The sequence below is a fragment of the Streptopelia decaocto genome (genome assembly GCF_964273445.1).
Source record: "Streptopelia decaocto genome assembly, chromosome: 2".
Lineage (NCBI taxonomy): Eukaryota > Metazoa > Chordata > Aves > Columbiformes > Columbidae > Streptopelia > Streptopelia decaocto.
Window position 1 is genome coordinate 154,777,441 of NC_138655.1, and position 72,089 is coordinate 154,849,529.

The window sequence follows — 72,089 nt, forward strand, 5'->3', positions numbered from 1 at the left end:
CTTCTATTTTGAATCTTCCTGTGTTTTGCAGCATTCACCTAATGTTCTGCAGGTCATGAAGAAGACAAAGGTTTGTGATGTCTCTATGCCACGCAGCTGGGGACATGTTGGGAGCAAGCTGCAGATTTAAACTCTCTATGTGTGTATGTATGTGCACGTATACATGTCACACAGCACAATCTTCCAGAGTTTGCCAAGTTCAGCTTTATTACAGAAAAAGAATTTCAGTCGACAGTAGTGTAAAAATGATAACAGATTGCAGACTTTGATTCATAAACTGGGAAGTTACTGGAAACATTAACCGGGAACACAGCGGGGGAACACCTAGAAAGCTATTGTTTAATTAAAGATAGTTGACATAACTACAGAGAAATCACGTGTAAGCAAATCAGAATTCTTGACTTTTGGACACAGCAAAATCTGTTTATCTGTTGATAAATAACTGGCCTATAGATTAAGTCTAGGCAAAATCGGGTCAGGATAGGAGGGCAAAACTCAAAAGGGTTAGCATGTGGATGAGGGCTGCTCTAGCATGTGGATGAGGGCTGCCCTAGCATGTGGATGAGGATTGGACCTTAAAGAATCAATGACCCAGGTGATTTAATTAGCCAGACTATACCTGCTTGAAAATATATTAGAGTGCTGCAGACCTGGGATTAATTTATTGAATTAAGAACATGAAATAAATGAGATCGAATGCTACAGAGGATGTATGCTATATAGTAGAAGTTAATACTAAGGACAAGAAAGTATTAGACAGAAGAAAAATTTTGGAATTTTTATGTGTTGCCCTAAGTCTTCCTTTTCAAACCAGGGTGAATTTTAGCACTGCCCTCAGTGGCAGCAGTTGTTGGTGCAATGCCATGTTAGACAAATAAGGTCTGTCAACCTGAGACATAGACACATTAGTGACCACTAAAGCAGATGGTAAAGTCCCAAATCAAAGGGAACATTATCACTTCTACCACTGTGCAAATCACTTCTGCACTTGAGTTACAGTAACACCCTTTCTCTGTTGCATTAATTTAAATAACAAGGTAGAGTTGTCTGTGATCTCGTATTCAAACATGGCCCAGAAAAATGGGACCATGATTTCACTGATGGCTTGTGGTTGTCACTATAATGGAAATAATAGTAATAGTAAATGTTCATTTAGTTTTAAAAGTGTACAACACAGAGAAAAACAATCAAGGGCACTCAAAGCAATGAGCAATACTTCAATTCTGGAAGTTCATCTGCATCAACCTGTTCAGAGAGGATCATTCACATTCACTATAAAGCAAAATACACATATGGCACATTAGGGACCAGTCTCTTAAACTGGTAAAGATATTCTGATATTTTTATTGTTAGGTTTAAGTGAAGGCAGAGAGTGTGAAAAAAGGTATAAGCATACTAGGGATGACAGATGCCAATAGATTGTCTCCATTATTGATAGACCTTTCCTGAAGACAACAAACTTCAGAAGACAAGGCTGAAGATGATGACTGAAGGCATCCTCACCTAGACTTCTTTTTATGGAGCTGTTGTAAACAGGAGATATAGCTCACAACTCAGACAGGACGGATCCAGATGGGCCCTTTGGCTTCTTTCCATAACAAAATCTTTAATTTTCCTAAAGACAACAGTAACTTCATGCACATGCTGCTTACTTCAGAGCAAAACCTGGTTTACAAACTCAAGTACTTTAAGGATTAAAAAGTTTAGTCTATCTCTGCAAATGAACTTTATCAAAGTGCAGGTAAAATCAAGCCTTCAGGTAAACAGGAGCATTTGCCAAGTGGAAATCCCAGCTCTTTGTATATTTAGTAATGAGTGAAGATAAGATTTCTGGTTTTGACAGCATGATGGATACAATCATAAAAGGAATCATGCTGCTGTAACAGAGTATACTTGAAGACTGAATTTGATGGCTACGACTTTATTCCCAAACATGTCTCACCCTTCTTTTATTTTAAGTACATGAAAGCCAGTTTTTCTGGCATGTGAAAATGTTAAAGTTTTGTTGAGTTTTTTTCTTTACTTCCCTCCACCCCAATGTGGACATGTTATGTTTAATTGTCAAACTCAGATCTGCTTCCCAGTTCAATGATCACTGACTCATTTAAGCATATTTATTTATATTTTTTTATAGATAGAAATGTATGGTAAGAAAAGAAACACAAACCTTTAGGTGAACACAAGCTCGTAAATTGTTACATGTGATTCTGCTACTGTGGGTTAAAGGAGGGGGCAGCACCAAGAATGTGGTGAAACCAGCTGGTTTGAACCCTGGTATTTCAGTAAAAAAAAAAAAACAAAAAAACAACACATTCAAATCTGCCATAGATTAAAAATGAAATGAGTTTATTGGTCTCAGCCTGTTACTTTTTGGATGCTTATCCACATCACAAACCAAATAAAATCTGGCATGACTGACAGTCTCTGCTCAGAGAAAAACCTAGTAACTGGTAGCCACTCGTGACTGAAATCTAATGACCCAGCTCTACTGGAAAGCTCATACAAAGATAAATTCTACTGTACTTCACTCAAGAGGTATAACACCAAGATAACTATCTTTAATTAGTCTTAGCATTCACCCGAAACTTGAAGGTGCTTGAAGCACTTGCACAGAGGACATAGTTACGGTTCCAAAAGTGTGGTGGGCATTGGTCATAAGCGATGCTTTAGTAATTTGTATGAGGTTTCCTTTTCACTCAGACGTCTGCTGGAGAAAGCCCAGGGCACAACACTTCATCACACTAAGCTCATAAATTGCACAAGTAACAGAGGCATCTCCCAGCACACCACCTTGGATCTGGATTCATCAAGACATCCCAGTAGGAAGAAGATAGAAGCATGGAAACAGGTTACCCACAACACATTCTCAGTCTCTTGACCTGTGATCAGATCTCTTGATAGTTTCTTGATCCATGATTAGCCTCAAAATGAAGGTGCAAGTGTTGTGAAGGTGCAATTAAAATTTTAGCTGATGTCAGCAGGCCAAGAGAGTCCAACTTACCTACCTGGGAAAAGATCTCCCAGGTCACTGCCACCTGTGCCACGTTCTCTGTCCATGGAGGGAAGGTGGCCTTATCTGAGCCAAGCCACATCCTTCCACAGGGGTTAGATCATGCAACAGACATTTTCAAGTTTGAACTTCTCTGTGTTTAATCTCTGATCAAAAGTAGATACAAGACCCCAGTCCAAAGCAAGATCTACATCTTCATACCAAAGGCAGCCCCAACCAAGGTTCTTTGCAATCTGGTAGTTGGTGGTTTATGAATGAAGAAAAGGTTATTATCTAGCAGGGGAAATTTTTCCTTTTCACTCTTTAACTGAGAGAAAGTAAAATTTAACATTCTGAAAGCAAAAAACAGACATGCTAATTTTTATTATATTGCTTTTTTAAATGTCTTGAAATTCTAGTCCTCTGCATTTCTCAGCTAGGAAGAAGAGCTCTCAGAAAAATAATAAGTTGAAAATGTAGATTTCCATTCATGAATACATGACAAACCATCCACAAAGGCACCAGTTGCAAAGGTTGTTATAATACTTGCAGGCGTCTTTTCCTCCAGGAACCATGGCAAAATAGGGCAACCCAGTGATGATCAGAGCTGGGAGCACTGGAAGCAGCACCCTAAGCACTGGGGAGAAGTTGGTCTCTAGTTGGCACCTAATAGGTACAAATTGTCTTGTCTAAAATGCAGTGGTTTGGGAGCTTTCGGTCATTCCAAGAAGAAATTGAAAGAGGAAGGATTGGAGATGGCAGTATTAATTTATTTTTTCCCCTTTATAATAATTTTAAGCATTTATTTTTTAAAATGATCAGGGAAAAATTGTGGTGTTTCTATATCAATAAAAAGACTTGCAGATTTTGATCAAAAATGTCTATAGCTTTGCTGCTCAGAAACAAGTCTTTTGAGTTGAAGTCTGTATTTTAGAAAAATTATGCATTTGCTCTGGGAGCTCTCTGTCAAATGCAAAAATAAATTAAGTTCATTAGAAAGGAAATATTTACCATCTCTCATAAACAATATTAGGCTCTAGTAACCCTCATGGGGTTGTTCTGCGGGCTGTGCACATATAGAAAATATGGTCTAACAGACCCTAATCAAACAGGTTTGTACTGAGAAGCATCCATATGTTTGGCAGACATGCTTCCCACAAAGTGCTCTCCTCACAGTGCCGTGAGGGGTGCAAAGAAAGCTGTGGTTCCTCTCCTATCTGAAGAGAATAGGTTTCCTGATAGTTTTGCTTTCATCTCAACCCCTAACACTCTTTTGTTTTGTTGGTATTCTATAGAAAAATCAAGAGTAGGAATAGCTTACATCTTAATAACGTAGCATAGATCTTTGACGCTAAGCACTGTTTTAAGACGGCCTCTCCAAAGTCATTGTGATATATTATGCAACCTTACAGTATAGCTTTGTCAAGAAGAGCTCGACCTTCCTAGAAGCTGTCAATGCATTGCACTAACACAATCAGAGGTAAATCTTTGAAATGATGAAGTATGTGAATATGCCAGTTTAGGATATTACTCTTAGAATTATTGACAGTATATGAACTAAACATGACTTCTACGGAGCCATTCCAGTGAGTTCTGCCAATGCAGATCAGGGATAGCATTCACAATACTTTCCTTTGAAAAATATATGAGTACAGAATACTCAACAGGAAGTTATGTATTTCCCTTAAGGGAAAAAAAAAGATTGCATAAAAGGTCAAAGAGTTTGAGGAGGATATAGAAGAACACCTCAGCCCTCCTCGGAAAAGAATGCATGGTCAGCAGTTGCCTATGAAGTACCTACTGCTGAGGAATCTGCAAAGGGCTGAAAGGAAATGTTGCAGTTCTCTGCCAATGAAGCATAACAGGGGATGCACAGGGTTGTATTTGCTGCCTCTAGCATGCGCTTCTTACAAAATCTGCCTGTTTAGTAGCGAAGCCATCTATGTGCGTAAATAGGTGATCCTGGTCTGGCACGAGAAGCAAAGCTGAATAAACTTATTGGGATCATTTCTGATCCTATCTCATAATTGTGTCTAGGTTTTTTTTTTTTTTTTTTAATAGCAAATTTGAAGGTTCTAATATTTTTAAACTTTAGGGGAAAAAAAAATACTTTGTCCTTAAATTGAGGGTGTGAGAGTCATTTAATATATTAAAAGCACTTATGGTCAGAACTAGCAGCACAGGGCTTTCCAGCATCCCAGCCAGCTGGACATTGCTTTGCAGGTCTGAGACTGCATGGATCCCAAGAGAAGTACGTAGGTATAAACAAAGGCAGAATTTAATTACAAGTGTATATTTTATTGCACAATACTTTCTCAAAAATGCCTACATGAAGTAGAAACTTGACGCTTAGTTTGATCATTTGTCCAAGGCTCTTTGTTAAACAGAATGAGTGCAGTGTAATACGCCTAATATGCTGACATCTTCTTACGGGTCTGACATTTACTAAGGTAATAAATTCAAGTAATTATGTTAATGTATAATAAATGTATTCAACAGGAAATAAAAAGTGTACAGTGCAAGAACAAAAAAAAAAAAAATCTTGCTTTTCTAAGTGGCTGTCATGTAAAAAAGACTAAGATCTTAGTAGAGAGTTTTTGGAGCCTGATATCTTATAAACACAGCTTCAAATAATCCTTATTTCTAGTGAAAATATAATGTAACATAACAAATTTTGAGATGTTAGATTGAAAAGACCAATAAAACTTAAAGATATCCATTCTCCATGTGGTATTAGTGACCTGAATAAAGATAGAGGTGGAGTTCTTCTGCTTCTTTGCTCTGTAGAAGACTTACCATCCACAGTCTGATTCTTGGTTCAATGAACAACTCGGGCAACATTTTCATACCAAAGTGACCTTTTCAAAAGCCACTTATGGATCTGTAGTATTCAGAGATGTACTGTGGTGACAAGGCTGAATTAGTTACCACACTGCAGCTCACCTACCATGACGTAGCCATGCGTGTTCTCCTACCTCACTGCACCTACCAACCAACATAAGCTTGCTTAGGCTATCCCATAAACCTCTTCTCATACATTCACCACAAATGAGGATCTCCCCCTTTGACAATCACCATGAAGTGACTTACGAAGCTGTTGCAATTCAACCTTGTGCCGGAACTTGCAAATGCACAAGTCACTCCTTAGTAAGGGCCTCTGTGCTACCGAATTACCAGGGGTCTTTAAAACCTTCCCCTCCAACCAGGTCCAGTGACTACTGTTGGCAGACCCTCAAAACAGGTATTTACATGGCAAGGCGTTTAAAGGGAGAGTTTCTACTGGATCCAGATAATTAATGGAACTTTTTGTTAGAAATTACTAAAGCTCGCACATCATTTAAAACTGTCTGCTCAGCATAGATACTCCAATTATGTAAGTATCCAGTCCTTTTTGAAACACTCTGAATATAATTGCCTCAGCAATATCTAGAGATGGGGTTGGCCAGAAAGCTTTAAAATGTGTGAATGAGACTTTCAGCCAAGACAAGTGAGGTATTTCTCACACTATGTCCTATTAACAACTGCTGAGGACTTTTATGAAGGTTCATTTTGCTACATCAGATTGGAAATCTTAATTCTGTAAATTGTTCCACTTACTTCAATGGGTCTTCATGCAGATAAGGTGAAGTACAAACAACACAAATAAAACGGTATGTTCTGTGGAGAAAAGACCTTGGATTTGTTTGGATAGGTCCTGGTAAAATGGTGCTTGATTCTCTCTTGGCTTCTAATCTCTGCCACAATAAAGATAAATGAACAAAAAGCTGCACTGATGTCTACAGCCTGTTTGACTTGCGCTGGGATTCAGCTGGATACTAATAGCAAAAAATACTGATTAAGGCTGAGTAATTTTGCCCCAAATTGAATTCATTTTAACAGCATAGAGAAAGGCGAAATATTATCCCACTCTTTGCTCAGCATATTTAGATATAATGACATAATATAAATGGATTCCAAAAATTGCCTCTCTTCAGGTAGTGCATTTTGGAGTGATTTCAAAATTCCCTTAGGTTATATCAGTGAAATGTTTTCCCCTGTCTCAAAAATCATGAAGCTCTCAGTGCCCAATTGTCTGTGTCACTTACCTTGTTTACATGGTGGGTTATTTTCTAGCTTTATTTTGTCAAGCTGCCCTTATGCTACTTCGTGACTATTTTGATTTTCAAGCCTCCATGCATAAGTTATGATTTATTTTGCTTTCTGAAAGGAAGGCTGAGTGTAGTAATAGAGTGTGGGGTTTTTGGTTTGTTTTTTATTATTAATATTTCAAGAGTGTGGGTTTTTTTCTTCTGAAGAAAACTCTGCACTTCCAGCAATTTTTTTTTTCCTCTTCTATATGGAAAAATATACACAGAGAATAACTGAAATAAAAAAAAAAAAAAGAAAAACATTATCCTTCACCTGAGCCACAAGAGATTCTAAATTATCATAGTTCCAGCACTGGAGAGATACATGACACTCCTCAAAAGTGGCCTTCTTTGGTCATTAACTTGATTTTACATATAGCTGAGTACACTGTGGTATCAGTAATGCTCTGTTACTCCGTAACCAGAGAGAAGCTGTGTGCAAAAAACTTGGTTATATGAATAAAATAAGCATTAACATCAACACTGTCTGATTTTCAACTTAAGTGAGGCATATTACTCTTCAAAACTTACTTAGCTGTTTTTACGACAGTGGGAGCCAAAAGATGAGGGCATAATTGAACTATTGCCCAAAGGCAATTACTGATTGAAATTGATTAATTCTACAAACAAATTTGACCAATAGATTAGTTGTCACGTTATGGCAGATTTGGGCAATGCTGCTGCTGTTGTGAAGGAGACATAACCGTCTGGCATGAATAGTTAATACAGTTTGTTACCCCATAGAGTTGCTTGTTGAGTTACCCAAGGAAATCTCACCAGGGAACCAAGCAGGCCGTGCTACTTTGATGCTATAAAACCATTGTGTTACGTCTATGCTTTTATGTATGAATCAGAGGAATTGTTAACAGCACCGAGAGCAGTTTGCTCTGAGCGACACAAATGTAATGGACTTAACATCAAAGTGATGCAAAATCCACTGAAAACAACAGAAAGGCTCCGTCTGAATCCAGAGGACTTTGAATCAAGGCCTACCAGGGTCACGTCTGCTGTCCTAGAAGGTTTTCTAAGGGGATCCTGTGGGAAACTGGAAAAAGGATTCCAATTTATTGAACTTGGGGATTACTGAGGTTTCAAGATACTGCTTTTGCAAAATCATTGGTTCAACTTCTTTCCCCTTCCAGCCCATGACACAACAGCACAGGAACACAGACCTTCATGGTTGCACGAAGGACCCTTTGTATCCAAGAACCTTCCCTCCATCTGTCCCCCCAGGAAAGATGCTCCAGAAAACCAACTGAGGTGAAAATGATGGATGCTGCTGCTGCATGCCCAGAAAGAAGCTGCACCTGACAGAAGATGGTGACGGTCCAGATACAAATCTTTCTACAGGCACCCAGACCTTCCATGCATGGAGTTCAAGCCGCTGAAATAGGCATTTCATTACATTATTTCTGAAACCGATCTGGAATCTGAAGATGATGTCAAGTGTGGCAGCGTGCTCCTAGCTCTGGCTTCACATTGATTTCACAACTGTCATCCGTGACTTAGTTTGAATGGGTTTCTCCACAAAATTCAAGGCTTGGTTTTGGTGTAGAAAGCCCCACGTGGCTTGAGATGTGTGACCAGAAGACTTCCTGAACTGTCACACACTCCAGCTGCAAATGTAACCGATGAAAGATGTTTTTTGACTGCAGAGGATTGGGGCCGCCTTCGTCCATGAGGACAAATTAGCTGATGGAGCATCCCACACACAATTTCCTGAGCTCTCATATCTGTGCCTTTGCTTGGAAAGGACAGGGTTTTGTTAAGCTTTCAGGAACATTTCAAAGGTCTTTTTTCCGCTATCAAGGTGTTTTAGAGGGAAAGGATATAAATGAGCAATGTGATAGATATGGGGAGCTCTTATTTTGGTTGGGCAACAGATGAGGCATATGGGTAATTTATTGCACTATAATTGTGTTATGTGATATCGATGCTGCAGTATTAATGACTGTAAAGTGCCCAGATTGATTCAGATGGCCATTTACTGTCATTATTACAAATCTAAATAAATAAATAAGAGCAACTGAATTGATGTATCTAAGAAGTGTTTCAAAGTCACGCAGTGACATATATGAAGGTGCTTGTGAACAGAGAGCGACTCAGACAATATCAGGAACATTTTTTATTGGGGTCAGAAACAAAATAGAACAATTAAGTCATTTTCAGTCATATACAATATATTAGGAACTGTTTTAACAAGCACATTGCTAAACTGACTGGCATGAACAAAGCGTTTTAAAAAGCTGGGTTGTAAATATGCCAGGAAAAAAAAGAAAGAAAACATGTAAACTATGCTCAAAAATAGTCTGCAAATGTAAGGAAACAAGAAAAACTAAGACAATCATGCACATACCTCTCCTGCTACCATGGTCCAGTGAATACAGTGGTTACCATGGCTGGATCTGGCTATGAGGTGGACTTTAGAGGGCAAGCTTTGTTTCTGATCGCTGCCCAAACAGAGCGCCTTGATCCAGTCTGTTGGTTTGTGTACTTTGGGCAAGCCAACCTCACACTGCAAGAGCCAGCAAGTTAAGTTTGAATTTATCTCATGCCTTCAGGTTTCTCTTAGCATCCCCTGTCTGGCTGTCATATCATACAGACCAGGAGATGTACTCAATATTCCAAAATATGACTCTGCACTTTTCCCCTTAAATGCAGTATCAGTGCAAGTCAGACAGTGAGCATTACTTGCATTTCACAATGCTATTTATGTATCCACTTTTTTTTTTTTTTTCTCTAAACAGAAAAACGTATCTTGGAATGTAGATCTTGCTGAAAGGTAATTCTTCCATTAGCCATTTGTCGAGAGTATTAATGTATATCAAATATAGGCTCTTTTTTTTATGTTAAACACTTTTATTAGCTCGAATAATCGTTGATACTGAAATAAATGTGAGCAAGCGTGTTAAAATAAATAGCTTCTTCATTCTCAAAGGTACATTTGAGAATAGGTGGGACCCCAAGACAGCCAAGTAAGAACCCGCTAGTATTGATCTGCATGGGAAAAAAAAAGTAATCTATTTTGGCTCTTCATACACCCACAACCTCTAATGATCATTGACTCAGTTGCTCAGATAAATTCCTTAGATAAACAACCAAAACCCTAATTAACATACTAACCATTACTAATCCAATTAACAATTTTTACAACAACAACAAGAAAAAGATCTGATTTCCTTTGAAGGTTTATTCTTAGCAATGTTTATGTGATGCAAACATGGGATCTAAGTCACCTGCCAACGACTAGGAAAGCAAGTCAACTTTACAACCAGGACTAAACGCTGGATTTTCTCATACTCGTGGCTGGTGCTTAAGCAGCTATATTTCAAAGTATCTTAATTTTATGGGTCATCAGAAACTTAAGAAATATGCACTGTGGGTACTGCTCGCCTCGTGGATAAGTTCACACTCACACATCACAATTCAATGTACAGAGGGGCAAGAAAATAACTTTCAAATACTTGGTTATAAAATTGCCTTCCATAACAAAAAATAAAGCTCTTTTCTAAATTTAACACCCACTTTCAACCTTCCACTCCTGGGGACTGCAGAGAGCTATGCAAGCTGTGAGGAAGATGCTCCAAGGTTACTCCCAGTGTCGAGCTCCCCTAGTGGCTGCTACCCCCCCCGCCTCGCTCCCTCCCTGCGTGGGTACAAACTCCTCAGCTGGGATTTTCCCCACTCATGACCAGAAGGAAGTAGCTCAAAAGGGATGTGGATCACAATCCAGGAAGGGGGAAAAATATATATTGAAAATCATTCCTACCTGTGGCTTTTGTTATGGGAAAATGCTGGGTTATTTAAGGAGAAGGGCTGGAAGGGCAAGAGTTTCTCTATAAATCTATAATCAGACAGTACGTATTGCCCTGCTGAGGATATAAGGAATCCTGTGGGAAACTCTGCTTTAAAGTTTGGGCTGACAGCAAATATACACACAAAACATAGATAACAGTAGCTTATGAATCATGCTGCCTACATCTTTTTTTTTGCATGTCTGATGGAAGGCTTTATTGACCATATTCAAGTAGATGATTAGCATTAATCCACAAACAGATGGATATGAAATCTGCAAAATCAATTCACCTAGACACAGTTATTCTGGAAAGCAACCATTTTCTGCCTCTCTATGTACAGAATATTTTTGTCCTGTAGCAGAAATGCTTATAGACTGCTGCCAGACTAAGGACACAGTGCAGCAGATACCAGCCTTCAGCTGCGTGGCTCCCTGAATTTTGCTGTCAAACCAAAATGAGTGGAAAACTATGAGCTTAATTTTTCTTGTTGATGTCAGGGCTTTGGGATTTTTGGAAGCAAATTCCAAGGAACAAGACTTGTTCTGCTTGTCACTGTGCAGTTGCTAGCTAGCCAGTAGTTCTGAACTGAAATTTCAAAGTTGATTTTCAAGATAGATATTGCAATACCACCAGGACCGGCAAAGAGGGATGTGTAGCATTTCTTAAAGTAAAGTACTTCAACATCATAATGAAGGAGGGTGGAGTATATAAAATAAATAAACAAAGTTTCAGATGAAAAGCCTGCCCGAGCCTCCTTTCATTTACATCAGTTTTACTCTAGCATAACCTCTCTTTTCACAGAAGTTGTTTATGATTTATTTCTCTGTCAATGATAATTTTGGTCCCAAATTTCTTGGAGAATGAAGACCTAACACTCTGAAAATGGATCATTTATTAAAAAAAAAATCTTATATTAAGGGTGAGCACAAGTGGTGGCTATGACAGGTGATAAGTAATTAAGACTCAGCTAAAATCTACACAATCTACTCTCCAGATTACTGTATTTTGGATTTCATCAGCCAAAATATATCAGCTCAAGAAAATTCAGGGAGCTTAAAATGGCCAACAAGCCACCTTGCTTGTGCAGTCTGAACCCTTCCATGCCTTCGTGCAGAGCAAACAGCTGGCATCAAGTCCAGATTTAATAAACAAACAAACAAACAAACAAACAATCTTTGGGGATGGCCCAGACCAGTGTGACCCCACAGCCCCATGCATGACCCCACAAGGTGGGGGGAGCCATGGGGCTTGGCAGAGCCACTGGAAGGGCCTGTATATCAGCGAGGAAAGCTGATCTGTGGGGCTGTGATGGGTGCTCGCACAAGAGCAAGACAAATAGGACTCCATGGGGTCAGTGGTAGATGTTCTTGGGACTGTGGTGCTTGCTGCACCCAGGAGGTCCAGATGACCCAAAGGGGCTTCCCACCACCTCACCAGGGCTTTGTGGCCCAACAAGGAGTCCAGTGGCAGCTCCAAGAGGAACCCAGCTGTGTGGGCAGGGTTGGCAGAGCAACTGAGATTGCAGCCAATGGTCCTCCCTGGTATCCTCATCCTGGGCAGCCCTGAAGGTTCCCTGGGAGCTGCTCTCCATGGGGAGAAGCAGCAGCTTTGGTTTGCAGCCAGATGGGCAGAGGGGTGCAGAGCATCTCACCACCCCCCACCAGGACTGGGACAGCTCCAGCCTCCCTGTCCAGGGAGCAGAAGAGCGGCCTTCAGGTTTGGAGGACACCAGGACACAGCATTTATTTTTATAGCCCATGACTGAGGGATTGATCCCTCTAAAGAAGGCCTGAGTGCCCAGCTGGTGGCTGCTGGTTTTGCTCGGTTTGGAGTTTTTGCTGTTTTTGTTATTGTTGTTAAAATGTGAGTGCAGGCAGGGACGGGTGTGGGTCGGGCACTGATGCTCCCTCCGGCAGCGCTGGGCTGGTGGTGCCAGGAACAGGAGGCAACTCGGAGGGAAACGTGCTCCGATGTCTTTTCCCGCAGGTCTGAGTTCGAGGGGATGGGGAGCAGGGGGCGGGGGTGGTTTGGGGGTTATTTTTTTCCTCAGAAGCTGTGACATTTAAAGAAAAAAAAAAAAAAAAAGAAATAAATAAAAAACAAGAAAAAGAAAAGCTTAACGTGGGTAGGAGAGGCAGGCGCATCCCGGAGGCCCGGGGAGCGGCGGGGCGGGCGGGCTCCCGCCGGTCCCCCCGGCTGCCCCCGGACCCCCCTCGGCTCTCGGCAGCTCCAGCCTGCTCTGAGGCTGAGCAGACCCTCCCCGCACCCCCCAGTTCTGCTTTCTTTCACATCTAATTTGATAGGAGGGTGATTTTGAGCTTCCCACAGTTACAACTTTTCTTGATTTCTCCCCCCGCCTCCCCCCCCCGCCTTCCCCGCGCATTTATTACTTGCATTTAATTAATTCCTCCTTTGCGTTTCCTTTCCTGTTAATCTTTGGGTGACTGCTTTGTACATATGGCAATCTGATAATGAGGGAGTTTATCCTTATTCTCTATACTTCTTCATTGCGATGTCCACCCGTCTAGTGCCTGGGATATCGATCATCTTTCCCTGGGGAGGGGGACAAGGTAAGAGGGGTGATAAAAGATTTGCAGTGTCCCACACCATTAAGAATAGCTTTTATTCCTCGGCACTGTTTAATCAACTGTTATATCAAGTCATGCTGTTTAAGCAACCACATCAAAAGAACATACCCTCTTTTGTATAAATTATATATTCCTTGTATCTGTCTTCTCACATGCACGCAGACGGGGAGATAAAACTGAAGTTTGTTTTTTAATAGCATGAAGCAGGTATTTAGCTGTTCTACAACTTGTTTCTGCAACTAAGTTGGTTGATAAAACCTTAGAAACCAAGTTGCTGACTTTCTAACTTTTTACCCATTCCCAAGTCAAAACTCCTAAATTTAAAGTTGAGAAAGATAAATCAGTGATTCATTGAAACTCTTCAAAGAAATGGACATAACAGAAGAAAAGTATAGCCTAAAAAAGAGAGAAAAGCACCAGTTAGAGTCGGTGTGATAGCTTCGGATCACTTCTTTCGGCTTTTTTTCCTAAAGTTTAAGTAAAAAGACCACTTTGTCCCTTCAAAGTCCGCTCTGCCCCGCTTGTTACCGTTTACGGATATAGAACTCTTACCACTCAAAAACTAATTTTAAAGTTCATTTTCACGTGGCTTCAGTTGATTACGACTCAGCTCGATGTCACGGACCGGAAAACTCCCATGTAATTGCTTGCCCCAGAGAGCTTTTTAAAAAAAATAAAATAAAATAAAAAGGAAGAAATATATAAATAAAGTGGATTTTTTTCTCTCTGAGAGAGTGGACTTTGAATGACTTCAGCGTGCCGTCTTGGTATTTTTAAGAACTCCTCAAAAACTCCTGAAAGTTTCTAGATCCTAGGACAAATTTTATTTTCCTAGGAGCAAAAGCATTTGAGCTCTTTACAGGCAGAGAAGTGTTTGTTCATATGGGACTCTGCTTTTCTGCCTAACCTGCTCTATCAGCCCCATCTCTGCAATTTTGCTCCTCTCTCAACACCTTTGTCTGATTAGTAGCTTTTGGAGATCGGGATAAAGACATCAGTTGCCACGCTGCATGAGATAACAATTAATTTAACATTAAACTTATCCCCTTGCCATTCACTTTGCTTGGATCGATCGCTGTTAATTGTGTTTGCGGATGCTTTCAACACTATGCTTTTCTTAAAAACTTAATGACACCCCGCAAGGAGGTGTAAGAGTCTAAATCGCTCCTCTTCGACTTCGACCTAAGAAACAAAGAATACAGCCCCAGCGTGCTCAGGAGACCATCTATTTTTAATCAGTTGACTTTCCATGCACTTCTGAAGATACAATATTATTTTAGACTGGGTTATACTCTTGGTTTTACTTTATTTTTTTTAAGTGCCATTTAGATCTCTTCATATTGCAGTTGTGTGCCACAGAAGTCAGACACGCTAACTTCATGTAACTGCTGTCTCACATGAGACTTACTTGTTTGTGCCTTTAAAGTAGTCATTTATCAGCTAAAAGGCGACTGTGTTTAAAAATGTATGTCTTAGGAGGGAGAGCAACCTCCCTTTTCAGGGGGAAGAAACCTGTTACAAAGCCACTTAGGTGGGTGCGCTCTTACATGGCATTATTCCCCCTTCGGGCTTTAGTATTTCCCCAATACGTTTCTATTTGCCCGGCTCCCCGATAATTCGGCATTTTATTTAACTGCAACTGCCCTTAGAAAGTTGACGTGCACTGAGGCAGCCTGCTAATCTTATTTATTATTTTTTGCCTCTTTCACAGAGGCATCTGTTCCTCTTGCTGACAAATGTACCATTCTGCCAAGAAAGTTTTTGAAAAAAAAAAAAAAAAACCAACAGCGTGTAATTGATGTTATCCCAAGAAAGCGCGATCTCCACCCCTCTCTGCTCCAAGCCCTTCAGGTAAAAGGAAAAAAAAATCTTTCAAGAATTTGTTGCCTTTTTGAGGGTTAAAACATCAGAAGACAAGCTTGTCTCGCCTTGGCCAATCAGCTCTCGGCCCTGGCAGCTATAATATAGAACTAAAGGCAGACTCCTCTCACAAGCGTCTTGCTTTGCTACCATTAAAATCAGACCCTTTTTTTGTCTCTCGATTGCTGTCTCCCGACCAAACTCCGATGTGTTCCGTTATCAGCGACCTCACGCCTGCCATTCCAGCACCTGTCTTGCTAGGGATCGGTGGATAGTATAACGATTCAGAAAGCAGACAAGGACATAGGAGGAGAGAGAGCTGTAGAGAGACAGCCAGGGATAGGCACAGAGAGCTTTGAAGTAATTGGATTCAATGGACGAAATGCTGCTGTTGACAAGAATTCTCTTGGTGGGCTTCATCTGCGCTCTTTTAGTCTCCTCTGGGCTGACTTGTGGACCAGGCAGGGGCATTGGAAAAAGGAGACACCCCAAAAAGCTGACCCCTTTAGCCTATAAGCAGTTTATTCCCAATGTGGCAGAGAAGACCCTAGGGGCCAGTGGAAGATATGAAGGGAAGATCACAAGAAACTCCGAGAGATTTAAAGAACTAACCCCAAATTACAACCCTGACATTATTTTTAAGGATGAAGAGAACACGGGAGCTGACAGACTGATGACTCAGGTAGAGCCACAGAGATACCTGTATTTGTGTTTGTTAACCTCTCTGAGCAATCCTAAAGGACGCATCTGTCTTAGTATTTTTGAAAGCCCCCCCCTTTCCCTCTCCCCCTCCTTCCCCCGCCCCTCCAAACTCGGCTAGTTTCCCCCATTGAATGTAAATACCATCTATCCAGACAAGTTAGCAGGGGCTGGAGCTTGAGCTATGTAGATATTTGGTGGGGGAATCTGTGTGATACTTACAGTCATTACCGTGCCATGGCGTTCCCTGTAACTTGGTTAGAGATTGCTGTTTGCATTTGTCCCCAAGGATGCACTTTGATCAAACGAATTGCATACAGCTCAGAGGACCCCAAGTGTATAGTGACCGCCAGGCCACTCACTCATTATTACAAACGCAGTCCTCGGTTGCTACGCCTGCTGACTTGATTTTTTTTTTCCATGATTTATTTATTTTTTTTCTTAATTTCATTTTAGAATTCATTATTATTATTCTTTTTCCTCGCGAGCATATTCTAAATTTAGTAAGCATGCTGTCGTGCACTCACAAAAGGCAGCTGAAGCCGGATCGACCATTCCTCTCCTGATTCCGTATTATATAGCTCGTATTGCAATACCATCATTTGCAATTGTGCCCATCAGAGCGTAAATATATTGATATTTCTTTAAGGATGCTCGCCACCAATGCTCTGGTACTTCCATAGGGGAGGGACTTGCAACTTATCGGCATTGCATCACCTTCTGTTTTAAAAAATCTGATGGCACAAGGTTTACAACTGGGTAAATATTGGATCTCGGGTGGAATCAGATTGCGGAACCATTTTATGCAAAAAAAAAAAAAAAAAAGAAAGAAAGAAAGAGCGAGAGAGACAGAACCACTCCGAGAGTCACCTCATAATTATTATTCATGCTCAACAGAGAGCTCGGTGAAGTCAATTGCTCTGCCAATCCCGGAGTTTCTGAAACTACATGCAATCTAGACACTGGCAATGGGTTTCCTCCAAATATAGGTCAACAGCGCTTTTTTAATATTAATACATTTAAGCCCCACCTTCAGTGCTAGAACAGGACTCGCCTGGAAGGACTAGGCGGGGAGTGGACGCGGGGTAAGGGGGTGAGGGGTGGAATTTCCCAAACTCTCCCGGTTCCTCGGCCTGATTTTCCGCACGTTAGCCGGGTCTCCCGTGGCGAGGGACCGGCGGCCGCCACCATCTCCTCCCGACCACCTTAAATCGCACCGTACCTCCGAGCGCGGCGGCGCGCCTCTGCCCGCCCGCCGCTGCCCCGCGCAGGGGTGCGGAGCGCCGCGGAGCGGCTGTGGGTCCCCTCCGGGGCGCGGCCCGCTCCGCGCCCTTCTTGCGCACCCGCGGTTCCTCCGCCCTGGCTGCCGCCGGTGCGAGGCGTGCGGCGAGTCAGCCGCATCTCTCGCATTTTCAGCTCCACTTACTCCCCTCGCGTATCGATCGCGGCGGCTCGGGTTTCGCCCTTCCCTCCGCAGCCCGGCGGCGGCGGCGGCTCCACGGGAGACAGGCTCCCGGCGGGGCTCGGCGCATCCCTCCCTGCGCGGCTGCGCCGGTGCGTGTGCGCGGCGGAGCGGAGCGAGGGGGGCAGCGGGGAGCCTGCCGGAGAGGTGGGCTGCGGGCCGGGGCGGTGTGCGGGCTGACCCCGGCCCCGTGGCTCTCTCCCGGGGCACGCCGCGCCGGCTACGCGGCTGGCCGCTCTCGCTGCATTAGCTGGCAGCATCTGAACTCCTGACCTTCTGTCAACTTCTCTCAGACGAACGAAACGAAAACAAATACTTTTTTTTTCTTTTTTTTTTTTTTTTATCCTTCAGTGCTTATTGCTGTGCCTTAGACACAAAGGAGGGAGGTGGGCTGAGGGCAGCGGAGACGTGGAGGCCGCAAGGCCGGGTACCCGGCGGCGAAGAGGGGAGTGAGGTGGGGGACCGAGCCGGGCTCCGGCACCCCTCGGCGAGGAAGGGAGCGGGGAAACGGAGTGGGGCTGGGGAGGGGGCGGCGGGGCTGCCCTTGCCTACACTCCCCAGGGCATGACCGGGTCCGCAGCGCCCCGAGGTGCCGACCTGCCGCCGGCCTCCCTGCCTGGCTTTTCCGTCCTTCCCTCCCTGAGCCAGCAACCTCTCGTTAAATCCCAGCCTTTAAAGCCCTGCTTCGCGAGCCCTTCAACCATGGAGAGATCTTCCCTGAGCAGTATCGTTAAACTTGCCGAATAGTTGCCGAATGCATTAGCCGCTAGTTAATATTAACTCCAGAAGGGGGGAAAAAACGCAAACAGAGGTAGGTAAGTCAGGTTCTCAACTTTGCAGGTGACAACAGCAGTTTGCTGAAGGTTCCCCCCTTCCTCCTCTCCCTCCCCCCCACCCCAGCCATTGGCTGGATCCGGGGGAGAGATAAGGAGGCCAGGTCAGTATGATAAAGCTGGAATTTGTATGAAATAAAATGGCAATCTCGTGTAATGCAGGCACACAACCGGGGCGTGATGTGAGGAATTTAGAGATCAACTTGGCATTTAGGAAGCCCACCAGGTTGTTTACACTGACAGGTACCTGTTAAGTGTTTCCTTCAAGCAATTCATTTGTGAAGAGATTAGGAGCTGGCAGGAGAGGGCTTGTTGAACAACTTTGCCTCCACACAAAGCGTCAGTGGAGGCAGCCCTGCTGAGCTTCACGGTGGCTGAACAGAATTGGGCTTGATTTGTGGCACACGACCCAATGAATTAATAAATAGTCTGGGCTTCACGGCTTTTGACTCTCACAATCCATCTCAGGCAGTATAAAAGAGAGGGAAGTCCTTTAGGAGGTCGTTTCTTCTTCTTTATTTCGCCTGAAGCCGGGAGCTGATGATGGCAGGGCCGGAGCGGCAAAGAGCCCCTGGCGCTGCCCGCACCGCTGCCCGCCCTTCGGCGCCCGGGACGGGACATCGCCGTGTCGCGCACGTCTGTCGCCTTATCAGTAACCGAGACGTTTGATCCTTCGCCCTCTTCCCCCTGTAAATCAATGGAGGAGCGTATCCATCCTCTCAGGTGTGCGAGGGCCAGGGGAGGAAAAAATAAATCAACTTCCTTGTGCTGCTGGGCTTTGCTGCTGGGAACAGTGCCGAAAACCAAACACCCGGCTCTTTCCATAAAACGGTAGGCCAGAGAGTACAAAGTGAGCTCACGATTGCGTTTTATATCTCTCAGGGACCCGTGTGTTGGCGGAATTGCTTTTTATGGTTGTTCATAGACACACGCAAAGTTTCTTCTTGAGTAACGTTGCGTCCCTTAAAAGTACCGCCGTCGGGAAAAATGGAGAGGCTTTACCTTTCTGGGAGCCGTAAAGGGGGCCTTTGAGGTCTGTTACTTGGCATGCTGGGAGCAAACTGGGGAGAGTGGTGCTGCAGAAGGCCAAGCATCCCAGTCAGGCCAGCAAAAGTGAGGGAAGAGCAGCTTACTGCATCCCGCTGTGGCTTTAATCCGCATAGATATTTACATCGAACGAGCCACATCGTGTATATTCACGAGTTATTTTCCTCTCAAAAAGGGTGGAAAAGAGTTGGCAACGTGTGTGTTTCCAACCCTATACCTTCGGTCAAGTGCTTTTCAATGCATTCGGTGCTGATTTCCTATTTCGAGGAGGCTGAGAGTCCTTTACCTCTGCGGCTGGCACGTCTGTTCTCCCCCTTGGCTAAAACAGGAATCCCCTCTAAACTTTGAGGGTTTCATGTAGAAATCGCCCCCCTTCCATGAAGAGCTGTAGCCACTCTTCACCTCCCTCCTTCCCATCCTTTCCCCATTATTTGCTCGGTCCCCGCAGGCCCCCCGGTTCTGCCGGGCCCGGTTCAGCCCCGGGGAAGGCCGGCGGCTCCGAAGGGGTGATGGAAAACCCTCTAGTGCTTCCCGCAAGGAGCTGGAAAACGTTTCACTCCACACAAAGGGTCTCTTAGCTTGAATAGCATCCCGGCTTCGCTTAACTTCCCTTCTTGGCCCTCCCTTGCTTTTCATCTTCCCAATAAGAGCTATATTATTGTATGGATTTGTTCGGCTTTGTAGGTGAGCGCCGATGTGTGTTTGAAGCGGAGGGAATGCTCCCAGCCCATGCTGCTTTGAGGGCTCTAATGAGTGATGGGAGAAGAGAGAAATAAAAAAAACAAAAACCACCACAAAACCAAACTCAAACCACCCCTCCCTCCCGCACATAAAGGCTGTTAACATGTATTGAGACCCCTTTCAACACAGAATTAAGCTGAAAAGACCCGGAGAGACATTCCGGGGGGGAATCCGTGACTCCAAGATATACGGCGAGTGTTTGTTCTCGGCAAAAACTTTGCTCTCGGGAAGGGGACAAGGCACTTAGCGGCAGGAATTTGCTCCGTGCAGGTGGCTTTGAACTGACACACACCCCAGCGCCAGCGATGGGGCCGAGGGGTCCCCCTGCCCCTGCGGCAGGTGCTGGGGGAGGGGGTGGCTCTGTCCCGGTTGGTCTTCGTGGTGTTTCACCCCCTTTTCCTCTCGGGTCCCCAAGTTTCACTTGCCTCTTCACCTGCCTCCCCGTGCCTCCCTAGCACGGAGGAGAGGTTGCTCAGCCCTGGCTCGGCCCACCGCTGTTCGGGGCGGGGGGGGGGACACACCACTAACACCGATTTGCCTGGGGAAGGAAGGCAGGATGCCTCCCTGGGGGGGGAAGGAGGGTGAAGGGGGGGCTGCCCCTGGCTGCAGCACCCCCAGCAATGCGCCTTTCCCCATGTGCCCGTATCCCCGCAGCGCTGCAAGGACAAGCTGAACGCCCTGGCGATCTCGGTGATGAACCAGTGGCCCGGGGTGAAGCTGCGAGTGACCGAGGGCTGGGACGAGGACGGCCACCACTCCGAGGAGTCCCTGCACTACGAGGGCCGCGCCGTGGACATCACTACTTCGGACCGGGACCGCAGCAAGTACGGCATGCTGGCCCGCCTGGCCGTCGAGGCCGGCTTCGACTGGGTCTACTACGAGTCCAAGGCGCACATCCACTGTTCCGTCAAAGCAGGTAAGGCAGGGAGACTGTTCAGGGACACATCGGGATGGGTGGGTGGGGGGACACCCCCGGGACATGGCTCAGCTCCCCCCAAGCCTTCTCCGCCCTGTCCGTTGCCCCCTGAGTTCCCTCCTCCGCGGCCCCGCAGGGTCCCCGTCAGCCCCGTCGGGGCTCCCCGCGGATGCGGAGCAGAGCCCCCTGAGGGGGCAGCCTGCCTCGCCCCCGCCTCTTAATGACCCCGCCAGCGCGGGGAGGGGGAAAGTAAGGAAAAGGGAGGAAAAGAAGGGGGAAAACAACAAGAAAAAGCCCAGCCAGCTGCAGCATTTTTTTTTGGCAGCTTTTTATTTGGGTGATTTGCTTGCCCAGCCTTCCCAGGAGCGCTGCGCCGCAGCCACACACCCTTCTGCTCCCCCCGAAGGATTTGCTGCTTTCCCCATCCCAAGAGCATGTTCAACACAAACACTAGTGGCCGTCTCCAGCCGCCCCGCTGGCTGCACGCCTTACTCGCGATCGCTAATCTCCGAGTGGGAGCCGGCCAGGAAAATAAATAAGTAACGTGGTCCCCTGCCTCCTTCAGCGGCAGCCGCTAGGAAATTCCCAGATAGGGATACACGTACATATAATATTGTTCCCTCCCCTGTGCTTACAACGCCACACACTGTCTCAACCCGGCAACAGCCTGCGAGAAATCGCCGACTCGCCGAGTTCATTTTTTGACACTTGGCACTACTCTGGGGAGCAAAACGGTTGGCAAGTGCCAGCCCACCCCCCGCCGCCTCCCTCCGCCCCGCCGTATGGCAGCTCAAGTGCCTTTTAATAGCATCCTCTAGCTCAGCAGCCCAATGGAAGTGTCAAGAAACACTTGGTTGCAAAATAAAATAATGGGCTTTATTTAAATATAGCCGTTTGCTTCTAAATAAGCAGCCCCTCGGCAGGGAAACCAGCCTGGCCTCGCCATGCCTGTCTGCAAAAGGGGCTTATCCCCCAGCTCCAGCCCAAAGCTCCCCAGGGGCTGAGCCGGGGTAGCACCTCTCCTGGCCCACTCAGGCTTTGTCCTGAGAGACTGCTATTGCTTTTGTTCAGCTCCCCACTCCTTTCTAGCCAAAAAGAGGCCCTGCAAAGCTATCAGCCCTCTGGTGTTATGAAACATCCCTTTCAATAGTGAAGATGGGGTTTAGAGTGCAAGGTGTCCAATTGTGGTGCGTGGTGACCTCAGCCCAAGCGCACCCCTTAATCCATCCCTATGGGTATTTCATAGGAGAGGAGTAACCCCAAGCTGCTCATTGAGATTCGGCACACACGGACTTGGGGGCGATATTTAGAGGGTGTCAGGCAGGGTCGTGTGACTGTACTAGATGGGCTGCAAAGGAGCAGGCTTGAATTCCACCCACTCAGCCTGATTTCAAACTGTCCAAACCTCATTTCATGAGAGAGCATCTTATGAGAAGATTAAACCCCATAATACCAGGCAGGAAGATTCTTTATCTAGATCTCTGTTTGCAAAAAGTATGATCCCAGAGACTGGAATGCAAAGAAGAGTTCCCCCAAGGCCTGAATTATTGTAACCAGGACAGAGGAGGGAGAGGCAGGGGTGGTAAAAGGGACATTGATAATGCGCTACAGAAAGTATTTAGAGCAAGCTTCTACATTTAAAATTCAAATACACATCTTGAGTGCCTTGGAAAAGTGGCTCTGCTGTGCAAATAGTGCTTGGAAGGTCCTGGGTTTTTTGGAGAGTATGTGTGTGAATTGGCACATAGGGTTTCTGCACCTGAACAAATAGGGAGGGGGAGAAAAGGGGGGGAAGAAGCTGGGAAAAAAATGGAAGTGTCCTCTCTTCCAAGAGTGTCTGCATTTATTACATGAATCAGAATGACAATGCTGATCCTTTATTGGATTTTAATTAGAGAACCCAAACAAGCACTGCTCAAAGCAGCGGATTTTCACACCTCTGCCAATTCACTGGCATGTTTGTAGAGCTGCTACACTACTAGATCTATTCATCAAGTCCCTGAATATGCAAACAAAGCTCAAGCCAGACCTTTACCGCCGGCTTGTAGGAAGGTGTAGCTTGCTAGCAGAGGGATCCACATAAAGCACATAGCTTGTTTGTTGCCATGTCCTCCCTGAAGAGGCCTTGGAGATCTCACTGCTTCATTTCTGAAGGAGAAGTGATAAAGTCGTTAGCAAATCAATAACAGTCTAATTTTTGCCCTTCCTGTCCTTCCTGAGAAAGTCATTAGGAGACACTCCGTGGGTTTATTTAAATCCTGAGAGCTTCAGTAGCAGCCGCAGAGGCAAAATATAAAATCTGACCACTTTTAGGAAATAAATCACCAGGACTTTCAACTGATATAGGGAGCAACTGAGAGAAACCAGGCAAGGGAGGGATGAAGAATGTCAATAGCTGTAGCAAAGACACTTGTTTCTGTGACATACTGTGACATTGGCTACAACCCAATCTATAGAAAATCAGAGCTTTTAGGAACATCTCAGCATCCCTTGGTTAAGTCAGAGACCAGCCTGGAACAGGGCAGAGCTCCTCTCCTACTGCCCTGCACGTGACTGAGCTTCCAGAAAGGGATTTGCAAGAGAGACTCAAAGTTTCATTGCTATTTCTGCTTTATTTAAACCTGCAATTATTCCTCGTGGGAACACTGGAAAACAACAGCAGTGACAACAGCATTTAGTAGCTAAACTCTGAGTAACTGTGAAAGCTGAAGGAGGTGAAGGAGGGATGTGCTTGGGTCTGGAACAGGTGTGGGGTTGCCCAGGGACCATGTGCCCCAGGACGGAGAACAGGGATCAAGGAGATTTTTGTTAGTTTGTTTGTTTCTTTGATTGTTTTTCTGAAAGAGGAATGAACCAGAGAAGTGGAAGTGCCAGGCAGGCTTGTTATAGAGGATGACATGGGCCCCAGCAGCTGTTGTGTTGAGGAGAAGGGCAGAGAGGGCTGGGGGGCAGCATGGGGGGTCACACACAGGCCGATGGAGGGGAGGGCTCAGGAAATCTGGGCTCTTGCTTTCCAGTGGGGTGATGTGCAAGTCCGTGTGCTCTTCAAGCCAAAGTCTCCCCTTGCTCTTTGCTGCCATAGATGGGATCCCTGAGTAAGAGCGGCGTGGCGACCTTGAGCATTGAGAGCATGGACGCTCACATAGAGGAGGAAAAACCTTATTCCAGCAAACTCACTCGGCTTGGAATCCTGCAAGTTATCTGATATCAGGCGTCAGGCACAGGGAAAACAGTATCCAAGTGGGAAGCTCTTCCAGACTAGATTGGTTCTGGAACAGCTTTTTCAGGGGAAATATTTTGGCCCATTTCCATAATGAGACAAGGGACCCCTGTAACTCCTAACACAAAGGGAGATGCACCAGCTCAAATCGGGCAGGAGGGGGACTCTCATTTGACCCGAGTACAAACAGGGCAAGTTGATAGATGACAATGGAGAAATTTTGGTGGGAAATGAGGCTGCATCCTGCACCCATGCTTCTTGGGCTGTTCAGGGCAGCTGGAGAAGTGGCACATGTGTCAATGCCCCTATACCCCCATGCCCCAGCCCGGTGGGTGCTCTGTCTAACCCCACTGTGCCTTTCTTCTTGCACAGAAAACTCAGTGGCAGCCAAATCGGGAGGCTGCTTCCCTGGCTCGGCCACGGTGCACCTGGAGCACGGTGGCACCAAGCTGGTGAAGGACCTGAGCCCCGGGGACCGCGTGCTGGCAGCCGACGCGGAGGGACGGTTGCTCTACAGCGACTTCCTCACCTTCCTCGACCGGGAGGACGGCTCCCACAAGCTCTTCTATGCCATTGAGACGCGGCAACCCCGGGCCCGGCTGCTGCTGACGGCCGCCCACCTTCTCTTCGTGGCCCCCCAGCACAACGAGTCACAGGAGGGGACCCCCAGCAGCCAGGCGCTCTTCGCCAGCCGCGTTCGGCCGGGCCAACAGGTCTATGTGTTGGGCGAGGGCGGGCGGCAGCTCCTGCCAGCAGCCGTGCACAGCGTCTCGCTGCAGGAGGAGGCTTCGGGGGCCTACGCCCCCCTCACCGCCCAGGGCACCATCCTCATCAACCGGGTGCTGGCTTCTTGCTACGCCGTCATCGAGGAGCACAGCTGGGCGCATTGGGCCTTCGCTCCCTTCCGCCTGCTCCAGGGGATGCTGGACGCCCTGTGCCCCTCCGGCGGGGGGACCCTGGTGGGTGCCCCCGCCACCCCTGGCATCCACTGGTACTCTCGCCTCCTCTACCGCATCGGCAGCTGGGTGCTGGATAGTGACTCTCTGCACCCACTGGGCATGGTGGTACCATCCAGCTGAGAGCATCCTGAGCCATCCCGGCTGCCCGCCAACCGCTGAGGGAGAGACAGAGACACAGAGAAAGAGAAAGGAGGAATAAATGGAAAAGAAAGAAAAAAAAAAAAAGAAAAAAAAGAAAAGAAAAACCTAAAAGAAAAAAAAAAGGAAAAAAACCCACATATTTTTAAAAGAAAGCACGGATTAAGACTTAAAAAATAATAATAATAAAATAATAATAATTAAGTAGGACAGTCCAAAGTAGACTTTAAGGGAAACAAAGACCCCAGGAAGTTCTGTTCTGTTTAGTTTATAAATATATATATATTTTTATTTGTTCCTTTGTTTTGTTCATTGTTTTATTTTTTTTTTTCCTCCTCTCCTGGATATTTATTTCTTTGGTATTTTGAATAGATGTTTTAAAAGATATGAACCGGACCTTCAAGAGCCTTAAATAGTTTCTTTGATAATTTATTATCATGTGAACTGTACTCACAGGGGAAAAAATTATTTTGTGAGGCCAAGCAAAACTGCGCAGAGTCTATTTTTCTACATGTCATGTGTGTCCTGACTTTCAGAAAGCAAAATTCTGTACTTTCCCATCTCTCCATTACATTGCTCCTTCATTTCAGCAAGTCTAAAAACCAAGCAAAGAAACACACAAAAAAGACAAACTTCATGGGGGTCCGTAAATTATATTTTTATACACAGAATTGTAAATTAGATTTTTTTGAGAGATCAATACTTAACTGAATCACATTTCGTTTTTTGAAATAGTGTAAAATATGAGAATATATTATTTTAATTTAAATAGTTTCAAATGTAACGTCATTTCCTGTATTGTTTTCCATGCTTTGCTTTGTAAAAACACCATTTGGCCACGTTCATGGAAGTCAAGACTGTTACACAAACGTTTTATTTGCAAAAACCGTAAGAAACTTTGTTATTTTTAACTTCAAAAAATTTATTAGAAAATAATATTTTTTAAAAAGCGCACATGGCGGCAATTCTGTGACGATGGAGACGGTAGTTTGTACAGAGGGGAGAAAAGGATGTTTTGCATTAATAAATTGAGAAATAACTGCTGTAAATTTACTAAAATGTATTTTTTGAATATTTTGTAATAGTTTTAATAGTTTTATAGAAATAAAATGTGCCATGCACAGTCTGGTTAGTATATAATAACTAAGAGTTCCTGGTGCATCCCATTTTTTTGTTTTGTTTTGGTTTTGCTTGTTGGTTTAGGAAACATGATACCTAAAGGAGTGCCCGATATTTTATTTTGATCTGTTGCTGATACCTTTTAATTCTGGTACTTTAATTAAGGAAATGAATCCATCACATCCGTGCGTAACCTGGAATCTCTTGTACTAACAGTAGAACCTCACTTATTTGCACAAGTGACCAGGACACGTGGTTTCCCTTCACGGGAGCTCCAGCTCCCCCTCCACTCTCAGGTGATGTTCTCCCCAGCTTTGTGTCCACCTCCTGGTCCAGTCTGGAGACCACAGATATCTCTTAAAATTTATTTCTGAGGGTGTTAAGTTTACCCTTTGAAGCATGTAAATCTGAAGGCAAGCAGCTGCCTTCACCTCTCAGTGGTGCCAGGATTTTAATTGGCTTTTACTTGAGTGCCTGGAAGATGGAAATCTGGAGGAGTGACATTGACTTTGGTGAATTATCCAGGGTTTGTGTGGCTGATGCTGGAAGAATGAGCTGGCCACCTTCCCTGAGTAAAGATGTGGGACTTGGGACCACCAAGAAAAGAACAAAACATCCTTTGCAAAACAAACAATCAAAAAAGGATAAAAATGTGTTCATTTATTCTGAGAGATGTTCCTTAGCTCAGAGTCCATCCTGAGCCATCGATGAGTGAACGTCTTGGAGATGTGTTTCAGGAGACGCGTGGTGGGGCTAGTGCTGCATCTCCCACCCGTTCCCAGCTCCAAGCCCTGCCGAGGGGTTTGTCCTCGTCGGGTGCTGATGAGTGAGGTTCTGCTGCACTGGGTGCTCCTCCCCGAAGGGTTTCCAGGATCCCTTTAAAAATTTTGCAAAACATTGTGTGTGCGTGTGTGTGCGCATCTGTGACAGGACCGTGTCAAAAGGGAGCTTTCCTTGAATGTCTTCTCACCTTTTCTTTGGTTTTCATTACTCACCAGTCTAGGATGTTCATCCATCGGGCAGCCGTTTGCTCCAGAGATGCAGCCACGTCCTCTGCTGGGATGGACGGCAACTCCAGGTGGCTTCTCAGGATGTCCCTGCCTGGGGCCACCTCCAGAGAGCACAGACCATGGTCTTCCACACTCAAAGCCTGGGAGATTCCAGAGCAGTGTCAGGAGTTGGTGGCTGAGCCCCGGGCATGAGCACCCCCATGTCAATCCCTAACAGATGGATGTGGTCTCTCCTTCCCAGCAGCTTCTAGTCCAGTACCACCTCCATCCTATGGAGCTCAGTCATGGACAGGGTGATGAGACTTCGCTGAGACTGCTGGTGTGCTGCAGTGCCCATGTAGACCACTGGGATGGGAACCGAGCCACCTCAATGGTCACCAGTTGTGGGGCATCGTGAGGGAATGTGAACTGTCCAGTGGGTGCCAGGGACCCTCTGCCCACCCGGCTCGGACTCTGCCACCTCTGTGTCTTTGGGGTCTGCTGGTGCATTGGGGACTGCAAATGCATCTGTTTTGCGGCATGTAAAAATGAGATTGCAGAACAAATTATTTTCTGCTGTAAGAGTTCAGCCTTTGTACAGCCGTGCCTCAGCATCTGAGCTCTCTTACCCTGGTCTTTGAAGGGCAGCTGGCATTTTTTAGAGCATTTATGGTCAAAAAACAACCGTGTCAGAGCCTCCTTCTCCAGAGGTCAGGCACTGGAGGCGTTTAGGCATGGCAGTGATCAAATTTTAAGCTGTTGGCTTGGGGGCTTCAGTCTAAATAGTAATTGAGATGAATAAGACCCATTAGACCAGAGCCCAAGCTTGTGTCAGGGTAGGGTACATGCCCTAATAGGGATCATATCAGACATCGCTGAGTTTAATCTTCACAGAAAGGCCAAGATGAGCTCAGAGCTTTGTGGTGTGAGAGAAGCTGAGATGTTGTCTTTTACTAGGACCAACCTATTTTGTCAAGCAAAGAAATGCCATGCTGTGTTCTCCATCGCACGTATGTCTAGTGATTATATGCCTCCCTCTCACCGTGTATTTATTATATCTCCTTCTCTGGCACCTCACGTCCGGATCAGTCCTTCGTGTCATGCGTTACAAGTGCTTCGTTAGATGAACCGATCCAACCTATAGCTACAGCTCTCGTATGAAGGATGTACTGTCATAACACTGTGCAAAACGTCTAGGAGGCATCACCGTCCATTTGCAGGGTCTGAGTATGGCAATAGTTTGTATGAAATGTACACATAGTGGTGGCTACAGAATAGTTTATGACTAAATACATATCTATTACTGTTAAAATAATGTATAAGAATGTACTTGAAGCTATTACCCTTGTGCTCTGTTGTCTGAATAATTAAAGAAATTACAGAGACTTCCTGAAATGTCTGTTATGTGATGACATTCTTATCGCACATGCTCATCTCTCTGTTTTTTCCCCTGATGACACTGAAATGGGGTGTGGGGACCCTGGTGCTTGGTTCAGTGGGATTTGGCATGGGGCCTTACAAACATGGCAGGAATTTCGCCCGTGCTATTTCATGTGGTGGTGGCAACCTCCCTCTTCTCTCACTCAGAGCCACGTAGACAGTCTGTCATTTACCTGAGAAATACTGCGTGGCTCTGCAAAGCCAAGTCATTTGACAGAGTGCTCTGGGGACACATGCCCTGAAGGTTGGCCCATCAGTGCCTCCTCCCCATCCTTTCCCATCCAAACCAATGTGAGAAGTGACCCTAATGAGACTAGGGCTCGTTCATGGTTATCTGATGGGTCTTTCATGCAGTGCCCCAATGCCCAGACACCACATAAACTGAGGGGAAGCTTGGATACCCCAGTAAAAAAAGATCATGTCCACTGTGCAATTAAAATCCAAGCTGAGCACTGGATCAAACCAGGTCTTTCACATCCAGGTAGCCATGTCATTGTTGGCAGCCCTTTGTACCTTCACCTGTGAAAATTCGCTTAGCTATATCTTTTCAGATATATATATGCACATGTATGAATACATATATAATCTTATTATCCCTACATTAGGAGCTCAGCGTATCCTACCAGGCTATAAATGTGTTTACTTTGGCCCTCCTGAGCGTTTCACATCACACCGAGGTTGAGCAGGTGATGTAAATCAACCCAGTTAGGTGATAATTGGGCAGTGTTTTTGTAGCTCTGGTACAACATCTATTTCAATTACAGGGGGAAGGAAATCAGAAAGAGTATTTTATTTTACTCATTACTGCAAGCCATAAGGGACCACTAGATTTCCTAAACTTTTGAAATTCTCTCTTCAGCAGTTTCTGCCTTAAAACTAGTGCAAGCTTCACTGAAAAAAAGGTCAGTTTTACATGTACAGAACATTTCAGAGCTTTCAATGGAGCAGTGCTAATGCCTACACAGGCTGAAAGGGAAAAAATAATATTTTAAAAGTGCATCTTTACCAGTGAGGGGATTGTGTCAGACTTTGATGGGAGCAGGGTGGGGCCCATAGGCACTGTTTATGCTGAGATTGTTAAATATAATTTTTAATACTTTGCATTTGGGGTGTTTAGGCTTATATATTTAAATTATTTTGATTTTCAGGACTGAAAAGGAACGAGCAAATCCAGGAAATATGAGTTTAATAATCCTGCCCTCGTTCCAATAAAATCTAGAGTGGCATCCAGACCTGATCCGGGTGCACAGGGAGTTGTGCTGTTACCTTAAATCCCAGTGCAGGACCCTGTATAATTTCTTTTCCTTCCATTTTTAGGTAAGAGCAAGCCAGCTCTTTGGACACATATTGTTGCAAATCAGGAGTGAGACCACAAGGTCAGGAAATCTGTTTGGGGTAAAAATATTTGTTTTGATGTCCTGTGACCTAAATGTGAAATAAATATTAGATTTGCTCAGTTTGGTGTAAACAAATGTCCGTTCATATTACCAAGGAGGAGAGGTGACAAGGGATGCTCTGTGTGGCGTGACCGCGGAGGGTCCCTTGGCCACCAAACTCGCATCTGGCTGCTGCCCAAGGGCAGAAGGGCTTGGATGAGGGTTGGGGAACTGCGATGCTGCGGGACACCGTGTGCTTTGTGTGGCTCTGCCAAGCGCACTCAGCTCTGGGGATGACACTGGGACCTCATCCTCTCCTGGGCAGCTCATCCCATAACTGGGGAAATGCTTGTCTGGAACAGCTCTCTGGGACACCACGATGTCTCCCTTGAAAAGGGGATGTGCTTACATGAAAAATATACTTGGGAACGCTGTATTGTTCCAAGCCTTGAGTCTTTTGATGGCGTTTGCTGCAAGGGAACAGATGATAAATCTGTATGCAATTACAGCAACATCCTTTTGGTATCATCACACACAGGCACTCTGTCAGAGACCTGTCACAGGGTTTTGCTGGGTGGAGGAAGCTTATTTTACAAGCAGGCTTTGGTGACTTTGGAGCATTAAAATCTTTGATGAGGGTTTTTTTCAACAGTTTAAGCTGGAAGTGGACTCTGAGGATCCTGAGTCTCATATGGGGCCAGCTCAGAGTGGGCTGCTGGAGACCATCTCCTGTCTGGTCCCACGTGCTTCCAAGGATGGAAAGCCACCGGCCCTCTGGGTAACTAGTATTGTTAAATAAGCCAAGATTTTTCCTAAATATTGCAGTATTGTATTCCTTCCACCAAGAATCTGCCTTTATATTCTCTGTATTTCTTCTGAGGGGAAAGAAACCCAAGAGTTAAAACAATATTAGTTTTAAGAAATCCCAGTTTCAAAATCTGGGACGCTCAGTGGTGTGATGAGCTCTGCTTCTGCTCCTGCAGCCTGCACCAAGTAGAGACAGCCCAAACATTACTCGCCCAGCTAATCCCTTCTCTAAGTCAGTCCTGTCCTGTTTTCTACAGCAGTAAGCACTGGTTTTAATTATTAGACTGTGATGAATTCAAATAAATATTAGTCTCAGGGTTGCTCATGAACAATTCTCTTGGAATAGTCAGCGGTTTGGTGCAAGCTTTGTAGGTTTTGCCAAATGATGCCCTTTCTACTCTGCAAAGTTTTTCTAGAAACAGGAGCATAATACATGTACAGTATCAAACAAGTCTATTCTGGCACAGTATTTGTATGAATAACCATTTTGTGCTAAAACTGGTGGAAGCTGCGGGGTTCACAGGCATCAGAAAGTCCAACTGCCATTCAAATATTTGCAAATAATGAATCATGTGATCCCACAAATAACAACAAACCAACCTGGTTGCTTTCATTGAAGAAAATGATTATGAATCACTGTGTACTGTGGGCTCAGTCCAGCAACCACCAGCGTCAGAAGGAGTCTTTCCACAACTTCAAACAGGCAGGGAGCTGAGCTGTGTTTGCTCAGCTTTACTCGGCGTATCCCTTGCTTTCATATTGCACGATTAAATAATAGAATTTATCAGGCAAGCAGGAATTTCCTAGAGCAGCCAAGAGTGGGCAAATGTCATCTCCTGACTGCATATGTGCAGCTCCCACTGATGTCAGTAGGGTTATGTATGGGCAAAATGAGGTCAGGCTGTGTTGTCCTACTTTACGTGCCCTGTGGTATTACACTCAATTAAGTTTTGTCTCCCAGGACGCAGCCTCCCTCCCTCTTAAGTCACCAGGAACTTTGTCACTACACAACAGTGCAGGAGGAGGTGTGAAATGCTAGTGTTTGATCTAGAGGGTAATAAGGTTTAACTCCTGTATTCGGGAGTGCACAGCTGCACTTTGAAAAGGAGGGGGTTACATTCAGTAGGAAAAAAAAATCCATGAAATCCCAATGTGCATCTTCAGGAGAAGGGAACAGCTTTGCAGAGCATGGTGGCCTCAGCAAGACCTTCTTCCTGAGGCAGCGGAGCATCTTCTCTGCTCTCTGTCAACATCTCCCTTGCAGAAAGATCCTGAATATCGTGGGCAACACTTTCTCAGGCAGCTCAGGAAAGCCAGCCGCATCTTCTGTGCAGGTGACCACATGCTAGACTACTTTGAAAATACTAACCACTGGTTATGAAGTGAAACTATAAATAGCTATAGGAACGCCAGCTGAAGGAGAATGCTGTAAAAAAAAAAAATCCATCATTACAGACAAACAAGCTGCCAGAACTATGCTGTTTGGACCTCGCCCCTTTGATGGGGTTTCTTCTGATTTTGAGCAAGTTGTCTCTCTGCCTTCATCAGAAATGTGCAGAAAAACATCTCTAAGGGTAATTTTCTGTGGTCTACGTGGTCTACATGATGAGAAACACAGTGATGCAGATACCATCTACTACTTGTGTGTCATGCTGAGGGATCTCCTCTGTGTGTACATGATGAAAGCTAAAGACAATCCAGAACCTTTACGAGGCAGCCTGTTTGAAAGCCCTCTTATTTATATATTGGTTAACATATTACATTTAATTTTTAAATCTCTCCCAAGTATGAGGCATCTTTGTATACAAAATAAGCATGTTTCCTACAGGATTTTTAAGTCCATTCTAAATACCTTTGGAAAAGAGGACAGCTGGCTTTTACACGATGTTAAACTCTGCATCGCGCATGTAAGTCACAAGGAGGACCCACAAGGTAGTATCCAGCTCAAGATGAAGACACGATTTTGGCTTCTGATTGTGTCTCCATGTGTCTCTCACTGCGGTCAGTGGGGCCTGCAGGGCAGTTTGGTTTCCCCTGAATGAGGTACCCGCTGGCTGGCAGGAGAGATCTGGGTGAACAAGGTATCCATGGTCTAATGAGGGAGCTGAGAAACCAAGAGCTCACATAGACACCCACAATTTTAATGCCTGAAGGTAGGTATCCTAACTTAGAGCTGAATCCTGCCCAAAATGTCACTTTAGCCCTTCATTTTCCGCGGAGGCTCTCCATGGGGTGCTGGGTGACATTTGGGGCATCCTTGACCCATCCAGTGGTCCTGGTTTGGGGAGCGTGCAGACTTTACATAGCTTTGCATAGTGACAAAGCTCTGGATGTTGACACACGCTGTGTCTGTGTCCATGCTGGGGTAAGCCTGGTGTAGTCCAGAGCTTTCTCTGAGCCTGATCCTCTGCTGTGGGACAAGCTCAGGACTTCAGAGCAGCCACAAACCTCAGTGCCTCTCTTTCCAAGAGTGAGGCATGCTTGTTCAGCCTTGCCTACGTTGGTATAAACACTGTGCACGTACAAAGTAGTTAATGAAAACTATTCCCACTCAGTTTTCCCCCAGGGGAAGGAAAGGAGAAGAGATAGATACTCATGGGAGAAGTTCTCGTCACAGTGCTTAATGTGAACTGGAGGGGAACACACAGTGCCATAGGGATAAAAAGTGATGGAGGCCTAAGAGAGCACCATGGAGTGCATGGAGACCTATCTCTGGGAAGAGATCTTCCTTAATCCATGTACTGTCGAAGGCAAGAAGCAGCGTGTTTCTAGGAGAGAAGAGATCAAGACCATCCACTCTGCAATGCAAGGACATGTGGATGGAGGCTTGCCCTGACACCCACCCCATGCTGACTTCTTGGTCAGAACCTTTGGGATCTCAGGAACCTCCTGTCCTCCAAAGCCCAGTTTTTGGGCAACTCATGGAAAGGACAAGAGAAAATACAAGCGGTTGGGTGTGGGCATGACACAGCTGGGTCTACGCACCAGCTCTCAGTCTCAGTGACTCAGCCCTGACGCCAGGAGCTGTTCCGGGCATCAGACACAGAACAAGAACAGCCGACAGCTCTCCCACTTGCTGCTCCCTGACTTACTCATGGAGACACAGGGAGTCACTCAGGTCTTTGTTTTGTGGTGTGTGGATGCGAAAGGGCTCGTTCAGGGAATGCGAGCGTCCTGGTCTGTGCAGCCAACATTGTGACATGCAGGGCTGTTTCCCACCTCTGGGAGAGACAGCCAGCTCATTTCCCAAGCATGAGGGCAGGTGTCCTCCTCACTGAGTATGGACAAGCCCTTTTGAAGCATTTTCATTTCAAATCAGCTCAGGTGTCTTGCTTTTGTCAGTGCTGAGCAGCTTGTCATGGAGCTGGTGGTGCTGTCATGGGAGGAATGCAGCCGGTATCCACCAGCCCGTAGGGCTGTGCAGCTTCATCAGGTCCCCTGGTATCTTCCAGCAGCTGTTGACCAATACCAGGTGCAGAAGAAACAGTGAAGCTTTGTGGGACTGGTGGGCCCTGGCAGAGGTTTGCAGCAGAAGTTGACACATGCACAGCAAGAAGGACCCAGGTGTCACCAGGGGATTCTCACCTCCCTGGATAAGATCCCAGAGATACAAAGGGGCTTTGCTTTTCCTAAAACAGGAACAAACCAACCACATGTAGCAATGGGCAGGATGCTGCCACTCACTGGGGTAGTGGGGGTGTCTCTGGGGGTGGTGGGGCTGTTTCAGAGGGAGCTTGGCATGGGATCCTCACCTGGGGTTCAGGTACTTGTGACCCCACAACCAAAGGGGCTGGCAGGGTAGGGCCCAAAGGAGCCCAGATGTCCAAAATGAAAGAAAAGTCAGATTTCATGCTATAGATTCCCAAGGAGGCAAATTGTCATTTTACAAGTATAAAAGAAGTCAAGTTTGGGATCCTGTTGGAGTTGCTCTTTGCAGCAGGAAAATGTTTTGCCTGAAAGTGAGTTGTTCAGTTTTGAGTTCTTTTCTCTCATTGACAAAATGTCTGTGCTTTAGTCATCAACTGAAGCTGAGAATGCAACACACCTAAATATTATTTCACATTTGGGTGTAACAGAATAAGCATCAAAATTAGAATATCTTCTTGCAGTTTTATACATCAGAGCTATTCTTCTCCTGTTCATAGGGATCCTGACAGGACAGAAGTATTTATTGAGAGTTAAATAATGACATCTGTTATCAAGAATATCAGATCCATTGAAAGCTGTTTCATATTAAAAAAGAAACTCAGGGCCAATTTTTCTGTTGATGAATATAGGCACAGCCTTATAAACTTCTTTAAAGTTTCACCCTTTACACCGGAATAAAATTCAGCCCAAGGAGCTTATATAAACAAGTATTATAAAAATGTGCAAAAAATATTTGCTTTTTAAAAAATGTCTTAGCAAAAAAAAAAAAAAATAGAAAAAGAAGAAATCAGAAACAAAACCCCAGACCTTTCATGATTCACTGCTTTAGGTGGAATCAAAGTGACCTCTAGTGATTCCCTGTTAACCGTGCAGCTCGACAGCTGCCAGCACAGAGCAATGGTACGATGCTCTCTCATCTGGTATAAAAGCAATCAATACCTGATTAAAGCTAAATTATAGCAGCTAATGACTGCTACAGTGACCATTTCTACAATTCAAGCATAAAATATTTTCCTGAACTCTACCGTTTCCTTTCATGCAAGTCACACACTGTTAAAAGAAGAGGATTGTTTTTATTAGTCCATTAAAATAAGCAACACAATGAATTTATTAGTAAGTTATCATCCATGTGTCTTCTGGCACTGCTGACGTGCTCTTCTTTGGGAACAGGCAGGATAAGAAGTGTGCTAGATTTGTGATTTAACTCATTTGTTCCTACTTTTTGGAACAGTCACAGGCTGATTGCAAAATTATTACCAGTTGTGTAGCGAGCATGGAGTGCTCCTGTGGAGCTAAGCCATTCCCATCCTTGGGTTCAACCAGGCTGGGCAACAGGAGAGAGCGTTTCACCTCTACAAGGTAATCTTTTTCCTCCCAAATTATCATTAAAACAAACAAACAAACAAACAAACAAACAAACAAACAAAGAGCATAGAGAGAGCGTGTTACAGTTCATCAGCAGTAGGAGAAACGAAATATATATATCAGCAGCATTAGGTTGGTTTACCATGAAAATCAATAGAAAAGGGGGTTAGAAAAGAGAAATAATCATTCAGGGGTAATGCAGGGGAAGCTCAGTCAGCAGTGAGATGGTTGCGTGCTCTGGTCTAATATTCCCCAAGGATATTTCAGGGTTGGGGAAGGCAGTAAAAGTCATTGATTCCTTTGGCACAGGAGACAGGGATGGGCACGAAGGAGATGCTGAGCTCTGCTGAGAGTCAGAATGCAGATATTTTTAAAAAAACATATATTCTGTAAATTAGATGTGTCAATCTCTGAACCACAACTGGGTGAAAAATAGGACACTATTTCTGTCAGAAAAAAATTGCCCAACTTCCTTAGTTTCATGCAGGTTTTGAAGAAGTTAATTTCTGACTTCTGATTCTTTCCTGCCCCATCTCCACATCCATTAAAGACCATGAGGTTTCACATCTGCAGGAAGAAGGACAAGAACGTTGCTTCCCTTTTGCTCTCTTTCCCCATTGCCAGCTCTCCAAAATGGTCATGTCAGGAGCAAATTGCTGTTTGACTCCTTTCCAGGGCTGCTTTAACATTCCCTGTAATTTTCGCGGAGGCTCTGCCACAGCCGCCGTAATGAATCGTGCTCCCTTGTTGTGGTCAGTGTTACTTTCATCACCCATGTGCAACAAAGCTCCTTTTTTTTTTTTCCAGATTTGTCAGCACCTTCCACTCCCACCAGCAAGTATTATTTAGGACATTCCTAAGATACATTTCAGAAGGACTTTTCACGGAAATGAAAAGTTTTGCAATTGGTGTCGTTCAACTTGCCAGCTTGGCCTGACCCTCTACCCGCCCCACCAGCCCTGTGAGGGATGCGGGAGGATCCTCCTGCCTCTCTGGGAGGTGCCCAGAATGTAAAACTGGGCTGTATTCCTGAGAACCGCTGCTCTCTAGTCCAGAAATGCCCAAGTTGGGCTGTTCTTAATTATCAACCTATGGTTTTACCTGCCGTCACTCAGGACCATCTTCTGGACTCAACCTCCTCCATCTTTGGGCATGAAGAAACTTGAATGAGTGAAATTATTCATGTGTTTGTCCAGGGACTAAATATTAGCCAGAGAAGATGGATTTGTCATCAAATAATGAATCCAGCTACCAGAGAAACTCAGCCCAGGCTCTTGGCTCTACTTGGGTAAGCCTTCATCAGGACCACGTCTTGGGGGGCCAAGTAACAGGTCCAATTCACATTTCTCTGTTAAGTCAAATATGGCTCAATCTCTGTTTGCTTTTAAGGCTTAGAGACCAAAGAAAAACATTTTTATTTGTTGCAAGAAGCAAAACTAATAAAAACAGGCGGGTAAGAAGAAGCAGGGTGCTCAGTGCAGGATGGTGCTAACTCTGAATTATCTTTTAGACCCAGATATCCCTACTGGTCCTAAACCAATCTGGTATCTTTCTGTATTTGGGTTCATATTTTTCCCAAAGAAACTTGCACATTTTATTAAGCTTCTTATTAATTTTATTTTCATTTTCAGTAAAATTATACAATTTTAATGAAAGGTAAAAGCTAGAAAAATATGTTTTGTCTTGAAAGAGTCACTTTCTGGTAAAGTATCATTTCATTATTTTTAAAGCGAGGGCTGTGATAATTCAAAATACTTGCACAGCTTTTGAGTCCCAAACCTGAAAGCTGTAAAAATATAATTTATTTTATACATGCATGCTGTGGGTTTATTTTTCCAGCTAAGGAATGAGAATACAGAAGCTGGTTTCACTTTTGTGGTCTAATAGGTCAGTGCAGATTTACCATTTTAAACATGTGCAGCCATAAATATATAACAAAACAAATTGTTGCTGCTGCTGTGATCCAAACCCCAAATTAAAAACAAACACAACTTAGAAATCCCCTTCAGAAATCTCATATGTCTAAAGCTGCTGAAATATTGTCTGATGACAGAACTTCTCAGATAACAACAGTGCATAATAGTTGGACTTTTTAGAGTATTTTTACTAAATCTCTTTCGGTTTGTTTTGAATATCTTGATACTTAGAGGCATTTTAAAATTTCTGACTCTGAGCCATGTGATTGTGTGTGAATTTCAGATTCTGTTGGGTTTTTTTTCAAGTTAACTTCCAGTCTTCATCGTTTGCAGCAAAGAATGTGAACCTGAAACCTTGAAGACCTGGAGGGAACAAACAAACTAACAAACAGACAAACAAACTTGAGTTTAAAATTATCTTGTATTTATGTCATGGTAAAGTTTGCACAGGTGAAGTTGGCATCAGGAGACGAGTCAAAAGTAGCACAGTAGAACATTTAAATTTTTTGATGCTGGAAGCTCCAGAGGAGTATAAAACACCCAGCTGGAAACCAGCCCACCCAGCTCAGCCTGTCCACAGGAGAGCAGGTCACCCTGGTCCTCCATGGACACCCGTTCGAAGGAATGAAACATGATGGTATTGCATATTTTATGAAAGGTTCACTGCTGTCTGAAGGAAAGTTTTCCTAAGGAAAGTAAGTTTGACAACCTGTTCCTTAGAAAAGGTCTCATTGGATTCATTGGGAGTGAAAGCAACGGTGGGGTACAGAGAAAGGGACCACTCAAACAGCCTGGAGGAATAAGTGGGGCATAATATGCTCTTCCAGACTCTTCACAACAATCTGTACAGTTTTATTTTCCTGCCCTGGCACCCAAGAGTGGATTTAGAAAGGACAGAGGAGGGAGTGAGCGAGATGAAGGGCTCACAGTGGGTTTGGGAGGTCCCCCTGCTCCCACCTCCCCAGCAGCTCCTCTTCCAAATGGAGCGAACCTCCCTGACTTCCCTCATACCAGAGGCGAGAATGTCACCAAATGATAACAGTACAAGGCTCCCTGGACATTTTGGGGCCAAAAGTAAAAAAAAAGTGTTTGCCAACAAAACCTTGTGTTACTTGAAATGACCATGTCCTGACATGCTGCCCAAATGCATCATGAAGACCTTTGGAGGTATTGAAACTAACGGCTGCTCTCCCCATGTCTTCCTGGGCTGTGACTGTGTTTTAGATATTGTGTTACCAATAAAGCCGTGAAAATGCATTTCTAGTTCCCTTTAGGCACTCTTGCACAAAGCAGAACCAGACACTAACATCACTGCAGGCAGATCGTACTCCTGGAGACAAGCTGGCAAGATATTGAGCAGCAAAGAAACCAATCTTTTTGAAGGTCTAAAAGGAAAATTGCCCAAAGTCAGTTTTTGTAGCTCAGCTTTGCCTAGGAAAAAGATAAAGGTTCTTGAAATAAAGATTTGGCTGTAAGGATAACTTTGTTCACCCTGCAGAGACAAGGGAATCAAAGTAACTGAGGTATGGCTTGAAAAGTACCTTGCTGTGGTTTACAGGAGGATGCTGATATTGAATGTGGGAGTGACAGAAAAACGGTTAATGGTAACAAGGATATGGACATGTCCAGGAAGGATGATGTTAAACACATCCACCAATCAGCTGTGTTGGCAGGTGTCGGGACAACTGCGAAGGTAGAAAGTCTGATTTGTGGTAGGGTGAAAGGGGCCTGAGGAATCGCAGGACAAACACCTCGACACCAGCATTGCATAAGAAAAGCTTTTAGATGAAAGAAGGATCAAAGATAGAGAGGCAAAAGAAAAATAGGATATAGTACCAGATTGATTGGGTCAGGTGATGTAGAATGGTCCTTTCATAAAGTCAGCGATTTCATTTTATTTTTAGACAGAACAATTGATCTAAGAATAACTTGCAACGATGTTATATTAGTATATGCTACCTAAGCCCAAGAAGATGGAACCAAGTTGTGGGAGCTACAAGCTTGGCCATGAGGGACTGTGAAGGGCTCACTGGGAAAATGGAAAGAGCAGACAAATTGATTTCTTCAAACATTGATTGTTTTACTCACTTATTATAATAGTCCTGGCAGAAATTTAGGAGTATGCCATGGTGGGTGACAAAGTGAGAGTGGCCATGGTCAATAAAAGTGACCAAAATGCTGGCCAGGAAGCATGAGATGACCTTGACTAAACAATGGAAATGATGTCAAAATGAATAATAGAAAGTGTTCCTTGTGCACATAAGGAGTAAAAAAAAAAAACATTATTCCTATTAGAAACTGGTGATAAGAGAAGATAAGTTTGTCCTACAGGCATTAGCCACCTCCATGTAGCTGTCATGAATGTGGCACACCCACGCAAAAAGCTAATACAATGCTAGGAGGTATCAGGTGAGGTATTTCCACCAGAGTTAGCAGAAGAGCTTTGGGAAGCAACATGTATGTGTATGGAAGAAGGGGTTTTGAATTTGAAGATTTTCCTTAGGATTAAAGTAAGTCTGGTGATGACAGAGACGCTGGAAAGAACCCAGGGGGGTATGAACTCTCAGAGATGAAGGCTTAGAGACGGATCCTCTGCTGAAAGGTTGCCTGTCCTTCGTGTACATTAACACAGGTCACTCACACCAGTCATGGAAAAATAAGCACTCAGCAATAAATCACATCCTCTAGGAATTTCATCAGGTTTCGCAGATGTCTCTATGGCTAATTACTTGTTATTTAAAGCAGCATTTAACTTGCACTTATATGTCAGAACAGTTTTTCAGGGCTGACAAGCCTAACCTATAGGTGTAGGAGCAGTGGTTAAGGGATGGATGGATGGATGGATGGATGGATGGATGGACGGACGCAGAAGTCACACTGAAGATATCCAGACAGACTTAAGCACAAGTAAATCAGGCACGTCAAACCCAGAGGTGAGGTGTTTGTCAGGGGAAAGCTCCCGAAGCAGCTGCGGGGTGGGTGTGCAGCGCCGCAGCCCTGCACAGATGCCTGGATGGTGTGTCCAGATGAGATGTCCGGGAGAGCTCCCTTATGGCTGTTGCTATTTTTGGTGGCTGCAGTGAAAGGACTGGAATAATGTGGGCTAGGAAGTGAAGCTATGACCTCTAAGGTGTGGGCACCAACCAGCTGTGCTGCTGTCCAGGAGCATCACCCCACCCCAGAGAGGCGCACCCAACAGAGGCTCCAATATTGGGCTGTTCCCGCATACAGAAACAGTGTGCACTGGTCAGAACAGAGCCCAGTTTCTTCCCAGTGTGATGAAGGGACCTTTGCTTGACCAAACCTTCAAGTGTAAAAAACCCACCCCAAATATCTTCCCCCAGCCCTGAGTAGGTCTGTGTGCTCAGCAAGCAGCATCCCCGTCTGCCCTGAATCCTGCTCATGCCACAGCCTGCTGAAGGAACTGATGGAGAGACATGAGACTGCAAACCTGTAATTATTTAAGATAAATTTGCATGTCATGTTGGCACTTCATTTGCTGTTTGATTTGCTGGGTTGGTGCTTGGATCAAGGTGCTTCCAGGGCTCTGTGTTTGAGCACAGCCATCCAGTCTCCATGTTTGCTTTTCCCCTGCTCTACATCTTTCCCAGGACTGATGTGCCAGACAACAGGTCCGAGCCCCACTTGAATGGACTCTCCAACACCTGTCCGGGATCTTCCAAACTCACTACACAACAGGTGTCCATTTAAAGGCAGCCAAAAGGCAAAGGGGAGGGCAGGGGAGCATCTGGGGCCCTTCCCTGGTCAGGAATGCAGGTGGCTGAGTCACAGCCCTACTGCCCACTGGGGATGTCTGATCCATCCCCCAGCCCCGGAGCCCACGCTGCCACCCAGCTCTGCTTGCGTCTGCTCCACTTCCCAATTCACTGTTTCTCGTAGTGTGTTTCCTTCTGTTCAAGAGTCTGCGTTGATATATCCACAGTTATTATTGCAACAAAACATGCTCTTTTTTCATCTTCACTCCAGGTAAAGAAAATTACAATTAACCTGATTTGGTTGTCAGTTAATTCATTTAATCTCCAGGTGCCCTTAGTCTTGAAATTAATACCCCCAAAACACCACTAAATATCATTTAAATCCCTTCCATTAATTATTTGTGTAATGAAGCTCATTTAGAACTAGCAGCCAGCAAGATGAAGATCACACTGCAAGCTTCACACTTCTTTCCCACTACCATCCAAATCACTTTTTCCAGGTTAGGCTGACACTCAGGACTTCGTTCCCCTGCCCTGAATGCGGCCGTGCTGGCAGCCCGGGGATGCTTTGCCACCTTGCCCAGCCTCCCAGCACCACCTGCCGACACCGGCCCTAAAAACAGCCTCACACAGCAATCTCTGCCAAATACAGAGCAGAAACAACCTCTGTGGACTCAGTCTGTGGCATGTTATGGTTTTCCCTGCCATCCACCAGCAGGTAAAGAAGTTTCACCTGCAGCAATCACTTATCATCCCTCCCACCTCTCCCTGAATTAACCTTCCCCTCAGCCAGGATTCTGCATCACTCAAACACTGTAACCGAGCAACAAAATCAAGTTAAACTACAGGGTGTTTCAAAAAGATGGACCCAGTTTTCTAGATGACACACTGCCTCAACTTTGGATAGGTCGCATGGGACCCCAAGACTTGGCGCTACACTCTTGGCCCCCAAGATCCCCAGAGATTACACCCTGCAATGTTTTCTTGTGGGGATATATCAAAGATGGTGTTTTTGTGCCACCATTAGTGACCAGTCTGGATGACCTCAAAAACAGAATCACGGCAGCGGTGACCTCAGTGCAAGAAGACACTTTGAGAGGCATTTGGGATGAATTCAACTATCATCTTGATGCTGTTCATACAGCAGGTGGAGGGAATATAGAGCATTTATTAAAAGGTTACTAAAACTTGTTAATTCATTAAACCATTTGTAAATTTTAGTGTAATTATAACATGTTGCCATTGCAAAATGTACTGCTTTGAAACTGGGTCCACCTTTTTAAAACACCCTATATTGTTTTCTGTCTGATCTCCCCGATAAATCTGCTACTTTGATTTCCTGCCTGGAACAGGTCTGTGACTGTGTTTCCAGTGATGCCTATAGCAAAGTCCTTGCTTCCATCACCAAGGTTGACACTAGAGCTTGGGAAACCTTCTCCCCCGAGGCAAAAACCCAGCAAAAGTACAGAGGATGTACAAATCTTGCAGTGGCCTCCTTCAGCTACAGCAAGGATGCTGATGGAGGGGGCAAACACCTGCAATGGGTGCAGCCCACAGTGGTGGGAAGCGAGGGCAGAATGGGGAATGAGGCTGAGCCTGGATGTCCCTGTGTTTGGGGGTTTGAGCTCTTCTGCCATCACGGGGTGGCATGCAGGGGTTATTAATTTAGTTTTTTGGCAAGCAGAACGTTTTCTTCAGGATTACTTTGGATGAGCATCTCAAACTGGCCACCTCTCACACACAGGTCACCAGGCTCCAGCCTGCTGTCACCTAGAACCCCAGTAACCAGCTTCCCTTGGTGTTTTGCTTGTCTTCTACAGTCACAGCTGCCCAACTCCTGGCATGGGGCATGAGCATGGCTGGCTCATCACCACCCCACGGCATGGAGGTGTGTCCTGAAAGGAGCACCCTCCCCACCACTGCACGCTGCAGTGGGCTGCATTTCCAAGAGCTGGTTGCTTCCTTGCCTGTTTGTTACGCTTCTGTCTAAAGACCTTGCTGGGGATGCCAGGGGAAAACAAACAAACAAGCAAACAAAAACCCAACCAACCAACCAAAACCACAAACAACAAAAACCCCAAACAAAAATCCCAAGGAATAAAACCACACAACCCCCTTGTAATTAGTTCCTTTATATGCGTTTTGAGCCTTGTTACATCTCTGGCTCAGTCTGACTGAAGGTTTTTTTCATGCCCTTTGCAAAATCACATGTTAAAAACAGTTCTCTGAGAATATTGTCTAAAGCTGCAACAAGTGTCTCTTTGCATTTTTTTCTTTTGTGTTTCCCTAGGGTGTTTCTCATAATGGCACAAGAACCATATTCCTGTGGGAAATGCAGTCTCACTCTCCCTGCCCGTATGGGCGGCCCATCCAACCACCACATGGATCTCAGCAACCAGCCCCTGCCAGACCCCTCTCCTGGCACTTCTGGGCTTGGCATGAGCAGGCAAAGCTCCAGCAGGACCAACACCACATTCAGCATCACTCCCCTACAATGGCCTTGGCAACGCTCCTGCCCAACCCCACTGCTCCATATGGGTCTATGTCCCTCCATTGTGAAATCCTACTGTAGAGGCAGGAGGAGGGATGGGAAGGGATCAGGAATAGTGTGGCCAGCAGGATTAGAGAAGTGATTGTGCCACTGTACTCAGTGCTGGTGAAGCCCCACCTTGAATCCTGTGTTCAGTTTTGAGCTCCTCATCATAAGAAGGACATTGAGGTACTGGAGAGAGTGCAGAGGAGGAGTCAAAGCTGGTGAGGGGTCTGGAGCACAAGTGTGATGGGAGCAGTTGAGGGACCTGGGGGGTTCAGCCTGGAGAACAGGAGCTGAGGGGAGACCTTCTGATCTCTGAACTGCCTGAAAGGAGCTTGGAGCATGGAGGTGGTTGGTCTCTTCTACCAAGTAACAAGTGATAGGATGAAAGGAAATGGCCTCAGGTTGCACCAGGGGAGGTTCAGGTTGGATATTAGGAAAAAAACTCTTCACAGAAAGGGTTGTCAGGCATTGGAACAGGCTGCCCAGGGAAGTGGTGGAGTCACCATCCCTGGAGGTGTTTAAAAGGCATTTAGATGAGGTTCTTAGGGACATGGTTTAGTGCTAGAGTTGGGTTATGGTTGGACTCCATGATTATATGATTCTATGGCAAGCACTTAAAATACAAAATGGATTAGAGACAGGCTCAGGCTCTTCTTGGGATGGAGGGACCCCTTCCCAGGTGGGCTGGGGCTCCCCCCATCCCATTGCCCACCCATGAAGAGGTCAGAGGAGAAAGGAGCCGGGAGATGCTGTTCTGGGGGCAGAATTTCTCCCCGTGTCTGTGGGAATTGCATCAAAAACTGTTGGCCTGAGAATGGGCAAAGTTGTGGTTGGAGGACATATACCAGACTTAATTCTTTATACTTTACAGGGCTGAGGAAGAAGAAAAGCCCTTGAACCATCATGCTGAGCATGAGTCCTTGCAACCAGGGCCAAAAATCACCTTTCTTAATGCCTTCTAGAGAGCTGGCAGCACTCCTTCCCAATCTCTCTCTCACACTGGCACATCTTCCCTTAAGATACACTCGCCAACATCAGGAAACTTAAAGAAACCCTGAGGACTTTTGTGAAGCTTGGCTTTTGTGCAGCTTGTCACAGGTAACTTCACACCTTCCCTCAGGAAGAAAAACCCAATATTTTGTGACTAAATATCACCTTCATGGAGGAGGTTCCTATTCCTTTTATTGTCTGCTCCACAATGAAAATCCAGGGGATTTGAATAGAGCACACTGGGATTTTTTCATTTGCTTTCAGGTTTTTGATGTTTCAAAACATTTGCCTTCAAGACCTTGACCTCATGGGCAGGAGCCAGTAAGGAGGTGGGTGCTGATGAGATGGCTCCTGGAGACGGGGCTTGAAGGACACTCTGAGTATGGTGAGGATGTGACCCATGTCTCCCTTCTGGCTGAGCCTTCCTGGTGCATCATGGCCCAAACCCTGCCCAGGCCTGTGTGCTGGGGGCTCCTGTCACCCCAACCCCTTCATTTGCTTGATAAAGAGATTTTTAGAAAGGACAGAAGCAGCTGGGAACAAAGGAAAAAGGCTGAGGAAGAGCAAACCTTGAACCACTTGCTTTTTCTAGGAGGCAGGAAAACTCATTTATTTGTAGTTGTCTCTGCACCAGAGTGCTTGGTCCCTTGGACCATGCTTTGGCATTGAAGGTTTCTCCTCACCTTCCCTCAGGTCTCCTCCCAATCCCTGAGGTGGGGATCACCTTCACCTGACTCCTCACGCAGCCGCCGGGCCCCCTGAGCTGGAGATCTTGGGTCTGATTCATGTCCTCAATGTCTATTTTTCAGCAGGCATGTGAAGCTGGGAGAGCCACAGGGCATCCACTGGTGACCAGGACCACTGGTGGTGGATGGAAGGACAGAAGTCCTTTCCTGGTTTTGGGGATTTCTTTCTTTTTTAATTTGGTGGGTTGGCTGGTTTTGTGGGTGGGTTTTTTTGTTTCTTTTGGGGTAGTTTTGGGCTTTGGGGGTTATTTTTTTATGCTCTTCTGGATAAAACAAGTATTTCTCTGCCCACTAAATCACCCCACCTTGATTAACCATTCCAACAGGAGAAGAGGGAAAAGCAAGGATGCAGCAGCTCCCAGATACATTTCTTAACCCTTCCCTTTTCCAGCGAAGAAAAACGGGTGGCTCCTTTCCTACCACAATGGAGAAACACCACCAGTGCAGCAGGGAGAGGATGCTGTGGCTGCTCTCCTCCAGCTTTGTGGAGATGCACCCTCTGATGAAGACCATGGGGGCTGGCCAGGGGCTGTCACTGGCGTGGCCATGGGGTTCGACTGTCTCTTGCACACTGCTTTGTCACCAATGATCACCCCATCTTCTTCTGAGATGAAGAAGAGAGAAGAAGCTAAGAAGGCAGCAGCTCACATTAAGAGGTGCACCTCTCATCAAGATCACATCAATGCTGCGTGTGCACTAAATGGCCTGTTAAAAGCCTTGAGGCCTTGGACATGTATTGGGATAATCAGGGGTGACATTCTCACCTCAAAATCCAGAGTCTCATCAGGCACAGCCACATAAAAGAGGAGTAATGAAGCAGAGGCTGATGCAGAGCCCCACTGAGTTGTTCCTTTGCTGCTGAGGCTCCACCAAGCCCTGTTTGCACCACGGTGTCTCACAGCAGCCATCTGGTGACCATGGCCACCATCTTCCAAAGAAATGAGTGAAGGTGACAGAGCGCTGCCAGGCTGCGGCCATAGCATCCTCCTGAGCTCATCTGGGATGGTACCCGGGGCTGCTTGGGCAGAATGCAGCACAACCCTGGACAGGCTCTTGTACAGTAATAATTTGGTCATCTGTTTTGCTATATCAAAAGTGTTTAGATCCTCAATGCAGTAACATAACTAATAAAGCCAGAGAAACACAGTGGCATTCAAGCCACCATGATCATGCTTAGTTTTGTGTCTCATTTCATGCTTCTTGCGTACGCAAAATATTTAGGTTTTGATTTGTGTTTAAAAAGAAAAAGGATCTGGCTTCAGTGTGATTTGTGAGAACGCAGGTTTTGTGCTGGAGCTCTGCAAGCCCTTTACTTCCCAGACCTAAGTCAAGCTATTCACCATCTCCAGCCTGCAAACAAATGTACTCATTAGGTTTGTTCCCTGAAATTGATTAGGAAATAAGAAAAAAAACCCAAAAAGTGCTTTTAGATCCTAATGCACATCTTCGCAATAAGAAACACCAGGCTCTTGCTTTGAAATAAAAAGGGCTAAGAGATAGCCGCCAGTTTTAATCAATAACGCAAGAAATATTTTGGCTCTGGGCTCATCCCCGCAAGAAGATGTTGTGTTGAGGTTTTGAACCTCCCTGTGCCTGGAAAGACAGGACAGACGTGCTGAGTCACTGAAGGACATCACCCTGCACAACAACAACCTCAGCGCAAGATGCTTGCAGGGGTTTAAGCAGCTGAGATGTGTAGGCATAGAAACTGTCAGCAAGGATGCTGCCTTCTCCTGGGACGGCCCCTTCATCAGCTGCATTCACAGTGTGAGGACCCATTTCACCTCTCTGAGAGGGGCTAATTATTTCTTGTCAGTTAGACTCAATCACTGAACTCTCAACAGCTGGTGGTAGAGAACCATTTAGCCTCATTTACCATCGTGACAGCCTTTTAGCTCTTCCACATTTCACACGGTCTCTGCCATTTCGACCATAAATTCTCCTTTTTTTAAAAAAAAAAAAATCATAAAAATTTGAGGGGAAAATAAAGGCATAAAATGAAAGCAGCTAAGAGAAAAGGTACTAAAATTTTCAAATGAAGATGAGGTTACGTGCCCCCAGCTGTCTGAAGTGCAGTGATTGAGGGTCTCGCTGATGAGGGATGATTACATCCCTCCTGCTCCTCACCCCCATTAAAGGCGACTTGCATCCTCCCCCTGGATACAGCTGATTAACCGTAATGCAGGGAAGACCTGGGAACAACCCCATCTTCCCTGTTTTGATGCGATATGTGAATTTTCCTCACCTTAGTGGATTAAAACACTTTCCAATAAGCTAGTACCTTTAAACAGGTTTATAGCAATAGGAATGAGGGAGGTAACGCTTTGTAGAGAGGCCAGTCTGTGGCAGTCTTTAAGATGAAGAGTATACAAAGAAATTATCTCCTCATTAAGCTAAGCGGGGTTTGGCTTCCAAGATGGATTTGTCATGCAAAAAAACAGGCTAGAAATAGAAAATGGCATATTTACAATGCAGGGGTTCTCAAACAGCACCTGGGGCTCCATCAACCAAATCCTGGTTACTTCCCTGGGATCCAGATTTTGCATCCAGCTGCTGTTTGCATAAGTCCCAATTTCAATAATAAAGTTAATAATGACAATAATAAGAAAAAGAAAAACAAATGCTAGGAAGTGACAAAGAACAGACAGATATCAGAGCCACTGAATATCTGCAGAAAAATTTTGAATCCATCCTGGAGCAAATTCACAGCAGACCCTGTTTTATTAAAGACCTATCTAAGCACAAAGTAGCAAGGATGCAGATGACAAGTGTTGAGTGTTTTTTGTAATTTGATTTTCCAGCAGCTTTTCCTAAGGTGTTAGATTTCAGAAAGATATTCTACATCTTTAACAATTAGATTATGTCAGCAAAAGAGATTTAGCCTGTGTGCAAAATACTTGGTGCCAGCCGTTGCTACCAGCATAAATATAAATATTACCCAGAGAGCACCATATGATGCCTGACCCAGGACCACAGAATCACAGAATGTCAGGGATTGGAAGGGACCTCAAAAGCTGATCCAGTCCAATCCCCCCCTGGAGCAGGAACACCCAGATGAGGTTACACAGGAAGGTGTCCAGGCGGGTTTGAATGTCTGCAGAGAAGGAGACTCCACAACCTCCCTGGGCAGCCTGGGCCAGGCTCTGGCACCCTCACTGAGAAGAAGTTTGTTCTCAAATTTAAGTGGAACCTCCCGTGTTTCAGTTTGAACCCATTACCCCTTGTTCTGTCATTGTTTGTCACCCAGAAGAGCCTGGCTCCATCCTCCTGACACTCACCCTTTATATATTTATAAACATTACTGAGGTCACCCCTCAGTCTCCTCTTCTCCAAGCTCAAGAGCCCCAGCTCCCTCAGCCTTTCCTCATAAGGGAGATGCTCCACTTCCTTCACCATCTTTGTTGCCCTTTGTTGACCATTTTGCTCTGTGTGGTGCTAAACAGACGATTCGTACTTGAGAAGGTGCCCAAGCTCCCTGTGATTTGTCTTTTGCTGGAAAACACAGGGGGACACCCCAGCCTCCTCTGCCACGAGCAGCCAGGCATCCTGACCCCCTGAAAACCTTTTGACCGCTGTCAATACAAATGGAAGAGCTGCCTTTGACCTTTTTCCTCAAAGGTTTTAGCTATTTCCACAGCTCTCAGCCCTGCAGAGGGGGATCCACGTTAACTAAGGCTGTGGAAGGCACAGAGCTCTGTCGTGTACTTGACTCACTGCAGATGCATGAAGGAAAAAAGGCCCCAAAAACCCTCTCCCTCTGTTCTTACCAGTTTTGCTGCAAGTGCAGGTTGTATGGTGCTGTATGGAATATCCAAGTTTCAGAAGACACAGCTGAATTTGTTTGCAACCCGAGCAAACAGGGCTGGAAAGGGCTGCTGTGCTATTTAGTCCATCTTCTTGCTGTTGTCTTGATATCCTTCTTAGGAAAGTAGAATCCTCTCCTCAGTAACTTAATGAAAAGTGGTTGTTAATTTCCTAACAATCCGTGGAGTATGGGGACTAGAATGAGAAGAAATGGCAATGCCCAGCTCCCAAGTCCTCCCCACAGCATCCCCAGCACTGACCACACCTCACAGAACAGTTTTCCTAAGTCAGCATCTTTAATTCTTCACCAGTTGAAGGCGTTCCTTCCCCCGGGACCTTTTCAAAACAGCATGGATGGGTGAAAATATTTAATGTATATTCAGCAGTTACCAGAATTGACATTTGAAACCAAGGAGCAGTGGCACCGTGTGACCAGTCAATTCTCATTGAACCCATCTAAGGATGTTTTCTGTAGCTTAAGCCCTGGTCTTTGAAAGGCTGAATGTGTAGAGCAAAAGCAGAGAAAATCTTTGATAGCTGAATCATTGAAAAAAAACCCTCCCTAAAATAAATATTCACAATGGGGTTTCTACTCAGGGCAGTAGAGAGATGGTCGATTGGGTTGTTGTTTTGAAGTTCAGCACTAGATCTTCATACTGCACGTACACGTTAATAGTTCAATTCTGGAAGTGCCTGACCCATCCATCCTAAAAAGGCGGTCAGCTTCTTTCTCACAGTTCACATCTGTAGATCAGTTATCTGCGATTAATTCACTCGTCTTTCTCTTTTTTCACTGACTTCTACAGCAAAAATCCTTATTTATTAATACCAGAGCACACGGTCTTGCACTTTGCAAGATTAAATTTAATCTCATCTCTATTATCCTAATCCTCTAGCTCATGCAATTCCTCTAAAATCCTCCTCCTCATCCAAGCCCTCCTTCATTTGCTTGGTGAGCACACTCCAACTCTTTCTGCACAAATCATTGTAAATTAATTAAGCTCAATCAAGACCAATTTTCAAAGCACTTCTCTAGGCATCTTAAAATTTTAGTTTAAAGGTTGATTTGTACCTCCCTTGGTCACTCCCTTTCCGTCCCCTTCAATAACTAGTTTTTAGCCCCACTGATTTCCTCCATCACTTTGCAGTTGTCAGCCTTCCAACTCGCAGCAAATCTCTCTCTCTCTTAAATGTTTTACCAGTTCATTAGCTGGAGATTTTAACTTCTAAAGACCACATGGACTCATATGCCTGATCCTAACCTGTGCTGTGAAAAAGGGACATTGTTTTTCCCCTATGCCATGCAATAGTTAACCTGTTCAGTTTATTGCAAGAGTGAATCTTGTGCTCAGTGATGCATCAGATTCACTAAAACACAATTCGTGCCCCAAAACTGCAGAATGCCAGAGGCAGGGAAAGAACGTACAAAGCAGCAAGGAGATAGAACTCACCAGGTTTGGGTTTTGAAGGTTTTTGGCAAGGTTTGCTTATGTTTGGAGCTTTCTGTAGAGGAGATGTGGAACAGGCAATGCTGGATGGATATTTACAGTGTGTTCTTCGGGTTAATTCAAAACAAAAATCACATGTTGAAAGCCAAGTTGGAACTTTTTAAGTAAAGATGGTTATTATACATTGCTCACTATAAGTATCACTGCATCAGAGGCATTTCTTTTTTACCTTGCTGAACTTTCTAAGGTCACTGTGTTGCTGGTCACTAATGTCATAGAATCACAGAATAGTTTGGTTTGGAAGGGACCTCCAAAACTCACCCAGTGCCACCCCTGCCATGAGCAGGGACATCTTCACCAGCTCAGGTTGCTCAGAGCCCCGTCCAGCCTGGCCTGGGATGTCTCCAGGGATGGTTCATCCCCCACCTCTCTGGGCAACCTGGGCCAGTGTTTCACCACCCTCACTGTAAAACATTTCTTCCTCATCTCCAGCCTGAATCTCCCCACTCTTTTACTTCAAAACCATCACCCCTTGTCTTGTTGTCCGTCCCCTATCAGGGTACAAGCAGAAACAAGCAACTCGGAGTATCATTGGTCTCATCCAAGGTAACCATGTTCTCTTCAGATCTACCCCCAGGAATGACGTGACATGCTAGTGATGCTTTCCTGTAAAGGGACCATCCTGGATCACAGGCTGCCACTTCCAGTGATATCATGGCAATAGTGTTTGTGAATAACTTTAACATACTATTAAAAAACCCTACAAAGTGCAAGGCGGACAACACTGACCTCTTTTCTTGATGTATAATATGGCAGTGGAATTAGCTTTAATTATGTTGATATAATTGTGTCCAGAATACAATTGATGGTGACCGTACTGAGCTTGCTGAGAGCACCTCTTCATGTCATAAATTAAGACGGGCAATATTTGAAAGTAGACATCTTTTATTGGACATGTCAGTACGGCTGAAAAGAAGCCAAAAAGCTTCTACACTCACAAGTTTTCCTCCTACACCCATATTGTGAGATCCTGGTTTGCCTCCGGAACCCCTGAATATTCGCACCAGGCCCAGCCCCCTTTACCACCACTGATGTATCCTCCGTCACTTGTTTTCCCATCTGGCTCTGAAAGAACACTGCACTACGATGCTGACTTAAAAGCAGTGGCCCAGAGATGTTACCCTAATAAAAAATGTAAAAGAATATGATACGTGAAGCTTTTTCTGACAAGTTTGAAGTTCAAGTTGTACATCAAGTGACAACAGACAAAACATAATAAAGATCAAGATTTATTGACATGTTTTTGGTACAATAAATATATTTACACATTGACATTTTAAACATGGAGTTACATGTGAAAAAAAAACTTGTACATGAGATCATCTTTGTGTTTCCATTTTTACATTCACTTGAACAGGTATGACAGAAAGATCTCTTGTGCAAGCAGAGGATTTGATATAGTTCAGTATTACATTTAAGAAATCAGTAGTAAACACTTTGTGCAGATGATGCTGTAGAAAGCATGAGGCAGACGAACCCCAGTGGAGTCAGTATGATACAGTCGGCTGTTGAATTTATATCCTGAACTGCTAATAAACAAACTCTGCAATCCAGATTAGAGCAATACATTTGAAGTGATTCTCAAAACACCCAAATATATGCAGTGTTTAAGACTTTACAGGTTAGGAAGGATCACATTCAGTAATAGTAATAGGAGGTAGAATTGTGGTTGACAGTGTTCGTATTTCTACGTGGTAATAAAACAAAAGTGCTATTACTATCACTGAATTCAAGAACAGAACTCCTGAAAAAGTGAAAAGGATAAAAGAGTTGTTAATCCTGTTTCGCCTGGTTTGCCGCAAACACTAGAGCATGTAAATAAAACGTTTTAATTCTCCAACACAGGTAAAACTGCAAAGCAAAACGGTTAAGTGATGCTTCTCCAGGGCTTTAGGATGTGCGGCATCTCCCAAGGTGTGACACCTGTGAAAGCAACCTGAGCTTTATTTACCAAAATCTGCAAAACTGCAGTGCAATGGGCTTTCAGGTGGGAGATCCAGGTTCCTGGTATCCTCGAGAGAGCTATCGGAACAGAAGACAGAGCAAGAGATGGAATGCTGTGCATTCAGATGGGAAAAGGTGCAGGGATGTAAACAGAGCCAACAGCACAGGAACGTAACAAGGGTATAAACATGGGAGTGGAAAAATGGGGGCAGATGAGATGGGAATGAGCTAAAGCATGGGGTAGAGGCAAAGGGAACCACAGGAGAAAAAGAAAGCTGACTTATTCTAATGGCACTTTATATCAACAAAAATCGTATGCAATGGCACAAAAGATCAGCAGTGAATAAATGAGCGTTAGCATCTTGTCTTCGCTGTAAGTGAAAATGTGTATCAATCAGAAGTTAAAGGGCTGAAAGACGTTTCACTGCCTGCAAAAGAAATCCTGCAAAAAATGTTTTTGTTATTACATGAAGAGAAATAAAACTGTAAAGTTCCAAAGTCAGCCTGACAGACACCAGGAAACAAACGCAATGCATGTTAAAAACCATCAGATGCACAGAAAGCAAACCCTGAGCCACTGACCGAACGGAACATTAATACAGCAGCTTGTTTTAAACTGTGATCTTCCAAGCGACTACACACAACACTGCGATACAGCCACGTTCAACTGTACAGAGGTTCTTTTACAAAAACATTCTTAATCTGTAATATCGTTTAAAATTATTTAAATGGTAAAAATCACTTAACCCGAGTGCTGCTACATTAAACAAAAGCAGTGTAACCTGTTGAAAAACAGTGTATATAAAAACACCCATTTCCAGTTAGTTAGAAAAATCAGTGCATCCAACCAAGAAGTGAGAAAGCAACACAGGCACCTATAAGACCCACTGAAATGAACTTTCCCCTTGAGGTTTTCTTTAGTGCAATAAGGACCATACTTTCCACCAAAATAAGCACAGAAGTAGAAAACGGGTGTGTTTTTAGTAAAAAAAAAAAATACCCAACCTTGAAAAAAGCAGCATTATAAAGAACAAAATGATCCTTCCCAACCATATTGTACCAGAAGCTGGTAGACGTAAGGATCCAATATGAATCAGTGTTTTTGTACACAAGACCCTGGGCTTATGTGGACAATAAGTCATCTCCATGATTAAAAATCAGGTTACAAAAAAACCTTACATAAAATCCTTAGGATTTGATAATAATTGATGATAAAGTACTTTCAAGTATTATGTTTACGAGTTAAACGGAGGTTAAGGCATGATTTAAGGTAACACTGAAATAAAAGCCTTATGTTACCCTAAATGACCTTTATAATAGAGCTAACTTTCCGCAATCTGTTCAGTATTTGTTTAATTTAACTTCTCATCCAACATGCTGCTAAAAAAAAAAAAATAAAAAAGCAAAAAAAAATATATATATATTTTAAAAAGGTTCATGTCTCTCTGAACCAAAAAAGCCCGTTTGACAGTGAACAGGTGCAGCCAGATTTCTACCCTTGAGTATCACAACCCACATAAATACACAGCACCACGCGAAGGACAAGAACAACACAATACTACGCCAGGAACGAATCCAGGATATCTCCTGAGTTAGACAAAAAAACCACGCAAACAAAAAAAACACCCCCAAAAAATGAAACTCCGCACCCTCCCACCCACCCTTGCACCCCGGCTATAGGGGCAACGCACCCACACACACAGACAGACACGCAGTTACCCTGGGGAACTATAGGAAGCACCTACAGCAGCTTTGGGGAAAACTGCACAATTTCTAGCTGAACAGGTAAAATATACCATGTTTAAAAAAATATATATATTAAAAATTCAGTACCAAATAAAAGGTTTTTTTGGTATTCCAAACAGCTTGATAATGTTAAGGAAAAACAATGGAAACCCTCAAGGTTATTCTGATTTATAAAAAAAAATCTCATCTATGTCCTTGCAGTTGAAACCTAACATCAAAGAGCTTAAAGGCTCAGTCTACTCGGCATTTTAACGGCTGGAAGGACTTTTTAGCAGAAATTTGGAAATCTGAAGTGAATCTTCAGAATTAAACTGGGGAATAAACTATGTATCTGAAGATATTTTAGAGAGGGGGTGCCAGTGTTTACTCTTCTTTTGTGAAGTCGTATTGGCGATGAATGTTGGCCAAGGATAATATCCCTGTCTAAATTTATTCTCTGCCATTACATAAACATTCACTACAGACCTGTCCTCCTGTCAATGCCACCGAGCTTTGCCAACACCGCACATCCCCCCAGCAGACACCACACGTGCCGCCTCCGCTCGCACTGCGACGAACCAACGTGTTACACGACCAACTTGAGTTACGTGTCCAACCAAAATATCCCAAACCTTTGAGAACAATATTACACGACAGACCTAATTTGTACTTGTACAGCGCAACGGAACGAACCTAGAAATCCCACATCTTGGTCTGACAGTGCACTGTATTTCCCCTTGAAGGTTAAAGGACAGAGATTTTTTTTTTTTAATTAAAAAATAATAAATAAAAAATAATAAAACATTCTATTAAAGTACCACAGATCATACGGCCAATCCAATCTTTTAGTCAAGGCAAAGTATTAGTTATAAAGTGAATTCTCAAGATGAAAACAAAATAAGTTGAAAAAAAAAAAGTTGGCTCCATATAACCACCTACTGGACTTGCCTATTAAAATCATTATAAAATTATGCTAATAAAAACTGTGAACAAATAATACACAGATCAGGATATATGTATTGACTTACTAGCATCTTTATAAAAATTTGAAGATATACACAAAAACACATCAACATGTATGGAACTGTATCCGTTAAACTTATATAAGACAACACAAAAAACTAACAAATTGCTAAGATGTGTTTGACTGTAAGCACTTTGAGTAACATTTTAATTTTAAAAGGTCAATATGTACATACTACATTAAATGCCATTTTTGTCTTTTTTTTTTTTTTTTGTCATTTTGCATCGTATTTTGAACGCATGATAAAGAAAGAACAAGATAATGGTTGCAACAGATCTTCCAAGAAAATGAACTTAAGGTGTTCAGATTTAACTATGTGCTGAAAGAGAACATGGCAAGAACACGTCTGTCTGACTTTACCTCTACTTCCCTTGGGTTTTTTTTTTTGGGGGGGGGGGACAGCAAATGGATCTAAAAGAGCTGTATTATCCAAACTCATCATTGCCAAGGTTCAAGTTGGGATTTGAGAACTAACGAACACAAACATTTTAACAAATGACTCACCTAACTGCTACTTTTGCTACCGAGTTTTTAAAGATATTAGGGAGACGGTGACAACACAGGGTGTGTGTATGTATGTGTATAATAAAATGCATATAGACATACATACATATAGTATGTTTGCAGGCAGGTGCTGCAATAAGCAGCTAAATCACCCCCAGCGATCTGCCCGTTCTCTGCCTGCGCACAAACAACATCTCCTGCAACCACCCTGAAAGGGGATGCATCTGGTCATCCCACAGGCATTGCCTATGTTGCCTCCTACATTTAAATAGATCTAAGGCAATGTCTTTATTCCAAAGCTGCACATTGGTCTCTTAAAAAAAAAAAAAAAAAAAAATTAAAAACCCAACTGAATAAAAATTGTTAAAACTTGAGTTGGCTGAATGTCAGCCTCTTTGGGATGGATTCAAAACCCAAAGCAGGAGCTTTTCTACAAACTTCTTTGACTTTTGAATCAAATCCATATTTCTCAGGCTCCAAGAAACCCTCTAACCCCAATAACACTTGCTTCTGACAGGACAGCTGATCAACTGCAGATGTTCCTACTGCTGAACTCAGCTGCTGGCTTGGCCGGTGGCTGCATCTCACCCAGATTTCCAGACACGCACTACTCTTGCTCTGCTCTGAGACGGCTCCCCATCCTTCTCATGACAGAGAAAGCTGGACTCTAACGCTGGGATGAATAACTGTGTAATGACTCGTCTTAAAGGTACTACTTTATTTCTTAAAAATAAAGATGACACAACCTGAGGAGGCAGCGTAGGGGTCCCAGTGCTCACGGCGCGAGGAGTTGACCAGCATGGGACACGTCACCTCGCAGGAGTCTTCAGGGTTGGCTCCCACCAGGCACCTCCTACCTGCCGCTCACTCTGTCCTGGGCTTGGGTCAACCCTGAAGCGCTAATAGCAATTTCTGTAGAATAATTGTGCTGTATCGTATCATTATGCATAAATGGGGAGCTATACAGACAGGTGTAAAACTCACTTCCACGTAAAAATACTCATGAAGTTGCTGCACCTCATCACTAAGTTGTAAATGGGCTTAGAGTATTCTTTTTTTTTTTTTTCCCAGTGCAAATATTTCCAAAGGAACACATTATTCTGTATTATTTCAATGTACAAAGAGTAGTTTTATCTAGAAGTCTTTTGACAGCATTTATTATTTGATCATTACTTTCAGTAACTTCTACTTAATGGAAAATCTGGACCAAAACTGTAATAAAGCCAATTAGGTCCTTATGACTTGGTTACCATTAAATCTTAAGAAAAAAAAAAGATCTATGCTACTATAAACTCGCTTAGTCCATCCTTCCATGCCTATTTTGGACCCATTCACATCTGTTTCATTACATACCAATAGTGTTCTTCTGCAGTCAGTCAGGTAACAAACCTATAAGGTTTCTATAAGTCCCCCCCTTCAAATAGTAGGTTGAGTGTTTAAAAGTATTCCTAAAATAACGGATGAAGCAAAAGCTCAGAGTCTAAAAACTAAAGAAATGTTCATAAAAACTGGAATCCAATATAAAGATGACATTTTAATAAGTTTATTCAGAAGTAACTGAAAAAAACTGTTCTTTTGGCAACACCATCTAGATGGTTCTAACCAAAAGGAAATACTACGAATTTTACTTTGAATAAAATGTAAGCTCCTTAATGTTTGCACATAATTTTGGGGAACTGCCACATTCACCAGCAGATTCACAATGTCCTTATAGTCCTGTATGTATCGGGAACAACACATCAAACCAAGTCCTTTCAGTTACGGGTTTCTTATGGTTCAGCATTAGTCACAAAATAAATCTCAAAGAAAAAAAACTAATTAAAATAAAGCATAAGACAATCACGAAACGCTGCCCCAAAAAGAACTATTAGGAATGCGTCACTCTTCTGTGTAACATTTTTGAAATGAGCCACTAAATGTTTATTTTTTCTTGTATCTGGCAACGCCATTTAAAACAACCTAGTTACAACTCGGAGTTCACTACCCCATGATGCTACTGAAGGGCAAAGATCCTCGTTTTTAAAAACCAGGGGAAAATACAACAATGTTATTCCTACACGGGCTTTTATGGAATAAGGGGAATTAGAAGGAGAAGATGGAAGTCTGTGGTGGAATAGAAAAATGCAAAGACAGACTTAACATATTTACAAAGATCGAAACTACAGTTTTCCAGTGTCACCTCCAAAGCTTCTCAGCATACTGCTATTCAGTGAAGTAAATCACATTTAAATCTATGCGAGAATACCTTCTGTGCTCTCAGATATACAACATAACTAACGTGTTTTGTTTAGAAAAGTGAGTTTTCATTCAAATACCTCGTGCTGAAGATAAGAGCAACCATTATCAAATATTCTTTGCTATGAAGAGAGTTTTTAAATCTTTCGATGTAAACGTTCTCTGTCAAGTCACTGTGGTCACACAGTAGGATCTTGAGGAACAGTATCTACGTGCATTGAAAGCATTTTGAAAAAATATCTGTAGTTCCATGTGGTTACAACAGAATGCGAACAACCGAACAGAAATTCCACCTTTGCAGATCCTCTCAAGTTCAGCTCTTCTGCAGGACATCTTGTTGCCTTCTGTAGTTCAACAGAGCAATTAAAGACTAAGCTGAAAGGTTTCACAACCAGATGGTTTTGCCCCTGTGTCTCCTGTAGCTCCACAATACGCTTCCATTAGTGTCAGGGTTTCTCTCAGCAGACATCACTCAACTATCAGTGCCACGTTTATGTGGGACAGATCTATCATGTGCCTGTTAAAAGTTAAAAGAAATTTAAACCTGGTACTCAAACTGATTCTAGGGTTGGAGAACAGACAAGGAGGTTCTATGAAGGTCACTAATAAACAGATGCTTGAATGGCTTAAGAGAAACACTGAGCAGAAGAGACTGATTTAATCTTTTGAAGGAAGGGGAAGGAACTGAGACAGCAGCAGCACTTAATTATTTACCTGTGGAATTTCTGTTGAAATGCTAAAGCATGTGCTGGCTCCTTAAATTTTGCTATGGCTTTCCGCTGTTGAGGAAGCATCTGTAAACTCTGCAGAGACAAAAAGCCAAAATATGTTTTTAGCATTCACTTAAAGTTCCACTTAAACCAATTCTGCATCAAACCCATTGAAATGTTGTATTTATTTTCTCAGGAACAGTTAATGGTGTCCATGGAACGGAAACAAGCTTCTGAGATTGCAGTCAGGAACCCACCTCAAGGTGTTTGAGCTGGTGCATGAAGCAACTGTAGTAACTGGAAAACCCAGACCTACCAATGGTTAATCAAAGGCAACAGCTCTGCAATTCCATCCATACAGATGAACCAAACCCTGCAGCCAAACTCCCACCAGCTGAATGAGAAATATTCCAATAGGCAGAGCTCAGCTTCACACAGGAGCACCTGGGAGTCATTCACCTGATACACATTAAAGGGCCAGGGCTTTCCACAGGTTCAACAGGACAGAAACAGGAAAAAAGTGCCAGGTTTTGACCTCTAGACTGTGTCTCCTCACACTATTTTAACAAAAACATGCAGCTAGCTTTTGACAGACACCAACAAGCACATGATACCAATGAGATGGCTTCAGTCACCACTTCCAAGTCCTCCCAGTAACAGGAAACCACACAACACACATCTACCCACACAAGTCCATGGGATAGGTGCTTCCCATACCAGGAGAGCTGCATTTCACAATAGTGCAACTATCAGAAACCCCTGTGTCACACAGAGGTCTCCAAAACTACAGCGTGCCTCAGCCAGGGCTTTGGAGAACTCATGTCCCTGCTCCCTGTTGCAGCAGGAGAAGTCCAGGCAATGCCATGGTGATCTTAGAGTGTAGTCCTGTGGCCTTGACAGTGAGGAGCTATCTGACTTTCTGAGGTTACAGTTCAGACTTTCTTTAGCACTTCAGTTAGAACAGCATATTTTTCAAAAAGACACTTAAATTCAAGACAATTTTTACACATGAAGTATGTGCATGTCCAACAATCTACGAGAACACACAACAGGTATTCAGCATCACAGAATATTCAGGATGGAAATATTGTGATCCTGTCATCCCACTGCCTGGGAACACAGGCCACAGATTTCACAGTAGCTCAGTTAAAACAGATCTTCTAAAGGCTTCAACAGTAATTTTAAAGCTCCATGTCACAGTGATTCCAGTATCTCACAGCAGGTTTTGGATGTTCAATGGCCTACGCTCCAGCACGTTCCAGACAGAATTGTTCTCATTCAGCATCCAGTTTAACAGAATCACAGAATGTCAGGGATTGGAAGGGACCTCAAAAGATCATCCAGTCCACTCTTCCCCCTAGGATTTTAAATTTCACCTGCAAAAACTCTGTATCATCATCTAGACTACTAAAAAAGGTACCACACATTGTTACACAAACAATTATTACTTGGGAAATGACAAAGAACCCCACTTGTTGATACTTTTTAAGGGTGACATACTTTGAGAACTCTCAGTGAAAGAATTTTTAATTCAACTTACGTGTTCCCTGTTCATTCAATCCAATGCAGCATTTTAAGCAAGATGTCAAATGCCTAGATGAAATTTGCTATTAAAATGGCCTACTTATATCTTTTATGAACAGGTAAGACTCTCGTTGATATGATGCTTATTTAACAAGAGCCCTGGTACCTGGTAATCACATTTCTTCATTTCTAAACCTGACAATTCAGCTCCAGGCTCTCTCTGTAACTTATCAATCAGTGATTTAAGTCATTCATCTTGGCAACAGCTACTTTGCACCTTCTTGTAATTGACAGGAAACTTCCTTCTTGCCAGGAAAATCACAGAAGTTCAATACTTCCATCACTCCTGCGATTCCCAAGTGAAAGTTGAGGAAAAGTTAAAGGATTCAACAAACCTGATAAGCTTCAGTGAGTTATTTGCACTGTATAGTTTTTGGAAAGGTGCTATGGAAGAGAAGTTTAGCTAAGTCATGGCAACTTCTTAGTCTCTGAGCTGGTAGGAATGGGATTTATCTTTTTTTAAAAAAACCAAAACACTTGACGGATGATTTTTTTTTTTTTTTTAAATCAGGAAGCTCTTGACAAGGTTAAGCACCTTTTACCAAAGAGAATATGGTCATGCCACACAAAGCACCAGCGAAGGACCTTGGGCAAAGCTCAGTTCTCCTGGAGGTTAGTTACCTGCTGGAGTGGGTGAAGGAGCTGCTGAAGTTTGTGTTCTCCTCCTTGACCCATGTCTCCTTATTATGATTTATAGAACTGAATCTAACACACATTCTCTTGATACCACTTTTCTGGCTAGAAAAGGACTAAAGACTAAGTAAGTCCTAGTACTAAGGACTAAGTTTTGAAGACAAAGAATTAACCATAGACATTAAATAATGAAATTTAGAAACAAGAGACTTGTAAGAATTAAAAAAAAAAATCTCTGAACTACAATTAAAAAAAGAAAAGAAACCAAGAGAAGTAAATCTGGCTCCTTCATTCCTTTCAAAGAGCTTGAAACTTCTAATATGAGTAAAACCTGTTTGAATCACTGAGAGGATGAGTATTTCAGAGACCAGTGGGACAAGGGGAGTTGGGAAAGAACCCAGGGAGGCAGCCCTTGGGCTGTACCCTGCCTGTCCTGCTGTCACCTGCTGCTGTCCCCTCTCCTGAACCACCTCCAGGCCCCTGCGGACACCGACCCTCACAACAACCTCAGGTCTCGCTCAACTACCACAGGACATTCTCCCAATGCTTTATACTCCAGAGCCCTGTTGTGATCAGCTCAAGAGGAGGAGCTGCATGTAGTGACTTTTCCCACAATAACTGAGCTATTGTTCCATTAATATTCTTGAGATGCACAAAAGCAAAATGTGATTTTTGAGTTTATATACCCACAATGATAAATTATTAAGAAACTGCTCAGTAATTAGCATATAAAAATTGACTAAAGGAAGGCAGCCTGGTGTAGTGCAGACTTATTAGTGAAATTAGGTAAAGCATGTAAATCTTATTATAGACAACTTACTTATACTTTCCTAAGAACTAATAAATTGTATTAAATGACTAGTTTGGATACTATGTCACAGACTGTTCTTACATTGTTTTACTGCCTTATTTTCCAGAGCAAAAAAAAATTGCAAAGCTCTAAATAAATTTTAATTTTAATACTCAATTGCTTTGATCACAAGGCATCATTTCTTGGATAAATCTATTGAAAAGCATCTTTATAAGATTTAATTTCACTTGTCAACACAGACAACTGTTGAAACCAAAAGCCAAAACCCATCCGATCCTAAACAGCACCCATTACACAGCCCACGGGTACGGCTGCAACTTCTACCATCAGGGTCTTCTCAACTACTTCAGTTACACATTCCTGTGCTTTAACAAGAGAGACTTAAGAACTATGAAATGAAATAATAAATCAATGGTACACAAACACCACATCTCCAGTTGGAAACTGTTAGAAAAAAATTACTTCAAAGTGTTTTAATTCAAGTTCTTACCCTCCACAACACTCAAACCATGGCAGTGAAAATGATGCAGAATCACTTTGTGTTTGTTTAGGTATATTAGGTATACACACCTTATTTAGGTATAAAAAAAGTCCTGGTTTTGTTTAAACAAGAAACAAATTTAAGGCAATTACTAAGCTAAGTTACTTTGACATGAACAGCACAGCCTGAAATACTGTAGCCTGAAACACCATCAGTCTTTGCTGACAAACATTTCAAATATCTCAAGGTGAATCACAATCAACGTTGTGCTTTCTAACAAATCCTCATCCATCGTAACTTACAAATGTGAACGCTATTCATCCTGCTAACAAAAGTCTAAAAAATTACGTTCTGATTTTGGGACAACATCTACTTATTTGCATGACTATTTGAACCCCGAGTTTTATGCTTAAGATTGATTGTCAGGCACAGAACAAGCAGGTCTGATTTTGATGGAGTGTGGAGGTCCCGAGCTGCTGCTGGCCCACCCTGAGCAGATGGGTTATCGGCTGGGAATATGAACTAGTGTTCCACTTCAGTGGAAAACTGAAGTAAAACAACCCCATATTCATCCTACTGGATTATTTCTGTCTTCCTGAATTCAGGATGATACGCAGTTTAGAGCTGATCCTGCATTTAGATGATGTTAACAGCAACGGTCTGAAGAAAACACATATTTTTTGGTGTAACCTGTGCAATTTAATTAGCTCAAAATGTTGTTCAAGGCATTATCTTAAAGACTTCACTAGTTTCTGATTTTTTTTTAATTCCAAATACACCTGCTAGGGAAACACATATAAAATTAATTCTGCATATATTAATTATACCACCTCATTAGCTTAATATCCTTAATTTTTCCAATTTGGCAGTCATTACTTTGAGTGCTAAAATTCAGTATTTCTAGCATCCATAACATTCTCAGGACAGCTTGAGTGCTCACACATTCATTACAAGTCGATCTTGAAACCATCTCCTAGAAAGCTGTTGTTTTTAATCACGCTCTTTCATCAACCAGACTACCCCTGTATTAGCCAGATTACTTGTAAAGAATGCCCTAAAAAGCTTCCAAAATTACTGGTACCACTGTCCAACATGTATCACTAAGGTAAAAACCTGTACATGTACAAGCATTCATCTTCTATTTTTAAAGTAATACCTGAAGTATTGCATTACCTATTGTCAACCTGGCACAAAAATAGATGCTAACCTGTAATGTTTTCAACAGTATTTTAGTTTCCCAAAATATATCTAACTTTATTTCCAACACTATACTGTACATCAGGATGCATATGAACCTTAGGGATTTCTTTAAATATTGCCTATTTCTGAAGACTTTTCAACAAGTTAAACAAAAGTTTCACTGAACAAAAGTTCTTTTTGCATGATTTAATACATAACTAAATCAACTAATCTAGTATTTGTACATTTTATCTATTGATCTGGTTTATTTTTTAAGTTAAATGACATCAGGCTGAAATTACTACATACTCAGAAACAAAGGGTTGGTTTGTTTGGTAGTTTTTAGTTAATGTCTAATTTCAAGAACAGAAATGACATTATTTTAAAGGAAGCATTTTAGTCTAATTTTTGGACTACCAACCTCAATGGCTGCTAAAACTTCTATGTGTAGCATGAAATTACGTATGTCTCTCCTACAAATCACCATATGAAGAACCTTGAAGAAAAAACTAACTATAGCATCAAGAGGCTGGGGAAAACACTGTCAAAGTAAGGTAAGAAAAAATATAGATCGGAGAGAAAAAAAAATAAAATATATCTAAATGCTCAGTGTGTGACCATTAGTAGGAAGCACAATTTTTAATCCTGAAGAAAATATTTCTGCTTGGCAATGTTTAACATGGTCAAGATTTACAAAGTTCTAGTTTGCTCAGAAAATACTTTATCCGTCATTTGAATCAACAAAGACAGATGGACCTACAGCAAGTCTCTGCAAAAATACCAGTCCTTGGTGACAGGTGCTAACCCTCCTCCACCACCCCATCTCCAAAAGTGCCCCAGGGATGGCCAGAGGGGACCCTGTCAGTGATCTGTCCCAGGGTCAAGCCCTTAAGAGCCAGTGCCACAACTCAAATACATTCTTATTATTGGTGGTAGGCTGTTTGTTCTTTTTTTTTTAATTTCCTTATAGAATCTATATGATTTCTGGTTTACACTTTAAGGCTCGAGCAATGCCGTACTAGAAGCATCACTATGTTAGAGGCAGACGCATTCAAATCTATGTTAAATCCTCCTGTCCATAACGTTCGGAAACAGTGAGTGCCACAGATTAATGGCATTTCTGAAAAAGCATTTCAGTGTGTTCGTTTTAGAACTGAGGTAGTATCAAAAAGAAGTCAAGAGCATCAGACAAGTCTTCATATGCTACCAATGACAGCTGCTTTCAAAAAATACATCATAGTAAAGTAGTCCTTAGTCTTACAATCTTCATTATGATGATGAAAATATGAGTCTATCTTTCCCAAAGTATCACGTCTCATTAGGAATTTGATCTGAATTCAGTATTACTCTGTTACCTACTGATTTTGCAGGATGCCAAAGGCTGGTCGGGGAGGCAGGACATGGCCAGCCAGGCAGCGCTGCCTCCAGAGACCGGCGGGTTCCACCCAGCATTGCTTGACTTCCCAGTTAATGGGAGGACACTCACGTTTCCTCCACGGGAGATCCCCCAGCTGCCACACTGTGCTCCACTGGAACCTCCTCCTAGCATGAATTCCTAAACTGAAATATCACAATCCTCCCAAATGTCACAGCTCCGAGCAAACAACTTCATTCGCATCTTCTCTTTCAGTTGACCCAGTCAGACGTTCACCAGAGGATGAAAACCCCTTCCCGGATCCACTCAGGTGTAAAGGATTGACAATACACAAAATAATTTCCAAGGGATTTCAAACAACTGGTTACTTTATAGATTTGGGCGTACAGATCTACTGCACAGCACCCCCCGAGATCAACCTGAGATCAGGGGTTTTCTGGGCATGTTCCCATTCGGCTCTGCAGAACAGAGATTACATTCTGGCACATTCTCAGCTTCAAAAATAAAAAGCTGGTTTAGGCTGAGAAGGCCTATGTTATATGGAAAGGAGTCAGGCAGCACAGAGCTCACGCTGATCTTGGTTATCTCCTTTTTCTGCTTCCTTAGGCACCGCACTGGGAAGATGCGGATCTTGTGCTGAATGGAAAATGCAACAATCAACCAATATTTCATGACCATTCATGCTTTTGATTTAGAGTTTGTCTACAACTGCTTTAAAACATACTAAGTAATTCAACAACTAAAATAAAATAAAACAAAAATAATTTTTCTGCAGCTGAGCTATTACCAGTGACTAAAGCATGAATGTCATAGAAGGACCATTCCCTCTGCACTTTTCTTTAGACCTGCAGACCTACACTGCCCTCAAATTTCTCCTTTACACACATTCTGTAATTAAATCTACGCTTTTACAATCTCAATGAAAATAATATTGCAACAGCCTGTACGACCATTGCAGCGCGATAATCTCTAGCTAAGCTTCACTGCAAAACAAAGAGCCTTGAGACAAGCAGCAGGTCATCCATGAGCAGAAAGCAAGAGATCTCTTGCAGAAAGCAAATATCTTTGACACCAAAACTCTCAGAGGTTACACAGAGAGGAGGAAGTTACAAGGGAGGTAACAGAGCGCTGGGAGATGGAAACCAAACAGCCAGGAGTGGAACTGGAGCAAACACCCATTTCAATTATAGGAGACACATGGGAAACAGAAGTTTCCTTCCTTATTTTATTTTTTTCCCTGAAGTCAATGGACATGTACACTCAGTTCATTGGTCAGTTTTGGATTAGGAGAGGCAGTGGCAGTCCAGACAAAGCTGCTAAAAAAGGGTCTATGCAAAAGAAGTGTAAACTTCCCTCACTTTCCAACATCACCTCCAGTGGGTGACCCAACCTGCTCTGACCCAACCTGTTCAAACAAGATGAACAGCAGCACGGCAGGTGCTTTCTAAAAAGTATCAGATTCTACTTATTCTTCCCTCCCATCAATAAATGCAGACACATTTATTTATCCTCACAGTCTCCTGACACCTGAAGCATCTTTCCTGGGAGCAACACTTTCTATCCATTATCAACAGGCACAAAGGCTGGGCCAGAATGTATTTATTTTATCCTCAGCTGTTGCAGCTGATCCCTTCCTCACCCTGTCCCTCCCTCCTGCTTTTCTTCCACCTTTGACTTTCTATTATCTGCCTTTAGAAGCACTTAACTCTCCATCTCCATATGCAAGATGAGAGGAGAAGGATGTCCTGTCACTGCAATGGCATCTCCAGCTCACACACTGAACATTATAGACCATTCTAGAGCTGCTCCTTCTCTTCCTCCAGCCCCAAGGATGGAGCGGGACTACCCAGGTCTTCTCCCACAGCTTCTGCAGCAGCTGAAAATGTTTGTACAGGTAGGAAGACGACGGAGGTCACCACGCCAGCCCTGTGCACCGTGTCACATGGAGAACTGCCCTGCTGATCCTGCAAGAGCACTCGTGTTCCGGACACTTGTCATACTGACACGCCTTTGAACTAAAGATAAATCAGCAATTTTGAACATAGCCAGTGCAGACGGCTGTCTTTACCCCAACTGAGCACTAGGTAGCACTGTCACTCTAAGAAAGCAACGAGAAGCGCATCAACAAAGCAACTGGGTTTCCCTTTTACAACCAGAAACGACTATGTTATCAGAGTAAAATTCATATTTGTAAAACTACTCAGAAAACACCTACAATCCCAACGTGCTCATCACCTCTGACATATAACCCTGGAGTTTTCTGAGCATTTCTCCATCTCCATTTGTTTTTAACATCAGAATTTATGCTCTTAAATCCTCACAAAGCAATCCTTAGATTTTGCACTCATGTTTTGTGTTTGCAACCATGCAAGAAGATATGACGAAAGATGACAGAACATCTCCACAGAACAATAACTCAGTACTCAAATTATCTAGAGATATGGTAAATGATCTCCCTCTACCTGCCACTGTCCTAAAAAGAAATAATCTGAAGGTAGCAATAAATAGCTTAACACAAACCTCTTTAGACAATATAAACATGAAACCTGGATTCAAGAGCACCAACAAACGTGCTGAGTTTTTCCATGACCTTTGCAACTTATTAGTAATCTACTTCAGCAAGTGGTTCTGGATGGATGTGCACTGAATGTCACTGCTCCCGCACTGTCCCCAAGAGGCTCCATGTTGGTGGTGTGCTCAGAAATCTTCTGTACTTACCAACACTTTGGAATGCAAAATTTTATTTATAGTATGTAACTATTTTAGATTGAGCCCTCAGATTTTACTGCAGGTACACTGTGTATATCTGAAAGCTTATCCTCCCCAGAAAGAGTCTTACAGCAAACAGTATGCTGAAAAGAAGAACTTTTCCTGTTAATTTAATCATGTTTGAGTTGTAAAGTGCAGCTATGACTAAGGGGCTGCTCCTGAAGCCCAAAAGATTTTCTCCTATCCCGCATCTGGAGAATAGAATGGTATTTTTTTCTCCTGTTAATAACAGAGCAGCTTTAATGAAGCAAGGATGAGAACTGAAGTTTTCAGTTTTCAGAGGGTATTTCAAAGCTCATATAAGAGAAAATATAATTTTCTCTGTATCTGGGTAGAGAAGGGAAAAAATAGTGAATTTCCAACTTCAACTGTAGAAGTCTCCTCCATCTTCTTATGCATGCCCAGCTATTCCCAAACCTTGACTTACAGAACCAGCACCTCGATGTGAGCTGATGGCAAAGCTGAGAGCACTGAAAGTCACAAACTGAGGGAACTTTTCAACTTCCCTTCCCCAGGTTTGTGCAAGGTCCTTGTACCTCGATCACCATACCAACACAAAAAGGCTAAAAATAAAAATCCAACCCTTCTGTACACAGAAAAACAAAGTAATCTCTTCCTCCCCATTGATAAATTATAGACTTCTTCCATAAACAGGTTAAAACTTTCTGTTATGCCAGCAAAAATCCTTGTCCTGAGAAAATGCATTAGCACACTGCAACAAAATCAGGAGCCAAATTATGTATTTGAAAATAGGAGCTGCCGTGGGATCAGTTGCTCTACGGATGCACCAGGACGGAAGGTGCAGATGAAGCAGAGGTCCTGTACCAGGTGGGACAGCAGAGGTCCTGTACCACGTGGGACAAGTGCTCATGATCTGTCCTTGTAGTCAAAGAGCAGAGAGCTCACAGGGAAGTCTCTCTTTCCCCCTCCTCACTCCCACATTCACATCTTGACTGCAGCAAATATTGATACACAGGCAATATTCAGATTTACGAGCTCTGTTTGCACACCACTTGGAAGCAAGATGCTTGTTTACCATGTCCTACAGTTTAAGAATCTTTAGGTTAAACTAGGGATTTGGGTGTTGGATAATTGGTACATGTCATTTCAAGACACCATCCAGGCAGGAAGGTAACTCCTTAAGTTCTGATTCAGATTAGAAATTTATTTTACAATTGCAAAAAATCAGCATGAGTTTGACAGACCCTCCCCCAGGATAAATAAAATTCAAGAAATTCTCAGAGTTCAGCTCATTAGGGCAAGTTTTGTTTAACACAGTCAACAGCTAAACACAGGATATATTACATCTTAAAGATGGAGTCAGCTACAACTGACTCACCTTTCTGCCCTCTCATTATCTCTTGAACTCCACCTGCACCAGCTAAAAACCTGGGCACCTTGCTTAATTTCAAAACAGCGGCTAGAATTCCTCACTGCGCAGTTTTCTCACAACAGCCATCTCCCCGAATCCCTCCTGTTTCAGTTCGCCAAGCTGCCACACTTCATCTTAGAAGACCAGAGCTCTGCACCACCCAAGATCTCCTTTCCCTGCTCACGGCCATGTCCTGTCCTTGTGTCTCCATTACTGCCCCCACGCGTGAAAGTCCCAAAGCCCACCCAGCAAGGAGCCCTTCCATTCACTACTCATTCTCTCCAGCAGTTCACTTCTATACTCCACCTTGTAAATCACTTATATGAAACGCATTTTAAAGGAACAATGAGGAAATAACCAAGTAGAGTATCCCTCCAGTACTGGAGCCTCCTGACCATTCCCAGTTGCATTTTGTACAGCACTGAGTACAAACAATAGTGAAAATATTGATTTAGAGCCACAAAGAAAATTCACTTGGGTGCTTTGGGGTTTTGCCCTGTTTCAAAACCTAGCACCATCTGTATACAAGTGATTACTGCAAACAGGGACAACATGGATTTTCAAACATTTTGTTTCCTGTTCTTGCCTCACAGGGCACTTAAAAGTTGCTGCTACCTCTTCCTCCTTTGGTGTGTTACCACTGCTGTGGCACACCATGGTACCAATAAAAAGAAAGTACTGCTTATGATGGTCCCAGTCTCACATTCTTCCTACAAAAGGATCCCTTCTCTCCTGCATATCTCACTAGCTACACTTTTGAAATATCATTCAGTCCCAAACAAGCCAGGAATTTTCTAGCTTTCCACAAGTCAGACATGAATTCAGGTGCACAATTAGCACAAAAGCTTTCTGCATAGTTAGCTAAATTCAAGCATCTTTCAAGTACAACTTCTAGATATCTGATAAGGGGAAAACAGATGATTTAGAAACCACAATTTCCAAAGCTATGGTTGACGCTGCTGCAAGAACACGAGTTCTGTAGGACGCAGGGATGTCTCAGATCCCACTGGCAAATGAGTTATGTTTGTTTCCTCTAAGCATACCCTTCTACGTTGGTCTGTGACACTGAACTGAGGCACCAGAGTTTGGAGTCTGCAATGGGGCAGCAAGTACCAAATAAATCTTTTTAGCACATTCTCAATAACTTCTCTCAATTGTGAACATTTCCTAGCAGGGTTTCTATTAATCTCCTAATATTCTCATGCAAGATTTAGCAAGTATATGATGAATAAATGTGCTTCTGAACTGTATGAATAATTTCCTGAAGTACTAAAGAACATGAAGGGACAAAGTATTTTGCAAAAGTATTTTTACTTTCACAAACAAATTAAACCTATCTGAATTGACAAGGTAAATAAATCAGCATTATTCCATTTACTAAACTGGGAAGGAGTGAGGCAGAGTGTACATCTTTAGGAGAGTTGTGTGATCCCTCTCATAACGAAGCCTCACAGAACAGCTCCAATTCATGCATTGCATTTGTCTGAAAATGTTGACCCTGCCAAAGGGAGCAGCCAACACTGAAAAGAAAACATAAAGGAAAAACTCTCCTCATCTGTATATTTCATTATTTATTGGATGATACTTTCAAATGTAGTAACAATAAGTCAGACAGGGCCTCCTAAGCCCTTCGGTGCTTTGAAAACCACCTCTTTTCCTCAAGTCAGCTTAACTGATCCATCAGTTCTAGGAGGCAGTTTATGAACAGAAGCTCCATTGAGTGTGTGTGTCATAACTTTGTTCACAGGCCTCTCCTAAAGACAACCTTCTAAAAAAATTAAAAGAAAAAGAGAATCCTTCAAAGGAGACTGTGTTTTCATCTGAAAAAGTAGATGGTGCTACACAGTACAAAATCTCCACTGGGCAGTGGTCATTAAGTGCTCTTACCCCAGAGCTCCAATGACAGAAAAAGGTAAACGTCAAAAAAAGAGGGCAAGTGCAAGTCAACAATAAAATCAAGGGCAGCAATTTGCTTTGAAATTATTATTTGGCTTTAACAACCTCACAGAATTGACAGGCTTATATTGTCTAAGAAAATAAGAGATGGCACAGGAATTCTGAAATGAAGGAGTCTGTTTTGCAGCAGGAACGTGGTGGTTAGCAAAATCCCACCGTACCTCCCGTGCCGCAATATCATCATGTGCTTGTCTTTGCTACCAGGTGTAGCTTGTGTGGGTGGGGGTGCCTTCAAACATAAATTACCAATAAACACACATTGTATTTAGTGTCAGGGAATTAATTGAGCTTTCCAGAATGAAAGCCTTTTGGCACAAAAATGATAAACGGAGGTTGACCTACCTGAATGGGTCCCACTGACATCAGCAGGTTTTTCAGTTGGACATCAGTGGTTGATGAAGAAAGCCCTTCAACTGACACAACACAGGGCTGAGGTTTGCACTCCACCACT

General features: G+C 43.5%; 2 protein-coding genes and 1 long non-coding RNA gene across 3 annotated transcripts in view; 2 read left to right on the forward strand and 1 right to left on the reverse strand.

Annotated features, from left to right (window-relative positions):
• Positions 1–15,734: 15,734 nt before the first annotated feature.
• On the forward strand, positions 15,735–25,358 carry SHH (sonic hedgehog signaling molecule; the record flags this gene model as incomplete). Its single annotated transcript, XM_082044856.1, has 3 exons — positions 15,735–16,043; positions 20,798–21,059; positions 24,652–25,358. 3 exons carry the CDS (start codon positions 15,735–15,737, stop codon positions 25,356–25,358), a joined length of 1,278 nt encoding a protein of 425 aa, XP_081900982.1.
• Positions 25,359–37,180: 11,822 nt separating this feature from the next.
• LOC309436542 lies at positions 37,181–47,283 on the forward strand. The gene is made up of 3 exons (XR_014183361.1): positions 37,181–37,408; positions 46,088–46,174; positions 46,351–47,283. It is a non-coding gene; the product is annotated as an uncharacterized lncRNA (long non-coding RNA).
• Positions 47,284–52,549: 5,266 nt separating this feature from the next.
• Positions 52,550–72,089, reverse strand: part of RBM33 (RNA binding motif protein 33) — a 105,463-nt gene continuing 85,923 nt past the window's right edge. The window contains exons 17-19 of the mRNA XM_082044623.1: positions 71,981–72,089; positions 59,483–59,571; positions 52,550–59,285 (exon numbers count right to left, since the gene is read on the reverse strand). The exon at positions 71,981–72,089 is cut by the window's right edge and continues 80 nt beyond it. Of these exons, the coding sequence (XP_081900749.1) occupies positions 59,237–59,285; positions 59,483–59,571; positions 71,981–72,089 (247 nt within the window). The 3' untranslated portion in view covers positions 52,550–59,236. The remainder of the gene's footprint in view (positions 59,286–59,482; positions 59,572–71,980) is intronic.